The sequence below is a fragment of the Ammospiza caudacuta genome, unplaced genomic scaffold, assembly GCF_027887145.1.
Source record: "Ammospiza caudacuta isolate bAmmCau1 unplaced genomic scaffold, bAmmCau1.pri scaffold_39, whole genome shotgun sequence".
Lineage (NCBI taxonomy): Eukaryota > Metazoa > Chordata > Aves > Passeriformes > Passerellidae > Ammospiza > Ammospiza caudacuta.
Genome location: NW_026683124.1, coordinates 4,714,083 through 4,784,735, shown reverse-complemented (window position 1 = coordinate 4,784,735; position 70,653 = coordinate 4,714,083). Strand labels below are relative to the sequence as shown.

At 52.8% G+C, this 70,653-nt stretch overlaps 2 protein-coding genes and 1 pseudogene across 2 annotated transcripts in view; 2 read left to right on the top strand and 1 right to left on the bottom strand.

Moving 5' to 3' along the window:
* Window positions 1-704, bottom strand: part of LOC131571859 (olfactory receptor 14J1-like) — a gene marked incomplete at its 5' end in the record, with an annotated part of 9,995 nt that extends 9,291 nt beyond the window's left edge. The window contains 2 exons of the mRNA XM_058824613.1: window positions 30-56; window positions 174-704. Coding sequence (XP_058680596.1) covers window positions 30-56; window positions 174-704 — 558 coding nt within the window. The remainder of the gene's footprint in view (window positions 1-29; window positions 57-173) is intronic.
* An 11,679-nt stretch (window positions 705-12,383) lies between these two features.
* LOC131571858 (olfactory receptor 14A16-like) lies at window positions 12,384-18,374 on the top strand (annotated as a pseudogene).
* A 19,139-nt stretch (window positions 18,375-37,513) lies between these two features.
* On the top strand, window positions 37,514-53,026 carry LOC131571857 (uncharacterized). Its single transcript, XM_058824611.1, is given in 15 exon segments — window positions 37,514-37,790; window positions 37,894-38,042; window positions 38,128-38,541; window positions 49,314-49,395; window positions 49,906-49,926; window positions 50,015-50,245; window positions 50,506-50,772; window positions 50,862-51,197; window positions 51,292-51,398; window positions 51,559-51,754; window positions 51,851-52,135; window positions 52,217-52,303; window positions 52,655-52,676; window positions 52,762-52,841; window positions 52,926-53,026. Coding segments are annotated over 15 exon segments (2,655 nt in total).
* The last annotated feature ends 17,627 nt before the right edge of the window (window positions 53,027-70,653 follow it).

Here is a 70,653-nt window from a genome sequence, read left to right as displayed (position 1 = left end):
CTGCTCTCCCTTCCCAGGATCTGACCCACTTGCAGCCCCTTGAGAGAGGGAGAATGCTGAGAGACAGCAGGAGCCAAAGCAGGGGTGTGTTTCCAGCTCCTTTGGGGCTCCCAATGCAAAGCACTGTGAGGGCTCTTATGGGACAATGAAAAGGCTGAAAAGCATCCAGTCACAGCTTTCCTGAGAGATTCCTTGAGCTGCTGGTTCCTCAGGCTGTAGATGAGGGGGTTTAGGGCTGGAGACACCACCAAGTACAGAACGGACACTGCTACATCCAGGGATGGGGAGGAGATGGAGGAGGGCTTCAGGTGAGCAAATGTGTCAGTGCTGAGGAACAGGGAGACCACAGCCAGGTGAGGGAGGCAGGTGGAAAAGGCTTTGTGCCGTCCCTGCTCGGAGGGGATCCTCAGCACAGCCCTGAAGATCTGCACATAGGAGAAAACAATGAACACAAAACAACCAAACCCTAAACAGAAAGTGACCACAAGAAGCCCAACTTCCCTTAAGCTGGAGTGTGAGCATGAGAGCTTTAGGATCTGGGGGATTTCACAGAAGAACTGGCTCAGGGCATTGCCGTGGCACAGGGGCAGGGAAAATGTATTGGCTGTGTGCAGCAGAGCATTGAGAAAGGCACTGGCCCAGGCAGCTGCTGCCATGTGGGCACAAGCTCTGCTGCCCAGGAGGGTCCCGTAGTGCAGGGGTTTGCAGATGGACACATAGCAGTCGTAGCACATGATGGTGAGAAATGCAAATTCTGATGCAATGAAAAAGGCAAAGAAAAATACCTGTGCAGCACATCCTGAGTATGAGATGTTCCTGGTGTCCCAGAGGGAATTGTGCATGGCTTTGGGGACAGTGGTGCAGATGGAGCCCAGGTCAGCGAGGGCCAGGTTGAGCAGGAAGAAGAACATGGGCGTGTGCAGGTGGTGGCCGCAGGCTACGGCGCTGATGATGAGGCCGTTGCCCAGGAGGGCAGCCAGGGAGATGCCCAGCATGAGGCAGAAGTGCAGGAGCTGCAGCTGCCGCGTGTCTGCCAATGCCAGCAGGAGGAAGTGGCTGATGGAGCTGCTGTTGGACATTCCTAACTCTGGGCGTTGTGGACTGTAGAAACAAGACATTGAAAAGCTGAGACCAAGCTCTTGGAATAAACCCTATAGGGTTATTTTAGGAATTCTCTCAAAGCTACTTCTTTACCTGTGGGGATACTTCACTCAATATGTTTATTCTTGAGCTTGGTTTTATGCTCCTGATTTACTGATTCATCTTAAGCACTGCTCTCAGCCTGAACCCTGGGGAAGCCCACAGGGAAAACAGGGCTCCCTCTGCCCCATTGCAGTCAGACCTGCTGGTCCCCACACAGGTGCACTTTGCCCATTCCACCTCCCTCTAGTTCAGGGTGATCCAACATAAACTGAGCTTGAAAAAGAAGTCGAGTTTTTAAAGACTCCAGTTTAAAAGTCAATTTCTCTAAGCCCTTCTCTCTTTCCCTACACAGCTGGACAGGGAGGGATGCCAAGGGTTGGTCTGGCTCTCTGCTGCCTCGATTTGTGCCTACTGGGAGTTGTTTCTCCCTATCCAAGCCCTGTCCCTGCCAGTGCTGCCAGAGCGCAGCCCAGCCCTGGGGCTCAGCTCTGCTCTGCAGACCCCTCCCAGAACAGGGCACTGCCCAGGGGCATCTCCCTGGCAGCAGGGCCTTAAGGGCAGGACGGACAAAAGAGATGCTGCAAGCCAAGGTGCTGCTGCTGCTGTCTGTAGGGAGAGGAGGCTGAGGAGGCACTTTCTGAGGGAGATCTGAGGCCCATCTGCTGATGCCCAGGGTGACAGTGCAGGAGTCTCAGTGACAGAGCCAAAGCTGACAGCCCCTTTCCCTTCCCTTTAGGAGGAAGCTGAGAGCAGCCCTGGCCATGCAGCACCATCTCCAGAGCAGGAGAAATCTGCCCAGATGGGGATGGCTCCTTCCACCTCCAACTTCTCCCCTGCAACGTCCATGGGGAGCTGCCAGGCAGGCTGAGAGCTGCCCCTGACAGCTGGCACATGCCCTGGGCTGGCCAAGAGACCTGAGGGCTGCAGGAGCTGCTCTGCAGGACAGCCCTGGGCAGCCCTGGCTGCAGCCCCAGCTTCACCCCCTGCAGCCGTCCCTGGCAGCAGGAGCCGTCCTGCTCTGTCCCTCTGACAGTGCCCAGGGCAGCCCCGCTCTGCATCACATCCTCCTCCTCCTGCTCCTGTGCCACAGAGAAACTGGGGGAGTCCTCTTGACACATCCCCCAGGCTGTGGGGTGTGCTGGCTTCAGGAGATCCCTCCAGGAGCACAGGGGACACTGCCCTGCGCCCACACACTCACCATGAACAGGGCTGTGAAAATGTTTCCCCAGGTGAAGTCTCAGCTCAATCTCTTCCCAATCCTGATTGCCTTCAGCCTGTCTCTGCCTGGCTCCTGTCCCCTCAGTGCCTGCAGGCAGAGCCCTCAGCCCTGCTGGGCTGGGAGAGGAGCTGGCCCTGGGAAGAGCTGTTCCTTTAAAGCTCAGCAGCACAGACACAGCACAAGGACTTTAATGAGCCTCATGAGGCTTGGGTGTTTTTTACATCAGCCTCAGTCCCTGAGAGAGCGTTCAAAAAACTTCTCAAGAACTCAAAGTTAAATCAAAACACTGAACTTAAAAAAAGTTTTAATGGGTTCTGTGGAGAGACACAACTGGGAAAGTGTCCCCATGTTCCAGTTAGAGCAGAACACTGGAGGCAGTGGTGACAGCTGGGGACAAACAAGGCAAAGGTGTCTCTGGTGCTGAGCACACCTGGATGTGTTTCAGGAATGCAAAGGGCCAAGGCCTGAGCCCCAGCCCCTGGCCAGGCAGATCCTGTCCCTCCCTCCTTGCTCAGGGCTCTTCCCGGGATGGGCACTGGCATGTGGGGATGTGCAATGGCAAGGGCAGGAGCATGGGTTGGCCCCTGCCAGGCTGCTGAGCAGGGACAAGGAGGCAATGAGGCCCCAGCCCTGCAAGGGTCACTTGTCCCCTCGTGGCCTCAGGCCCAGGCCCAGCAGCCATGGCCAAAGTGCTGCCCAAGTTGGCTCTGGCAGGGCTGTCTTGCAGCTGCTGCCCATCCCTGTGCCCTGTGCAGTCCAGGCTGTCCCACGGTGTCCCTGCCCTGCGCCTCTGTCCCTGCAGGCTGTCAGCATCCCTTGGCTGCCCCACCTGGCTGGGCCCTTCCTTTGCTGACAGCTCTGCCTCCTGCCTGCCCACACAAAGCCTGGGGGTGACCCAGGCTCGTTCCGGGGGATGTGTTGCTCCACAGCCCTGCCCTGGGAGGGAAGTCTTGGTCTCCCCTTCTGCATTTGTGGTATAATTTCTCTATCTGGCTGTTTCCCATTATGGAGAAAAAGCTCAACCGTTTCCGAATCCACCCTTCCAGCTCTTCCAGGACACTGCTGTTCTCTCCTCAGTCTCTTCACAGGTGAGCCCTGGCACATCCACCTCCATACATGAGTTATGTTCTTGAGGCCTGCAAATCCCAGCCTGGGAGATCTTTCCGCCCTCTCCAAGGTGTTTTCTGATGAAAACATTCAGCTCATAGTCTTAGAATATCACCAGAGGCCAAGACCAGGCAGAGCTGTCTATCCGGCCAGCTTTTGTCTGGGAGCAATCCCAGGATAGATGGAGTTTTGGCAACCAAATTCCAATTTTTGCCATGGCCCCTGGACAAGGCCAGTTCTTTTCCATAGGAAGGCAGGCACAGAGCCCTGGTGCTTCCAAGGAAGATGAGATGTGACCACCAGAAGCCCAGGCAGGCAGATCTGGCAGGTTTTTCTTCTGCGAATACCCTTGCATACAGGATATTTTTAATGGGGAATACCAATTTTGTCCATGGGGTTCATAAAAGAGAGACAGTTCTTTCCATAGGAAGGAAAGCATGGAGCCCCAGTGTTTCATGGGAAGATGAGAGGCAGCCCTTGACATTCCAAGATCTGCCAGACCTGTCAGGTCCCCCCTGGGAGACCAAATCAGCCAGAGCTGTTCCATGTTCCCCTGGTTCTATGAGGCTCCAAAATGTCCCAGTGGCTCCGTTGCTTCCATGAGGGCCTGAGGTGTCACAATGGCCCCGTGGTTACACGAGGCCCTGAAGGGTCCTAATGGTCTCCATGGTTCCATGAGGCCCCACAGAGCCATGGTGGTCTCTTGGTTCCACGAAGCCCCACAGTGTCAGCATGTTATCCCAAAGTGTCACAATGGTCTCCATGGTTCCACCAGGTCCTCACAGTGTCACCATGGTCTCCATAGGAAGGAAACAACCAAGCCCCAGTGTTCCAGGGGCAGATGAGGGGAAGCCGCCAGAGGCCAAGGGCAGCCAGATTAGATAATGCTGGCAGATTTTGTCAGGGAGCAATCTCTGGGTATAGGGAATTTTAGAGGTGGAATACCAGTTTTGGCCTGGAGAAGAAGGACGGTTCTTTTCCATAGGAAGGAAAGCATGGAACACTGGTGTTTCAGGGCCAGATGAAAGGCAGCCATCAGAGGCCAAGGCCAGCCAGAGCTCTCTGTCCTGGTAGCTTCGGTCTGAAAGCAGCCCTTGGATATAGAGAATTTTGCAGATGGAATCCCAATTTTGGCCATTTCTGCAAATATCTATGATATCTAGGATGGTTTTTCCCACAGGAAGGAAAGCACAGAGCCCAAGTGTTTCAGGGGCAGAAGCAGAGAGAGAAGGCTCCTGAGAGGCAAATTCAGCCAGACCTTTCTCTCCTGGAACCTTTCATCTGGGGGAAATCCTTTGATATAGGGAATTTTGGAGGTGGAATCTCAGATTTGGCTGTGGGCACCAGGATAGGAAGAAGAGTTCTTTTCAGTAAGATGGAAAGTACAGAGCCCCAGTGTTTCAAAGGAAGATGAGAAACAGCTCTTCAGAAACCAAGGCCAGCCAGACCTGTCTCTCCTGGCAGCTTTTGTGTGGGAGAAATCCTTGGATATAGGGATTTCTGGAGGTGGATTCCCAACTTTGGTCATGGGTGCCTGGATGTGAAAGGTGCTTTTTTCCCATAAGAAAGAAAAGCACCTTGACCCTGTTGCCTTCTCAAGACATGGCAACCTGGTTCTTAGTGTGGCACGGTGGCCCAAACCCCAGGGTCACTCAGTCCATATGCTCCTGACACCAACGTGGTGGACAGCAAATGGCGTTTATTGAGGGGTCACAAGGATTTTTATAGCTTGGGCAGTCAGTGTCATTTCCTTCTGCCCACGTCCAGCTGGGTGTGGCCAGGTGCAGAGCAAATGTCTGACTGCAGGAGGGGGGATGTGCTGACTGACCGTACAGCCCGATTTTTTCCGTACGCAGATCCCTAACTCTCCACATTTCCCCCCTCCCTCATGATTAGTAAAAATTGTATAAAGTTATAAAATGTAGAGGTTACAAAATTTCATGGGTTAGTAAAATTAGTATAAAATTGTAAGTGTGTTAGTAACTGGCAAGCCTTAAAGTAATTGTCAGCGCTCGACAAACATAATGTTAACCATTTCTAAACGCTTTTTAACGAATAGCACCAGTTTGTTTAATATGCAAGGCCCGAAGATTAGGGTTAGTAAGATTATAGCGAGTGGGCCTATTAGGGTAGAAATCAGGGTGGTGAGCCATGGGGACCGGTTGAACCACGACTCGAACCAGCCCTGTTGAGCTTCTCTGTCCATTTTTCTTAGGTTTAGCCGATTTCTCAGTTCGGCCATGGAGTCTCTTATGACTCCGGTGTGGTCTGCATAAAAGCAGCATTCCTCTTTCAAGGCGGCACACAGGCCTCCTTGCTGCATGAACAAAAGGTCCAGTCCTCGCCTGTTTTGGAGGACAACCTCTGAGAGCGAGGAAAGGGATTTTTCTAGGGAAGAAATGGATTTCTCAATCCTCTGCAAGTCCTCATCGACAGTCATCTGCATTGTGCCACTCCTTGATGTTGTGTTGCAAGGGCCGAGATGCCTGTGGCAGCGCCGCTGGCTCCTAAACCGAGGAGCATTGCGATGGTGATGCCTGTTATCACTTCTCGTTTGTGGAGCCGGTCAGGTTCCTCGAACAAGCGGTACACCTCTTCTTCCTGGTGATACAGGACTCTGGCGACAATTAAAACTTGGACACAAAAGTCAGTAGAATGATCGAATTTGTCAAGGGGTACACATGGGCTTACCCCGGATCGTTGACAGACCCACATTCCCGATGCAGCTGGGATCACACACTGGAACTTCCCTCCCTTAAGTTTGACAAATTCCCGGCAGACATTACCCATCTGCTTTGCCAAGGTTGCATTGCCAAAGCATTTGCCTAGGCCCGTAACCTGACTTAGGGTTATGCCTCTCCAGGGGGTGTCCCATCTGCATTGGCGTGGATTGTCTGACTTTGAGAAGATGAATGGGAGATTGAGGGCAACACCTTTGTAAAAAGGGGGTTGTGCATCATAGCATAACCAGCCTGACTCTGTGATGTTTGGGTTGGATTGGTTTAACGATAAGAAGATAGCATTTAACACGCTTAAGAATGGATTGGAGAGGGTTGGTTTGGCTAAGAGATCGGATGGGGAGGAGGTAAGTTTTAGCATCTGTGTTTTGTGGCTGGAACTACCGTTAGCTGTGATCCCCTTCCTGGGTCTATTCATTGCAAGAATTGGATTGGGTTAGATTGACTGGGATATTGGAGGTGGGAATCTGATAATTTGTATGTTCGCCCAGATGCGGCAAGAGAGATAAACAAATGCTGTCCACATTTTGCCCGTGGCCCAGCCATCATGGGTCGGCTGCAGTATTGTTACTATATAGCCTGTGCAGGTGGGCTGTTTCCTTCCTTGGGGCAAAACCACGTACCCATCCATACCAAATTTTGGTTCAAGACAGCCGTAGGGAGTATACTTAATTTGCAGGAACTTATCAGGCTGTTGTGGCTTCCATTCATTGCTTGTCACAATAGTTTCACACCCCCAATATCCACAATATCCATACCCTGGGTAATGACAGTAACTTTTTCCTGGGTTGGAAGCAGGGCACCAGTAGGTCTGAAATAATGTCATCTCCTCAAATTTGGGGTGCCCTGTATGCGAGGGAAAAATGTGTTTTAGCCTGAATTCAAAAGATGGGGTGTCGGCTGTGACAATTTCTTTGATGACCCCCTCACCTGAGAGATGGCGTAGAACCCACCTGAATGGCTGGTGAGGGTAATGTTTTGTGTCTGCCTGTCCTCCGCCTGCTAACTCTAGAAACAAGATCACACAGAGATACCGCTGCCGCTTTGATTTTGATGATGCGAGCTTCTTAGGTGATGTCGGGTTGCTCGGGGGTCTCTCTGTCTTTCCTGGTAGTGGGGCGTATGGGTTGTGGGGGCGTCCGACTGGGGGCAGTTTACTGCCACATGGCCTGCCTGGCCACACTTAAAGCATGCCATCACACTGGGTATTGCAGTGCGATCTACTGCTTGGATGGGAGCTAGGTGTTCTTCCTTTGCAACATCATCATGGCAGCAACATTGGACCCGGGTGGCAGTGATCTTAAAATGTCCTTGGTGGCTGAGTTGCATTGCTGGCGTAGGCAGTCTGCTAGCACAGGACCCTTCACCTCTGAGGGTAATGCAGAGGAATCTAATGCTGCCTGAAGGCGGTCCACAAACTGAGTGAAGCTCTCACTCTTACTCTGCTTTATAGTGGACCATGGCGATGGTCTGGCTATTACTTTGGAAACAACACGGCTGGCTTCTCGGGCAGCACGGGTTGTTGTCATAACCTCAGGGGCCCGCAGGCCCTCAGCTTGCACATGGGGGGTGATCATAGTGGGGTCTGTGCCCATTAGCCTCTGTATGCTGGAGCCGTGCAGTGGATGGTCAGCTCCCGTTACCAAGGCTAGCTGCTTTACACAGTTGTCCTCCCATTCCTGTTTAAAAACGATCATCCCTGCCCCATCGAAAATCATCCTGCAAGTCTGCTTAGTATCAGAAGCTAGCATGTCATCCCCTCCAAAAATGCTGTCAATGAGTGTGGAAACCACGGCAGAATTAATTCCCCTATCTGCAATCGCTTTAATAATTGCCTGTACGTCTTTCAGGTTTACTGGGGAATAGGTCCTTTGGTTTCCACCTGCTCCCCCCACCCGGACCGGAAACACCAGAGTGACAGACGGAGCCCACTCCATGCACGCTATTTTTATTTTCCGCCAGTCTGTAAGTGGGGTTCGATCTTTCTCTGATAACCCCTTCACCCACGCAGGAGTGCTGTGGCTAGTGACCTTATACGTTGCTGCTCTCTTTATGTTAAAACTAGAATCCGAGTCGGAACCCTCCGATCCCCTCTCAAGCTCGGAGGTCGAGTCAGAGTCCGAGCCGGAAGTCGACCGGCCGGACGTTTCCAGGCTTCTCTGCCGTTTTCTCGGGCTCCGATCCTGCCCCTTCTTGCGGGGGTCGGGCCGTTCCCTCCCCCTGTGGTCCCCCCGCCTCCTGCTGTGGGAGGTTCTTACCCTATAAGGACCTAATGTGAACTGAGTGCTCTGATTGGTCATAACGCTCCTCTGTGGGGGCCGCCCCTTCTCCCTGCTCGCCCGCGCATGCGTTGTTAAGCAGGCTGACTACATTTCTGCCCTCCGTGTCTTCGTTTCCACCCTGAACACGCGGTTCGGCACCATTTTCAAACGGATATGGCGGGGGTGCTTTTTTATCAACCGCTTCGGGGTCCGATATTATGGCTGCGTTCCGCGCCTCCTCTGCTAGCCCCTGCCAAAACGTCCGCGCGTATTCCCCCCCCTCCGATGGTGAGTCCGCTTGCTGAGGGGGTTCCGGCATTTGCGCCTCCGCATGCTTGCCTGGGTCAAAGTCCTCCGCGGTTTGCGTTGCTGCCCCTACTCCCCGCTGCGGCATAATAATAAACAAGTTCGTGCGGCTTTCCAGGTTTCTTGCTCTTGCTGAGCTTTTTGCAGAGCCTGGATAACTATGCCCCACGATTTTAGGGCTTTCCCTGAGCCTGAGGGCATGGTTTCCTCAGCCAGAGCCTTTGTACAATTATCCCAAACCTCCGGATGGAGGATGTCTACCGGGCTTTCTATAGCCCCAAGCTTAATCACTCTCGGTAATGCAAGACATAGATCTTTAAGCTTACACTCAATACCCCATTGCGCATGCATCTGAGTTACGACCTTTGCTATGGCTTCCATGGTCCACGCTGGTCCGGGGGCGTCCCCCCCGCTGCACTAGGCCAGCTGTGCAGCCGCCGGTCCCCTGTCCAGGTGATCCCCAAACCCCGGGCGCTGATCGGCCCCGGGTCTCGGCACCAGATGTCGCTGTTACGGCATGGCGACCTGGTTCGGATTCCGGCATGGTGACCCAAAGCCCAGGGTCACTCGGTCCACATGCTACAGACACCAATATGGTGGACAGCAAATGGAGTTTATTGGGGGGTCTCAGGGGTTTATAATGGCTTGGGCAGTCAGTGTGATTTCCTTCTGCTCACGTCCGGCTGGGTGCGGCCAGGCACGGAGCAAAGGTCTTACTGCAGGGTGAGGGGGGCTTCCTCTCTAACCATACAGCTCGAGATCTTCCGCACGCAGATCCCTGACTCTCCACAAAACACGTCTGCAAAAATTAGAGGACAAGATAGAGGAGGGTCACAAGAAACTGAGGGAGGAGATTAAAGAGAGCTTTCTCCAAATCTTGGCAATACAGATCAGAGGTTCTGGTACCCAACGCAGACGTTCCCCAGATGGCAAGAGAAGGTACATCCCATGAGCTGAGCTGTGGTTCTACCTGCGTGATTGTGGAGAAGACATGGGGAGATGGCATGGAAAACCTACCGCTGCTCTGGCACAGCAGGTGCGTGAACTGAAGACTCAGAGAGGAAGTTCCAAAAGGGAAGCAGCTCCAGTGGCCAGTAACCGAACTGTCACATATGATGATAATGACAATATTTTTGATCCCCTTGAAGGAACCTCCAAGACATATGCCCAGGGAAAGAAGGATAACCAGGCTTAGAGGGGCCCTGCCTCTAGCCAGGTAGAGGCTGGGGAAAACCGTGGTTTTTGGACTGTGTGGATTCGTTGGCCTGGCACATCTGAACCACAAGAATACAAACCTTTGGTTGACACTGGTGCACAATGCACATTAATCCCATCGAGACATGTGGGGACAGAGTCTGTTTCTATTGCTGGTGTGACAGGGGGATCACAGGATTTTACTTTGGTGGAAGCTGAGGTGAGCCTGACTGGAAATGAGTGGAAGAAATACTCTATTGTGACTGGCCCAGAGGCCCCATGTATTTTGGGCATAGACTACCTTCGAAGTGGGTATTTCAAAGACCCAAAGGAACTCAGATGGGCATTTGGAATAGCTGCTGTAGAGACAGAGGGTGTCAAGCAGTTGAACATCTTGCCTGGACTGTCAGAAAGCCCATCTGCAGTAGGTCTCCTGAAGGTGGAAGAGCAATGAGTACCAATTGCCACCTCAACAGTGCACCGCCGACAGTACCAAACGAATCAAGATGCTGTGATCCTCATCCACAAAATGATCCGTGAGCTGGAGAGCCAAGGGGTGGTCAGCAAAACCCACTCACCCTTCAACAGCCCCATCTGGCCTGTGCGTAAATCTGAAGGAGAATGGAGATTGACAGTGGACTATTGTGCATTGAATGAAGTGACTCCACCCCTGAGCACTGCTGTACCGGACAGGCTGGAACTCCAGTACGAGCTGGAGTTCAAGGCAGCAAGGTGGTACGCCACTATAGACATTGCCAATGCATTTTTCTCCATTCCTCTGGCAGCAGAATGCAGGCCTCAGTTTGCTTTCACAGGGAGAGGCATGCAGTACACCTGGAACCGACTGCCCCAGGGGTGGAAGCACAGCCCCACCATCTGCCGTGGACTGATCCAGGCTGCACTGGAAAGGGGAGAGGCTCCAGAACATCTGCAATATATTGATGACATCATTGTGTGGGGGAAGACAGCAGCAGGGGTGTTCAAGAAAGGGGAGAAAATCATCCAGATTCTCCTAACAGCTGGCTTCGCCATCAAGAAGAGCAAAGTCAAGGGACCTGCTCAAGTGATCCAATTTCTGGGAGTGAAGTGGCAAGACGGACGGCGTCAGATTCCCACCAATGTCATCAACAAGATCACAGCAATGTCTCCACCCACCAATAAGAAGGAGACATAAGCTTTCCTAGGCGCCATAGGTTTTTGGAGGATGCACATTCCCGAATACAGTCAGATTGTGAGCCCTCTCTACCTGGTCACCCATAAGAAGAACACTTTCCAGTGGGGCCCTGAGCAGCAACAAGCCTTTGCACAGATCAAGCAGGAGATTGCTCATGCAGTAGCCCTTGGCCCAGTCAGGACAGGATCAGATGTGAAGAACGTGCTCTACTCTGCAGCCGGGAACCATGGCTTGTCCTGGAGCCTTTGGCAGAAGGTGCCTGGGGAGACTCGAGGCCGACCACTGGGATTTTGGAGTCGAAGCTACAGAAGGTCTGAAGCCAACTACACTCCCACAGAGAAAGAAATCCTGGCTGCCTATGAAGGAGTCCAGGCTGCCTCAGAGGTAATAGGCACTGAAGCACAACTCCTCCTGGCACCCCAACTACCAGTATTGGGGTGGATGTTCAAAGCAAAGGTTCCCTCTACGCACTATGCCACCAGTGCTACATGGAGCAAATGGATTGCTGTTATCACACAGCGTGCCTGTATTGGAAACCTGAATTGCCCTGGGATTCTGGAAATAATTACAAACTGGCCGGAAGGTGAAAACTTTGGCCTCTCTGATGAAGGGGAACAAGAAGTGACACGGTCTGAAGAAGCTCCACCATACAACCAACTGCCAGCAGAAGATACACGATACGCTCTCTTTACTGATGGTTCGTGCCGCATTGTGGGATGAACCGAAAGTGGAAAGCAGCCGTATGGAGCCCCACATGACAGGTGGCAGAGGCCACTGAAGGAGAAGGTGGATCAAGCCAACTTGTTGAACTCAAAGCTGTTCAACTGGCCCTGGACATTGCTGAGAGAGAGAAGTGGCCAAAGCTCTACCTCTACACTGATTCATGGATGGTAGCCAATGCTCTGTGGGAATGGCTGGAGACGTGGAAAGAGGCTAGCTGGCAGCGTAGAGGAAAACCAATTTGGGCTGCTGAAGAGCGGAAAGACATCGCTACCCAGGTAGGGAAACTGCCTGTGAAGGTCCACCATGTAGATGCCCATGTACCCAAGAGTAGAGCTAATGAGGAGCACCAGAACAATGAGCAAGTAGACCAGGCTGCAAAGATAGGGGTGTCCAAGATAGAACTAGATTGGGAACATAAGGGAGAGTTATTCCTAGCTCGATGAGCCCATGATGCCTCAGGCCACCAGGGCAGAGATGCCACCTATAAATGGGCATGAGACCAAGGGGTGGATCTAACCATGGACAGTATTTCTCAGGTTATCCATGAGTGTGTGACGTTTGCTGCCATCAAGCAGGCCAAGCGAGTGAAGCCCCTGTGGTACGGTGGGCGGTGGTCCAAGTACAAGTATGGGGAGGCCTGGCAGACTGACTCCATCACACTGCCCCAGACACGCCAGGGCAAACGCTACGTGCTGACCATGGTGGAAGCCACCACTGGATGGTTGGAAACCTACCCTGTGTCTCATGCTACAGCCTGGAACACCATCCTGGGCCTGGAAAAGCAAGTTCTGTGGATACATGGTACCCCTGAGAGGATTGAGTCAGACAATGGGACTCATTTCAAGAACAGCCTTATCAACACCTGGGCTAGGGAACATGGCACTGAGTGGGTGTACCATATCCCCTACCATGCACCAGCTGCAGGCAAAGTGGAGAGGTACAACGGACTGTTATAAACCACATTGAAAGCATTAGGTGGGGGATCTTTCAAGAACTGGGAGCAGCAACTGGCAAAAGCCACCTGGTTAGTTAACAGCCGAGGCTCTACTAACCGAGTGGGCCCTGCCCAATCTGAGCCTTTTCAAAGAGTAGATGGAGACAAAGTCCCAGTGGTACATGTAGAGGTTTATTAGGGAAGACAGTTTGGATTAATCCTGCCTCGAATACAGACAAACCCATTTGTGGGGTTGTTTTTGCTCAGGGACCAGGTTGCACATGGTGGATAATGCAAAAAGTTGGAAGAACACGATGTGTACCTCAGGGAGATCTGATTGTTGGATAAAACCTGTATAAATATCACTGTTTCCTGAACATTATTACCATTGTCTGTGTATAGTTGTATAATGGATGTATCATGTATGTACTTGTAGAGTTAGAATTTATATTAGTGTTAGCAGTAAGCAGAAGATATGGGGATAAGGGATGGAATGTCCTGGGTTGACTATATATAATGCTTCTATCCCCAAACGTCTCATTCTGTTTATGTTGAATACCTTTTGTTTTGTACCTTTTAGTTTTGTACCTTTAAGAGTGTTATAGAGAGTGAAGGGGGGAGAGAAGAAGTGCGCAGTGTGTTTTCAGACACTGCACTCACCCTCCACATTCCTGCTCCTGACTGTGTTGTCTGTGGACAGACAGCAGGGCAGAGCTCTTCTTTTGCTTTATAGTTAGTTCTAGCTAGCTGAGGTAGAGAAGTTCCCTGGGCTGTTTTTTTTCCTTTTTCTTTGGACCTCTTGAAACTGCTCTGGACTGAACACCCAGGAGAGCACTGGCAGCTGTGGCTGTGGCCCACCAGGCTGGGCCTGGGCTGCGACAATTCAAGCAACTGGAGGGATTGATCAGAGACTGAGTGAGCTGAGCTACAACCCGGGGTTTTCTCAGCTTGTCATCTCTTTTAGAGTGGCAAGGGGTCGCATTGTTTGATATTGTTTTGGTTTTATTGTTTAAAAAAGAGTTTTTCCACCTTTCTCCAAGGAGGTAGTTTTTTTCCCTCCCGGACCAATTGGGGGGAGGGGCTGATTGGATCTGCTTTTCCCACTGGAGCTCCTTTGGGGCATTCTCCCCCAAATTTGCTCTAAACCTGGACACAAGGATAGCTCCCAGTCAAAAGCTGCCAGGACTGTCTAGGTTCCTTTGGCTTCCTGAGGGCCAGCTCTCATCTGCCTGTGAAACTCTGGGGCTCTGTACTTTCCTTCCTCTGGAAAAGAACTTTCCTTCTTGTCCAGGTGCCCATGGACAAAACTGGGATTTGGCCTCCCAAACTCCATCTACCCAAGGATTGCTCCAGACAAAAGCTGCCAATATAAACAGGCCGGGCGGGCCTTGGCCTCCATGGGCTGCCTCTAATCACCCTATGAAACGCTTGGGCTCTGCCCTTTCCTTCCTGTGGAGAAGCACTGTCATTCTGGTCCACGCACCCATGGCTGAAATGGAATTCCATCTCCAAAACTCCCCAAATATCCAAGGGTTGCTTTCAGACAAAAGCTGCAAGGACAGAAAGGTCTGGCTGGCCTTGGCCTCTGGTGACTGCCTCTGATCTGCCTTCAAAACCCTGGGGCTCTGTGGGTTCCTTCCTGTAGAAAGAACTGTGCCTCTTGTCCAGGCCACCCATGGCCTCAAGCACATGAGCAGTGTACAGAGACAGAGGAGCTCTATGCTCAGTGGGGTGGAGACTGTGGAGAGCAGAGCAGAGCCCTGGGAGAGACTGAAAGGTGGTTTCAGTGATAGTGCATCCTTCTGACAAAGTAGAGAACAACCAGAGAGAACCTAAAAACTTAATGCCAAGGGCAGATGGAGAGGCTCAGACCAGGCACAAGGAGACAGGAATTTCTCTCCCAGGGCAGGGCTGTGCTTCAGCACATCCCCCAGAAGTCTGGGTCAGCTCAAGGCTCTGTGTGGGCAGGCAGAGGGAGGCGGGAGGCAGAGCTGTCAGCAAAGGAAGGCCCCAGCCAGGTGGGGCAGCCGGGGGATGCCGACAGCCTGCAGGGACAGAGGCGCAGGGCAGGGACACCGTGGGACAGCCTGGGCTGCACAGGGCACAGGGATGGGAAGCAGCTGCAAGACAGCCCTGCCAGAGCCAACTTGGGCAGCACTTTGGCCATGGCTGCTGGGCCTGGGCCTGGGCCTGAGGCAGGAGCAGGGGACAAGTGACCCTTGCAGGGCTGGGGCCTCATTGCCTCCTTGTCCCTGCTCAGCAGCCTGGCAGGGGCCGCCCCATGCTCCTGCCCTTGCCATTGCCCATCCCCACGTGCCAGTGCCCATCCCGGGAAGAGCCCTGAGCAAGGAGGGAGGGACAGGATCTGCCTGGCCAGGGGCTGAGGCTCAGGCCTTGGCTCTTTGCATTCCTGAAACACATCCAGGTTTGCTCAGCACCAGAGACACCTTTGCCTTGTTTGTCTCCAGCTGTTATCACTGCCTCCAGTGTTCTCTAACTGGAATCTGGGGACACTTTCTGAGTTGTGTACTTCAGTGGGACCCATTAAAACTTGAAGACACTTTGGAGTCTAAATTTAATTTTGAGTTCTTGAGAAGTTTTTTGAAGATGCTCTCAGGGACTGAGTCTGATGTAAACAACACCAAATCCCCAAGAGGCTCATTAAGGTCCTTGTGGTGTGTCTGTGCTGCTGAGCTTTAAAGGAACAGCTCTTACCAGGACCTGCTCCTCTCCCGGCCCAGCAGGGCTGAGGGCTCTGCAGGCACTGAGGGGACAGGAGCCAGGCAGAGACAGGCTGAAGGAAACCAGGATTTGGAAGAGATTGAGCTGAGACTTCACCTGGGGAAACATCTTCACAGCCCTGTGCATGGTGAGTGTGTGGGTGCAGGGCAATGTCCCCTGTGCTCCGGGAGGGATCTCCTGAAGCCAGCACACCCCACAGCCTGGGGGATGTGTCAGGAGGACTCTCCCAGTTTCTCTGTGGCACAGGAGCAGGAGGAAGAGGATGTGCTGCAGGGCGAGGCTGCCCTGGGCACTGTCAGAGGGACAGGGCAGGACGGCTCCTGCTGCCAGGGACGGCTGCAGGGGGTGAAGCTGGGGCTGCAGCCAGGGCTGCTCAGAGCTCCAGCTCGTGCCCAGCTCATTTCTGAGGGGAATTTTCATGAACTCATTCAGGGCTGGGGTTTCCTGCTTGGGTCTCTGCTTTGCTGAATCTGTGCCCCCACTTTTCCTGGGCTCAGCTTGGTGGCAATGGAAACTCAGCTGTGCAGGGCACAGCAGGGCCTGAGGCTCTTAAACCATCACAGTGAGGATTCCTGGACCCCTCAGCAATTGCCTGCACCTGCCCAGCCTCCAGATCCATGCAGCATCACCTTTCCATGGTGCCCAGGCTGGGGGAGCTGTTCTTTAATCCCTGCAGGGCCCAGCAGCTGCAGGGCAGGGCTGGCTCAGGGGCTGGGCTGGGCTCTGGCAGCTCTGGCAGGGAAGGAGCCCGGGGCCACAGGAGCAGCTGGGGCTGGGACAGCTCCAGCAGCAGAGCTGTGGGCAGGCAGGGAGGGAGGCAGTGCTGAGGGAAGCCCTGCTGCAGTGCAGATGTGGCACCTGCTGGGCCTGCCCTGCAGGGCACACACTGCCCTGAGCAGCACAGCCCTTGTGTCCCCTTGCAGCCAGCACAGCCCTCAGCCCGGGGGCTCGGGGCCCTCAGTCCCTCCTGGGCCAGCAGAGCAGCCCCAGAGATGAAGGGCATCTCTGCGGCCCTGTGCCCATTCCCTGCTGACCAGGGCCTGAGGGCCACTGTCCTGCCCTGCTGCTGCCTGGCAGGGGCCGGGCAGGGCTGGCCAGGGAAAGGATTTTCCTCAGGCCCGGCTCTCTCTCTCTCCTTGCCTTGCCCAGGTGCTGCTGGCATTGCTGAGGGGCTCTGTGCAATGGCAGTTCCAGCTGCAGGGCCAGGCCCAGCCCTTGGGCTCCTCCTGTGCAGGCTGAGCACAGCAATGGGGTGTCCCAGCTCCCTGTGCCCGGGCAGCTCTGGGCAGGGCAGCCTGGGAGGCTGGCAATGAGCCCACTGTCCTGACTCTGGGAAAGGCGGGAGCCACTTTGTGTGCCAGGTATCCCTCTGCTCTCAGCTGTGTCTCCTAGCTTTTTAGGCTAACATGGGAGTGGGTTTTAGAAAGGTCCAAGTACAGAGCAGCTTGAAAAGGTCGCCTGGACACAGCAGCTCCCCTCAGTCTGCAGTAAGCCTCAGACAATCCTCCTGCCTCCCTGGACTCTCTGTTCTCCGTCTGTGCAGCAGAATCTCTCATCCTGCCTCCTGCAATCCCCATCCATTCACCCACGCAGCTCCTCTGCTTTAGGAGAAGATTCTTTATCGAAGTCCAAACACCAGGACTGGACCCTGTCTTCACTGTTCCCCTGCACTAACTGGGGGTCAGGGCTGACTCCCAGATGTCCTGCAGGCCAAGGTTCAGCTCCTGACACAACATTGGCCAGCAGCAAAACAGGTGAAGGAAGGTCTCCTATATATAGACAAGGGGATGTGTTTAGTGGCAGGAAAGGGTCGATGAAAAAGGGCTTTGACTCTTCTGGAGAAATCTCCCCCCAATTATCACTGTCATTCCAAAGGTTCTAATGTCCAGAGACAGCAAATGTCCAACAGCAGCTCCATCAGGCACTTCCTCCTGCTGGCATTAGCAGACACGCGGCAGCTGCAGCTCCTGCACTTCTGCCTCTTGCTGGGCATCTCCCTGGCTGCCCTCCTGGGCAACGGCCTCATCGTCAGCGCCATAGCCTGCGGCCACCACCTGCACACGCCCATGTTCTTCTTCCTGCTCAACCTGGCCCTCAGCGACCTGGGCTCCATCTGCACCACTGTCCCCAAAGCCATGCACAACTCCCTCTGGGACACCAGGGACATCTCCTACACAGGATGTGCTGCACAGGTCTTTCTGTTTGTATTTTTCATCTCAGCAGAGTTTTTCCTCCTGACCATCATGTGCTACGACCGCTACGTGTCCATCTGCAAACCCCTGCACTACGGGACCCTCCTGGGCAGCAGAGCTTGTGCCCACATGGCAGCAGCTGCCTGGGCCAGTGGCTTTCTCAATGCTCTCATGCACACAGCCAATACATTTTCCCTGCCCCTGTGCCATGGCAATTCCCTGGGCCAGTTCTTCTGTGAAATCCCACAGATCCTCAAGCTCTCCTGCTCCAAATCCTACCTCAGGGAACTTGGCCTCATTGTGGTTGGTGCATCCTTAGGTTTTGGCTGTTTTGTGTTCATTGTTTTTTCTCCTATGTGCAGATCTTCAGGGCTGTGCTGAGGATCCCCTCTGAGCAGGGACGGCACAAAGCCTTTTCCACCTGCCTTCCTCACCTGGCTGTGGTCTCCCTGTTTCTTAGCACTGCCTTTTTTGCCTACCTGAAGCTCCCCTCCATCTCCTCCCCATCCCTGGATCTGGCCCTGTCAGTTCTGTATTCAGTAGTGCCTCCAGCCCTGAACCCCCTCATCTACAGCCTTAGGAACCAGGAGCTGAAGGCTGCAGTGTGGAGACTGATGAATGGATGGTTTCAGAAACATTAAACTGCTGGAAAATTTCTGCAAATCACTTGCAATAAAAGTCATATCTGATACTACTTGGGTTTGGTGGTTTATTTGTTTTTCTCTCTTTATTTCTTTTAGTTTTTTATAATTGCAACAAAGAAGGTCATTATTTGTGCCATTTCTCATTTTGCTTCTCTCCACCTTGACTGTGGCTGCAGGCTGTGCCAATGAGGAGCTGTGCTCTCAGTGGCATTAGACAGAATAAAGGATCTCCCAGAAAAGTTTTCACCACAGATGCCCCTTTAGTTGCCTTCTCTGGAGCTGCAGCAGCAATGTCTGTGTGCAGAGCTGGGGGCAGATCAGTGCTGGCCCAGCAGCTGTGCCCAGCAGCAGCAGCACTTGGTGTTGCCAGGGCTGCTGCCGTGGCCCTGCCCCGCTGCCCTGGTGGCCCTGGTGTTGCTGCAGGGCCTGAGTGCTCTCGGGGCTGGGCACAGCCCTGGGGGTGGCAGTGCTGGGGCTGCAGCAGGGACAGGCCATGGGCACTGCTGGGGCAGCGCTGACGCCTCAGGCCAGGCCCGGGGGGCTCCAGGCTCCTTGCCCAGGCTCTCTCAGGAACACACCCAGGCCAATGCTCAGCACAGAAAAGCCCCGTGAGCAGCCCCAGGCTGGCCGTGGGCAGGCTGGGGGAAACAGCATGGCTGGGGCTCTGCAAGGGCCCTGGGGCAGACGGGAAGGAGCAGCAGAACAGGGGCTGATCCATCCCCAGTGCGCTGCACAGCCCAGGGCAGCGTCCCAGAGCGTCCTCATAGAGCTGCCAACAACATCCCCCCTCTGCAGCCCTGGCCTCTCCCCCAGCTCACACAGGTGCCCCATCCTTGCAGGCACTCACACGGCAGCACTGGCTCAGCAGCCCCTGTTTGCACTGCACAGAGCAGGGGGAGCACCCCCATGCTGTTGGTGTGGGGACATGAACCTGAGGGAGCACAAATGCCATCAGCCCCTGGGGCCAGAAAGGGCTTGGGGACTCCAGGGAAACCTCTCAGGTTTGTCGTGGCCTCTGCACTCCGCCAGAAAATTTTTTTCCATCAGCTGGGAGTTTCCTGTGCCACTGCAGACGCTGTTGCTCAGAGCCAGGGCTGCCTGGCAGCCATGCCCAAACTGCCCTGAGCATTTCCTCTGCTTCACCTTTGCTTCCTTTACTCTTCCTGATACAAATTTCTTCTAATTCCCCACCCCAGGGGACCCAGAACTAGTCATAGCACTTGAGGTGCTGCCCAACCAGTGCCCAGCACAGGGGAAGAATCCCTGCCCTGCTCCTCCTGGCCACACCATTCCTGAGCCAGGCCAGGAGCCATTGGCCTTCTTGCCCACCTGGGCACACTGCTGGCTCATGCCCAGCCTGCTGTCCATCAGTCCCTGCAGGTCCCTTTCTGCCTGGCTTCTCTCCAGCTGCTCTGTCCCCAGCCTGTACTGCGGCAGGGGTTGTTGTGGCCAAAGTTCAGGACCCGGCACTTGGACTTACTAAACCTGACCTTGTTGGATCACACATCCTTGTTAAACCACACCTGGATCCAGCCTGTCCAGGGCCCTGTGCAGAGCCCTCCTACCTCCATCCTCCATCAGATCCAAACTCACACCCAGTTTGGTGTCATCTGCAGATTTGCTGATGTTGGACACAATCCCCTCATCCAGACCATTCCATGCAGACATTGGAATCCACGCTGGCTGGCTCTGATCCCTCGGCCATCCTGTGGGTGCCCTGTGATGGCACTCAGGGTGATCTGTTCCATAACCTTGCTGGGCACCCAGGTCAGGCTGACAGGACTGGAGTTCCCCAGATCCTCCTTCCAGCCCTGCTTGGGGATGGGCTCACACTGGCACCTCCAGCCCTCTGGGCCCTCCGTGCTGAGCCAGCACTGATGGTAAATGATGTAGAGCAGCTTGGGGAGATCATCCACAGCTCCCTCATCCCCCTGCTATGGATCCCATTTGACCCCACACACCTGTGAGCATCTGAGTGGCTCAGCAGGTCACCAACTGCTTCCTCCTGGATTCCAGGGGCTGTTCTTGGCCCTGTGCCCATCTACCAGCTCAGCAGAGCACTTGTCTTGAGGACAGCCTGTCCTAATATTGAAAATTGAGAGAAACAAGATGTTAAGTAGCTCGGCCTTCTCCTTATCTTTAGTTACTATATTCCCCACTGCATCCAATATAGAATAGAGGTTCTCCTTATCCCATGTTTTGCTATTAATTTAGTTGTGGAAACATTGTGTATTTTTTTTTCACGGAAATGGTCAGGTTAAACTCTAATTGAGCTTTCACCTCTTGACTTTTTTTCTGCACGACTTCTCAACATCCTTAAACATTTCCTAAGCTGCTTGACCTTCTGTCCAAAGTTGATGCACCTCTTGTTACCCTTGAGTTCCCACAAAATCTCCACGGCCAGCCAGGCCAGTCATTTTCCTCACTAGCTCATCTTTTGCCACACTGGGACAGGCTGCTCTTTCCCCCTTAAGATTACTTCCTTGAAATGTGTCCATCCTTCCTGGACCTCTGTGTTTTTAAGGGATGTTTTCCTTAAAAAAAATCAGTGCCTGATTCAGTACTCCCCAAATCAGCATCCTAAATAGGCCAAAGTCTGCCCTTCCTAATTCCAGTGTAGAAGTTTTGTTGCTGCCCCTACTTCTTTCCCAGAACATTGTACCCTTGATTATTTCCTGGTCACTGTTCCCCAGGCAGCCTCCAAGCCCCACATCTGCCACCAGCCCTTCTCTGTTTGTGAACAGCAGCAGACAGAACTTTCCTTGGCAGTGGGAGTGTTAGCAAAAATTCGGTAAAACAGAAAATTCCTTAACCCCAATGTAGCATTAAGAATCAGCATTCCTCATTCAGCTGGATGCTCGGGGGAGAGCTCCTCCCAAAGCTGTGCATGCTGAGTGCAGGAAAGTTTCTCTTTCTATTCTGTATATTGCACACATATTCATTGATTGTCCTAGACAAGATATACATATGATAATAATTTCCCCAAAATCAATAACATATTTCCCCTCCCCTTTATCCATGTGTTCTTCCAGACCCTGGGGGTCTCTCTGGTGGTCCCTGGTGGTCATGGACCCCAATGTTCCAGTGGGTCTGGCTGAGCTAGCAGGACACTGAGGCTGGTGAGCTTCCAGTTCCCCTTCTCATTCAATGGGCATTGTGTGGTTTCCATAGGCCTGGGGTTGTGGAGAGCAAGCCCCAGGGGTCAGCTCACCTGGTGGAGACAATTTTTCATCTGGTTACATGAGGACACAGAGTGGGCTATTACATCATAGACTGCCTCTGTGACATTACACAGCCAGCTGTGACATCACAGATAGGCTGTTCCATCACAGACCATCTGTGGGGCATTGGAGAATGGGCTGTGACATCCCAGAGGGGCTGTGTGACATCCCAGCAGGGCTGTGTCAGGTCACTGGGTTGGTCACTCTGCCCCAGCTCCCCCTCACAGTTTCTCCCAACAAGTCCAATGCTGTTCATGCCCAGCAGGGTCCCTGTCCCCTGGGATCCCCGCAGCCCACCTGGAGCCACAGCCTCCACCAAAGGATGTTCCACAGGATCCACCCCAGAGCCTGACATGGGGACAAGGGGCCAGGGCTGTGTGACCAGGACATCAAGGACGGGGATTATCCAGGTCACTGTGGCCTGGGTGGGGTTCCCCAGGCAAGGAAAGATGTCTGGCAGCTGGAGCAGGGTCTGGGAAGGGCCTCCAAGGTGGGGCTGGAGCCCTTGGGCTGTGAGCAGAGGCTGAGGGAGCTGGGCTTGTCCAGCCCGGAGCAGGGAGGGCTGAGGGGCTCCTCATGCCAGCCTGGCAGTGCCAGCGAGGAGGGGATGGAGAACACAGAGCCAGGCTCTTCACAGGCAGGCCTGGGGGGAGACAAAAGCCAATGGGTGGAAGGGGAAAGAGGAGAGATCAGCCAGGGCATGAGGAGATGAAATGAGTCAGGCTGCTTTCAACTTTTCCTCAACACCAAGAGCAGCCTGACCTTCCTTCTCCATCCACCACTGACAGCTTGGCAAATCAGGAATTGTTGGAGATGTTTTGCACCCACTCCAGGACGAGCATCCTGATACAAGAATTTAATTGTTCTTTTGTCTGAAATTAATTTTAGTATGGAAATCACCTGTGAATGGTAGACTCATCAGATGCTGCTGGAACATTGCACATATCTCAGGGAGGATTGTGATTGTTATGAAATGGTGTCCTGTTCAACTGGGGCCTGTTTGCCATGAAGAGAAATTTTCTGTGCCTCAAAGTGTCACCAGTTCCAAACCCCCCAAAAGACACAAACGTGATGAGTTGTGGTTCCCACTCCAGTGGTAGCACTTGGACCTCCCTCCATAGCCAGAGCAGAGCTCCCTTATCCCACAAATTCCCTGGCAATGCAGGGATGAAGGAAACAGGACAGGCTGTGGGGATCAGGGACAGGGTAGGGCCAGGGATTTGGGGTGGTTGTAAGCGCAGGGTAGGACCCGGCCCTTGGCTGTGGTGAACCACATCCAATTGTCCTGGGCCTATGGCTCCATCCTGTCCAGATCTATCTGCAGAGCTTCCTGCCCTCCAGCACAGCCACACTCCCACCCAGCTTGGGCTCACCTGGGAACTGACTGAGGGTACTCTCGATGGCCTCATCCAGATCAGCAATAAAGAGATTTCACTGACCTAGCCCCAGTTCTGAGCCCTGGGGACGCCCCTGGATGTGACTCCATTCCTCAGCTGCTCTGAGTGCCAGGGGTTGGATGAGGGAAATGGTGGGGAGGAGATAGAGACAAAGTGTGATTGATTGTCAGCCATGAAGGGTCTGGATTTTCATATCTGTTCAAGCTGCATGAAGAGGTGCTGGGGGTCAATATCAATTGGACATTGCTGATATCAATCTATGAACAAAATAAGAAAACAGGAAAAAACAATTCTCTCTGCATTGTTTTAAATACAGTATATTCACATTAAATAGACTTCTGAAATCTGTCTAATTAACCAAAAAAAACTTTTATTATTTCCAAGGACTTTTCTTGTTCAGGTGTGTTTGGAACAAATATTTATTAGCCTTTTACATTGAATTTCTGAACGGAAGACCTCAAGAAAAAAGAGGCCTCTGGAGAAATAAAATTCATCATCAACCTCCAAGTGGCTGAGAATCCATCGCCATCAGAATAGCAATGAACAGAAATGGACACAGCTTTTTGGCTGCCCCAGCTTTGGCATGGGCCCTGGGCCTGGAGCAGGAGCAGCTCTTGAGGGCCCCATGGCCACGGCTGTTGTGCTGCCCTGGGCAAATGGGATGGCAGCAGGGGCTGCAGAGCTCTCAGCACCTCAGCCCAAGGGGAGCAGGGCAGCCAGGGAGCCTCCTTTGGCCTTGGCCAAGCACCTTCCCCCATGGCTGGGGCTGAGTCCTGTGGCAGCTGCAGCTGCTGCTGTGCCCTTGCCAGGGGCTGAGGCCGTGGGGCAGTGCCCAGAGCAGCCTGGCCTGAGCAGAGCTGTGGGGCCAGAGCCGGCTGGGCTGGGCTGGGGAGAGGCCCTTGGTGCTGCCCAGAGCTCAGGGCAGCTGGCAGAGCTTGCAGGGAACTGGGCTGGGCTCAGAGAGCCTGGCCCAGAAACCATCAGTGTCCATCTCAGCCTGGCTGAGCGTGCAGGGCAGGACTCAGGCCAGGCCTTGTGGGGCAGGGCCAGCGCCTGTGCAAGGCATTGCAAACAGGCAAGTGGCCCAGAGAGGAGGCTGCTCTGTGCTCTTGGTGGCATGGACAGAGCAGGGAGGGGGCCCAGGACATTTGTCAGCACCAGCCTCTGTGCCCAGCCCTTGGCAGCTCTGGCTGCTGAGCTCAGCTTTGGCCTGGGCTGAGTTTGGCTGTGGCCCAGCTCCATCCTCCTGTGGGGCTCAGGGCCTGTTCCCGGCCATGGCCAGCCCTGGCTGCCTCTCTGCTGGCCCAGAGGGTGGCAGAGCCTGGGGCCGGGCTGTCTGTGCAGCCCCACAGGTGCCCCGGGCTCTGCAGGAGCTGGCAGAGGCTGCCCAGCAGGGAGGCCATGGGGCACAGAGCCCCAAGGCTGCTGTGGGCAGCACGGCACAGGGGCCGTTCCCGGCCGCAATGCTCCTGGCCTGGGCTGGGCCTGCAAAGGGACTGGGCCTGCACAGGGGCTGGGCCACCATGGCTGGGCCAGCACAAGGCCACAAAGGGGCCACGCCGCCACTGCTGGGACAGACAGCAAGGCCAGGCACACACAAGCAATTGCTGAGCATGGCCTGCGCTGGCCAGGCCTGACTGTGCCAAAGGCAGAGCTCAGCTGCCCTTGGGGGCTGCAGGAACAGTCCAGAGGCCAAAGAGCCTCCATGGCTGTGCTGGAGACCAAGGCTGCAGGAGGGAAATGCAGGGCCGCTGCGGGATGTGGAGGGCATTGAACTCCAGCACACACCTCAGCTCTCTGATGATCCTCCCGGCACCATGCTGGGCCCTGTTTCAGACTGGAACAAGACTGAAATAAAACTACAACTAAGTTGTCTTTGTCTAAAATCCTTCCTGTATGGAAATCCCTTGTGGATGGTGGACATGTCATATGTTTCTGGAATGTCACATGGAGAAGAGGGAAGGGTTTTGGTTTTTATTAAATTTTATCATATTCACATTTTTACATGTGCCATGAAGAGAAACTTCGTGTGCCTCTGAGTCCCACCAGTTCCTGACTCCCAAAGGACACAAATCTGATGAGTTGTGGTTCCCACTCCAGTGGCTGCACTTGCACCTCCTTCCATAGCCAGAGCAGAGCTCCCTTGTCCCAGAAAGAGCCTGGCAAATGAGGGATGAAGGAAACAGGACAGGCTGTGGGGATCAGGGGCAGGGCAGAGCCCAGCAGAGGAATGACTTTTGCATTGGATGGAGCTGTGCCTCCCCTTGGCTTTGTTGGCTGGCAAGAAATGAACATCCCTCTGTGTCTCGGGCAGCTCCTTCTCCAAGGAAAGCAGGTGGGAGTTGGAGCCAAGGAGCTGAAAGCTGCAGGTGCAGCCTGGGCTGGATGGAGCTCAGACTGGCACAAGGCTGCTCTGAGTGCCAGGGCTTGGATGGGGGAAATGGTGGGGTGGGGGTAGAGAAAGAGTCTGATTGATTGTCAGCCATGAGGGGTCTTGATTTTCATATCTATTCAAACTGCATGAGGAGGTACCTGGATTCAGTGTCAATTGGAGATTGCATATATAATCGAATTAACAGGAAAAAGAAATCTAAACAGGACCTAAAAATCTTTTCTCACTCTCTTTTTAAATAGAATACATTCAGTTTGAATACACTTTTGAAATCTGTCATATTAACAACAGATTATTTGGAAACTGAAATGAAATTATTCCCAGAGGCTTAGCTTGTTAAGGTGTTCTGGATGTTAATGAGTCCTGGGACACTGAATTCCTGCACTGAAGAGCTGAGGCTGAGCAAGCCTCTGGAGCAGTAGAATTCAACAGCAGCCCCCAAGCTTTTAGAGTGTGTGGAGGACAACTTTTTGTCACAGCTGGTGAGTGAGCCCAGCAGGGGAAGGACTATGTTGGACCTGTTGTTTGAGAATAGAGATGGGCTGGGCGGAGATGGGGTGGTTGGAGGCCGCTTGGGGAACAGTGATCATGAAATTATGTAATTCTCAATATTTGATGAAATCGGGATAAACATCAATAAGACTTTCACACTGTGCTTCCCGAGGGCAGACTTTGGCGTGTTTAGGAGAGTTATTCAGAGAGTTCCTTGGGAAACAGTCCTTAAAAAGAAAGGAGTCCAGGAAAGGTGGATGTGCTTCAAAACAGAGATCTTGAGGGCACAGGAACCAACTGTCCCTGTGTGTCAAAAGATGAGTCAACAAGGCAAACATCCAGCCTGGATGGGCAAAGAGGTTTTGAAGAGACTTGGGAATAAAAAGAGGATGTATCATCTTTGGAAGGAGGGTGAGGTCTCAGAAAATATTTAAGGGGTTGCTAGGGCACATAAGAAAAAAATTAGGGAGGCCAAAACTCAGTTCAAACTTAATTTGGCAACTTCTGTAAAGGATAATTAAAACTGTTTTTATAAATATATTAACAGCAAAAAGAAGAGTAAGACCAAACTTTGTTCTCTATTGAATGAGGGAGGAAACTTAGTAACTGCAGATGAGGAGAAGGCAGCGGTGCTTAATGCCTCCTTTGCCTCAGTCTTTAATGGGAAGATGGCTCAGGAGAGCTGTGCTCCTGGGCTGGTAGATGGGGTCAGGGAGCAGAATGGGCCCCCTGTTATCCAGGAGGAGGCAGTCAGAGAACTGCTGAGCTGCTTGGATGTTCATAAATCCATGGATCCAGATGGGATCCACCCCAGAGTGATGAGGGAGCTGGCAGATGAGCTTGCCAAGCTGCTCTCCATCATTTACCTGCAGTCCTGGCTCACTGGGGAGGTTCCAGATGACTGGAAGCTGCCCAATGTGACACCCATTCACAACAGGGGTGGGAAGGAGGATCCTGGTAATTATAGGCCAGCCAGTCTCACCTCAGTACCCAGTGAGGAAATTGAACAGTTTATACTGAGTGCTATCACACAGCACTTACAGGATGGCCGAGGGTATCAGAGACAGCCAGCAGGGGTTTAGGAGGGGAAGGTTGTGTTTGACCAACCTGACCTCCTTTTATGACCAGGTGACCCTCCTGGTGGATGCAGGGAAGGCTGTGGATGTGTCTGTTTGGACTCCAGCAAGGCCTTTGGCATTCTGTCCCACAGCACACTCCTGGAAAAGCTGCAGCCCAGGGCTGGGACAGGAGCACTCTGTGCTGGACTCAGAACTGTCTGGAAGGGCCCAGAGAGTGGTGGAGAGCAGTGCTGCATCCAGCTGGCAGCCAGGCACCAGGGGTGTCGCTCAGGGCTCTGGTCTGGGGCCAGCTCTGTTCAATATTTTTATCGATACCATGGATGAGGGAATTGAGGCTTTCATTTGTAAATCTGCAGATGATACTAAGCTAGGAGCATGTGTCCATCTGCTGGAAGATAGGAGGGCTCTGCAGGGAGACCTGGAATGGTTGGATAGATGGGCAGAGTCCAATAAGATGAAGTTTAATCAGTCTAAGTGTCAAGTCCTGCATTTTGGCCACAATAACCCCCTGCAGTGCTATAGGCTGGGGCCTGTGTGGCTGGACAGTGCCCAGGCAGAAAGGGACCTGGGGGTACTGGTCAACAGCAGCTGAATGTGAGCCAGCAATGTGCCCTGGTGGCCAAGAAGGCCAATGGTTCCTGGCCTGGATCGGGAATGGTGTGGCCAGCAGGAACAGGGAGGCCATTCTTCCCTTGCACTTGGAACTGGTGTACCTGGCATTCTTCCCCTGTACTGTATCTTGAGTGCTGTGTACAGTTCTGGGCCCCCCAATTTGGGAGGGACACTGAGGGGCTGGAGCATATCGAGAGAAGGGCAACAAAGCTGGTGAGGGCTCTGGAGCGCAAGTCCTGTGAGGAGTGGCTGAGGGAGTTGGGGTTTATTAGCCTGGAGAAAAGCAGACTCAGAGGTGTTCTTATCCCTGTTGACAACTTCCTGAAAGGTGGTTGTAGCCAGGTGGCGGTCGGTCTCTTTCTCCGGGTAACAACTGACAGAACTAGAGGAGAGAGTTTTAAGTTGTGCCAAAGGAAATTTAGGTTGGATATTAGGATAAAGTTTTCAACACAAAGGGTGATAAAGTATTAGATTGATTTGCCTGGGGAGATGGTAGAGTCACCATCCCTGGATGTGTTTAAAAATTATTAGATGTGGCACTTGGTGCCATGGTCCAGTTGAGCTGGTGTTGGGGCTGGGTTGGACTCGATGATCTTGATGGTCTCTTCCAACCCAGTAATTCTGTGATTCTGTGACTCAATGATTGCAATGGGTCCCTGCCAGCTCAGCCCTTCTTGCAATTCTCACCCTTTGGCTCAGCCTTGGTGTACCCTTGAGGTGCTGGCAGAGCAGTTGGGGACAAGGCAGGAGCAGGCAGCCCCAGCATTGCCCTGTGTGTGACACCCCAGCGGTGACAGCCCCAGTGTTCCCCTGTGTGTGACACCCCAGCCGTGACGGCCCCAGCGTTCCTGTGTGTGACACCCCAGCAGTGACAGCCCCAGCATTCCCCTGTGTGACACTCCAGTGGTGTCACTCCAGTGGTGACAGCTCCAGTGTTGCCCTGTGCGACACCCCAGCAGTAACAGCCCCAGCCTTCCCCTGTGTGTGTGTGACACCCGAGTGGTGACAGCCCCAGCATTCCCCTGTGTGTAACCCCCCAGTGGTGACAGCCCCAGTGTTCCCCTGTGTGTGACACCCCAGCGGTGACAGCGCCAGCGTTCCCCTGTCTGTGTGTGACACCCGAGTGATGACAGTGCCAGCATTCCCCTGTGTGTGACACCTCAGCGGTGACAGCCCCAGCATTGCCCTGTGTGTAACATCCCAGCAATGACAGCCCCAGCGTTGCCCTGTGTGTGTGTGACACCCCAGCGGTGACAGCCCCAGTGTCCCCTGTGTGTGTCACCCCAGCGGTGACAGTCCCAGCATTCCCCTCTGTGTGACACCCCAGCGGTGACAGCGCCAGCGTTCCCCTGTCTGTGTGTGACACCCGAGTGATGACAGCGCCAGCGTTCCCCTGTGTGTGACACCCCAGCGGTGACAGCCCCAGCGTTGCCCTGTGTGTGACACCCCAGCGGTGACAGCCCCAGTGTCTCCTGTGTGTGACACACCAGCGGTGACAGCCCCAGCGTTCCCTCCCTGCAGTCACTCCAAGGGAAGCGTCCAGAGCCGCGTCCAGTCCATGGAACTGAGCGGCCACTGCCCACCCTGGCCTGGGCTGATGTGGATTCTGTTATAAATGAGAAGCTTGACTAGGCCAATATTCAAGCAGCATTCAATTTATTATTTAATATGGTAAAGTATGACCAATACAGCGCTGGGTACAGTGGGGGAAGTTTTCCCTCCAACTGCACACCGATAGTTGAGGCTTACAGATATTTATAGGGGTACTCATAAACTTTCTCAGCAGTTTCTATTCTAAAATTTACTCATCAGCAGTTTCTACTCCCAATTTTGATGTCACAATTCTGTACACTACTGTGATTTAGGTTTTCTCAGGATCTATCGCAAAAGCAGAATCCCCAGATTGTGGTGGTTCGGTTTCTGAAAGAAGGAAGAAATCTCGCAGATGGTGAGGTCCAGTTCCCCCGATGTGGGTCCACCTTTTAATTGCAGAGACTATAAACCTCATAACAGTGATGTCCAGATTCCCTTGGTCGAAACTATTAATCCTTGAGTTGATGTTCATCTTCCTTTCTCAAGCTGCTTTTCTCTGTTTACTTAGTGTGAGATAAGCATGTTTCCTTTATATATATTCTAAAGCTATAGTTTCAAAGATCCTTACTACAAGCAATATTCTAAAATTATACTTCAAAAGGTTATTATTGCAAAGCTCTCTAAGGCTTAGCTACAAGCAGAAAGTTCCTGTCAAAAAGCAACATCCTTAACACTTTAATTCAAATGCTCCTAAATCAACTTAAGACTTATAAAGGTTAATTACAAACAAAGAGTAGGTTCATAGGCCTTCTTCCATGCTTTACTTTCCTCAGTAATTATTAGAATTCATCTTTATAACTGTCCCATGGTCGGTTTCCACACATATTGCAATCACAAATACCATGTTACCTGTATGTACCTGACACGAAACACAGCTTTGTATTTCACAGGGGGGCACAGGGAAGGCTCCTGTGAGAAGCTGCTGGAAGCTTCCACCGTGTCTGGCACAGCCAATTCCTGGTGGCTTCAAAGATGGACCTGTTGCTGGCAAAGGCTGGGCCAGTTACAAATGGTGGCAATGCCTCTGTGATAACAGATTGAAAGAGAAATCAAAATAGAGATTGTGGCGCAGTTTTAACTCCAGCCAGAGGAGAGCAGAGGGAGAACATGTGAGAAGAACAACTCTGCAGACATCAAGGTCAGTGCAGAAGGAGGGGCAGGAGGTGCTCCAGGCCCTGGAGAGCCAGGCACCCTGCAGGAGAGCCATGGAGAGAGGGGCCCTGCTCCCAGGCTGGAGCAGCCTGTCCCTGGAGGAATGCACCCCCTGGAAGAGTGACCCATGCTGCAGCAGTTTGGGAAGGACTGTTGTCCCTGGCATGGACTCACACTGCAGCAGTTTGCAGAGGGCTGCTGCCCCTGAAATGGACTCACATGGGAGAAGCTCCTGCAGAACTGTCTCCCTTGGGAGGGACCCACGGTGCAGCAGGGGAACCACTCCTCTCCCTGAGCAGGGCCAGAAGCCATGGCTGATGAACTGACCATAACCCCCATTCCCTGTCTCCCTGCACTGCTGGGGTGGGAGGCAGAGCTGGAAGGAGGGAGGTGAGGGGCTTATTTTATTTCCCCTTTTCCTGCTCTGACTTTGTTAGTAACAAATGAATTTCACATCTCTAAGCTAAGCCTGTTTTTCCCAGGACAGTATTTGATGAGTGATCTTGCCCAGTCCTTATCTCAACGCATGAACCCTTTATTAAATTTTCTTTGTCCAGCTGCAGAGGGGAGTGAGTGAGCAGCCCACATGGATGCCTGGCATTTGGCCTGGGTCAACCCACGACACCTTGGTACCACAGGGTCACAATGGACCCTTGGTTCTATGGGGTCTCATTGGTTCCATCAGGCCCTGCAGGGCCACTTCATTCAACAAGGCCCCAAAGTTTCACAGTGGTCTCCAGGATTCCATGGGGCCCTGCAATGTCAAAATGGACCTTTATATCCACGGGGGCCCACAGTGTCACAATGGGCTCTTTTGGTTCTACAGCTTCACAATGGCCCCTCGGTTCCATGTGTCCTGCACTGTTCCATAAATCCTTAGGTCCATGGGGTCCTGTAGGGTCACAATGGTCTCCTTGGTTTTGTGGTGCCACAGCTGTCATAATTTCCATGGTATCATCTGCCCTGGATCCCAAGAGGCCCCAAAGTGTGACAATGGCCCCTTGCTTCCAGGACACCCTGTAGTGTCACAATGGTGCCCATGATTCCATCAGGCCCTGCAGTGTCACCATGGACAGTTGGTTCAGTGACACTCCACAATGTCACCACGGCCCCATGGTTCCACAGAGCCCCACTGTGTCACTGTGGTCCCCTTGGTTCCAAGGCTCAGAAGTGCCAGAGTGACCCTTTGGTTCCACCAAGCCTTGAAGTTTCAAAATGGTCTCCATGGTTTCATGAGTACCCCCTGTGTCACAAGAGACTCTTGGTTCCCTGAAGTTCTTCAGGGTCACAATGGGCCCTTGGTTCCATGAATCCATGCTGTGTCACAATGCCCATGGTTCCATGAGTTTCCAAGGTGTCACCACGGCCTCCTTGGATCCCCAGTATCACCATGGGCTCCTTGGTACCATCCGGGCCTTGTAACAGAGACAGGGAGCCATTTTTTTCCTTAGATGAAAGGCTGCAGAACTCATGGTTGTGAGCCTGTGTCACTGATTACAAACAAAAACCACCTGAATCTGAACACGAAATATCATCTCAAGTACCTTCAATCCCAGCCTTGACAGAGGTAGAAAATACAAACAGAGATTCCCCAGTAAATCAAAAACAGGGACCTTATTTGGAATGCAGGCAAAATGCATTCAAGTGCATTCAAATGCACTCGCTATGACGGGGAGGTGATGATCCCCTATTCCAAGAGTGAACTTAAGAAGGACTAACTATTGAAGGAACTGCAGACAACCACAATATAACAAAAGCCGGTGGCACAGGCAATTCTGGGATAGGGACACCAGAAAGGAAGAGCAGATGAAGCAGTGCAGTCGCCACCAAGAAGATGACGTTCACACGCTGTGGGCAGCAACCCCATCAGGCAGTGCCACCATCCCCTGGTACAAGGGGGGTCACGATGGTTCATTTCACTGATCTCAGGGTGCAAAGACACACAGCAGGGGACTTTCAGTATTAACCAAAACAAATGCACCTCTTATTGAGTGCCCACAGCAGATGCAACACAAGGATTACAAAGGAGATAAAGGACAGAGAGACAGAGAAAAGGAGGGGGGGAATGGCTGCCAACAGAGAGATGAAATCCTCATGGTCCAAACAATGGATGCGTCTGGTCATGTCAGGGAGAGTCTCAAAGCCTTTGGTTAACTCAGGGCTCTTTTATAATCTACCGCTGGGAGGGAGCAGGACGGCACATGGAGGGAACAGTGGAGAATAAATCCATTGGGAACAGGCACAGACAGTCCAGTTCTGAACAGCACAAACCGGTGCCAGCAGTGAGCAGGGCCCGTTGTTTCTGGACTGGTTCCTATGGGAAACATCCCACTTCCCATGGCAGACATCCCGCTCCAGTCAGGCCAGCACCCCTGGGTTAGAATTTGAAGGGTCTCAGTCTCAGTCCTTGGGGAGAACTTCAATCTCTGTCCTTGATGGCAGCTGTGAGGCAGAGGAGGGATGTTTGGACCATCTCTTACAGACTGACATTGTAAAACATAAAAATAAACATGCATTTCCCCTTAAAAATAAAATTTACGGAATTAGGAAAATTATAATTTCTTAATTATAGGATTATTCTATATTTGTATTACAAAATTTTAATATTTGTTTTTTAAAAGTCCACAGCATTTTAGCAAGCAAAAAATTTATTGGTCATTAGTTCTAAGTAACACAATCCCCAACATTAATTCATTGAGAAGTGTGGCTATTGATTTTTCCTTCTTTATGCTAATCAGTCCTATTTTAAATCCTTTTGTTATCTTTTTTATCATTTTCACAGACAGGATAAAAGGGGTCACTTTGGGGTCCGTGGAGAGCTTTCTGGGGCACATTTGGGGCAGTTTTGGGTCTGGAGAGGGAATTCAGAGAGAACTTGAGGGTCTGGAGGACACTTGGGGGAGCCAGGTGGGCACTTGGAGGGGCACTCAGGGATTCCGAGGGACAGTTCGGGGTGCGGGGCAGAACCTGGGGGTTCGGGGGGGCGCTTGGATGTCAGGGAGGGGAATTTGGGGACCTTCGGGGTCTGGGCGGGCCCTTTTGGGGCTCTGACGGGGCTCGCTGGGGCGCGGGGGCTGAAGGGAGTTGTAGGTGCGGGTCTCATACGGTTAGAGGGGAGTTCGAGGCGCAGCTGCAATGGCTCTCGGTGGAGGTGCGGGGTATGACGGGAGATGAAGTCCTGCCTAGAAGAGCACTGGACATGCGCCACAGAGCATGATGGGAGCCGTAGTCCCGGAAGTGGCTCCAACGCTTTGTTGGGGGGGTCCAGGAAGGCTCCTGGCGGACACTTCTGCGTCCGAGCCGCGACTTGAGATCCTCGGGGGAACGTAAACGGTTCGAAAGAACATGCGGGGAGCTCGGGGATATATAACCGGGCTCAGTAGGGCGCGGGGCATAACAGGAGTTTTAGGTGTGGGACCGTGTTCTGAGGGGTTCTCGGGCCGCGGGGGATGAGAGGAGATGAATTTCCAGAAGCGGCTGTACCGGGCATCTGTGGGGTTGGGGGCACTCAGGGGGTCCGGGGACGCTTTTGGGCGTCCCGAATGTGCGCTGAGGGGGCACTGAGGGATCCTGGAGGGTCTGGGGGATACTTAAGGGACAAAGGGGAGGCGGATCCTGGATGTTCTGTGGAGCGCGGGGCATGACGGGCGTTGTAGTCCCGGCTCCAATGGGGCTCAATTGGGCCGCAGGGCATGATGGGAGTTGTGGCTACCGTAGGCACCGGCCCCGAGTCTCCGATCTCTGGCGCTGATTGGCTTCGGACGGTGATGGGCGGGAGTCTCGGCAAATGGGATGTGGCAAACGCGGGAACAGCCCATTAAACTTCTCCCCTCCTTCCAAGTACAGCCCAGTCTCTCCCAGTATACCTGAGTTTATTCCCAGTCCCTTCCAGTTTCCCCCCAGTGTCATGCACAGGATGCCCCAGTGTCCCCAGTCTTCCCCGTAATGGCCCCAGTGTCCTCAGTTTGCACCTGTATCTACTAGTATCACTCGCAGTATGTCCCAGTCCTCCCCAGTGTCACTCCCAGTGTGTCCCAGTGTCTCCCACAGCGTTCCCAGTGTTCCCCAGTATGTCCCAGTCCTCCCCAGTGTTTCCAAGGACAGTTTCATTTCTCACGGTGGCCGTGGCAGCCAAACCCAGCAGTGGGGTCAGTGCAGTGCCCATGGCCACAGCCCCTTGCAGGGCCCAGTGCAGCTTGGGCTGATGATCCACCCTCACAGCTGGCCCAGGGCAGCTCTGCAGTGCCTTTGGTGGCACCTGGGGCTGGCACACACCTGAGCACTGGGTCTGTTTGCACTGGGGAAACTCAGGAGTGTGAGATTGCTGCAAAAAGTACAAAAAGTGAAAACCCCCCTTAGGCTGGGTGCAGCCAGCTCTGCAAGCACAGCAGGGCCCAGGGCAGTGAGGACAGACAGGATGGGGCTGGGCAATGTGGAGCAAGGTTGTCCACACTGGGTCAGAGCTCCAGGAACAGCTTCTGTGAGCAGGCCAGAGCTGCTGAGGAGAGACCCTGGGTCAATATCAATCACAGAATGCTGCAATCACCTCTGCTCTAAAGAGAAATTTAATAAAAGACACCCTTTAAAATAGGAATGTATATTTTATTACTGCTCTCTGAAATCATTCTCCATAACTGGACTAGGAAAACTTAAATCACCCTCTCAGGGCTTTGCTGTTATTTACATCAGACTCAGTCCTTGAGAGTGTCTTGAAAAAACTTCTCAAGAACTCAAAGGTAAATTTAGACTACAAATTTTCTTGTAGTTTTAATGGCTCCCACTGAGGGACACGACTGCCTGCCTCTGCCTGCCCACACAAAGGCTCCTGCTGGGGGACATGCTGCACTACAGCCCTGCCCTGGCAGGGAGATTCCTTTCTGTTTGGGTTCTGTCTGGCTCTCCCTATCTGCCCTTTGCATTAATTATTTCTCCCTCTGTCTGTTCTCTATTAAGCCAAAAGGATCCACCATCTCTGAAATCTCCCTTCAATCCCTCCCAGGTCTCCTCTGCTGTCCTCAGTCTCCACTCCACTGAGCACAGAGCTGCTTTGTGCCTGTACATGAATTTGCTGTTTCAGAGGGTGTCATTTATTCAGGCCTGAGCTCTAGTGAGGGATAACTCCCAACCTCACATGGACATGTAATTCTACCAGCGTGTTGCTTCTATACAGTCACTAAATGTGAATTAAAATTTATGCATTTCCATAAAACCCAACCCAAGTTCCCAGATTCAGTCCTTGTTTTCTCTATCCCTGCACCCTTGAGCCAGATGTCTTCTTCTTCTCTTCCAACCATCCTTGCTGGGAAAGCAGCCCCTGCATGCCTGGTTCCTGTGCTGAAAGTTCACAGGCACAGTAAAAATTGAATGAACCCTTTTGGTATCAGCCCCAGGCTTTGTGTGGGCAGGCAGAGGCAGGCAGGAGGCAGAGCTGTCAGCAAAGGAAGGGCCCAGCCAGGTGGGGCAGCCGGGGGATGCCGACAGCCTGCAGGGACAGAGGCGCAGGGCAGGGACACCGTGGGACAGCCTGGGCTGCACAGGGCACAGGGATGGGAAGCAGCTGCAAGACAGCCCTGCCAGAGCCAACTTGGGCAGCACTTTGGCCATGGCTGCTGGCCCTGGGCCTGAGGCCACGAGGGGACAAGTGACCCTTGCAGGGCTGGGGCCTCATTGCCTCCTTGTCCCTGCTCAGCAGCCTGGCAGGGGCCGCCCCATGCTCCTGCCCTTGGCATTGCACATCCCCACATGCCAGTGCCCATCCCAGGAAGAGCCCTGAGCAAGGAGGGAGGGACAGGATCTGCCTGGCCAGGGGCTGGGGCTCAGGTCTTGGCCCTTTGCATTCCTCAAACACATCCAGGTTTGCTCAGCACCAGAGACACCTTTGCCTTGTTTGTCCCCAGCTGTCAGCACTGCCTCCAGTGTTCTGCTCTAACTGGAACCTGGGGACATTTTTCCAGTCGTGTCTCTCAGTGGGACCCATTAAAAGTTCAAGAAAATTTGGAGTCTAAATTTAACTTTGTGTTCTTGAGAAGTTTTTTCAAAACACTCTCAAGGACTGAGTCTGAAGTAAACAACAGCAAAGCCCTGAGAGGGTCATTAAAGTTTTCCTAGTCCAGTCATGGAGAAAGATTTCAAAGAGCAGTAATAAAATACACATTCCTATTTTAAAGGGTGTCTTTTATTAAATTTCTCTTTAGAGCAGAGGTGATTGCAGCATTCTGTGATTGATATTGACCCAGGGTCTCCCCTCAGCAGCTCTGGCCTGCTCACAGAAGCTGTGCCTGGAGCTCTGACCCAGTGTGGACAACCTTGCTCCACATTGCCCAGCCCCATCCTGTCTGTCCTCACTGCCCTGGGCCCTGCTGTGCCTGCAGAGCTGGCTGCACCCAGCCTCAGAGGGGTTTTCCCTTTTTGTACTTTTTGCAGCAATATCAAAGCGCTGAGTTTCCCCAGTGCAAACAGACCCAGTGCTCAGGTGTGTGCCAGCCCCAGGTGCCACCAAAGGCACTGCAGAGCTGCCCTGGGCCAGCTGTGAGGGTGGATCATCAGCCCAAGCTGCACTGGGCCCTGCAAGGGGCTGTGGCCATGGGCACTGCACTGACCCCACTGCTGGGTTTGGCTGCCACAGCCACCGTGAGAAATGAAACTGTCCTTGGAAACACTGGGGAGGACTGGGACATACTGGGGAACACTGGGAACGCTGTGGGAGACACTGGGACATACTGGGAGTGACACTGGAGAGGACTGGGACATACTGGGGAACACTGGGAACCCTGTGGGAGACACTGGGACATACTGAGAGTGACACTGGGGCAAACTGGGACATACTGGAGACACTGGGGCCATTGTGGAGAAGACTGGGGACACTGGGGCATCCTGTGGATGACACTGGAGGGAACTGAAAGGGACTGGGAATAAACTCAGGGTTATTGGGAGGGACGGGGCTGTACTGGGAGGGACTGGAGGGGCACTGGGATTGTACTGGCCTTTACTTGGGATGAACTGAGCTGTACTGGGGTTGCACTGGTCTGTACTCGGGATGAACTGGGCTGTAATGGGAGGGACTGGACAGGTTGAAGGGGCCGTTCCCGCCTTTGCCACATCCCATTTGCCGAGACTCCCGCCCGTCATCTCTCGAAGCCAATCAGCGCCAGAGATCGGAGACTCGGGGATGGTGCCTACGGTAGCCACAACTCCCGTCATGCTCCGCGGCCCAATTGAGCCCCATTGGAGCCGGGACTACAACGCCCGTCATGCCCCGCGCTCCACAGAACATCCAGGATCCGCCGCCTCTTTGTCCCTTAAGTATCCCCCAGACCCTCCAGGATCCCTCAGTGCCCCCTCAGCGCCCATTCGGGACCCCCAAAAAGCGTCCCCGGATCCCCTCAGTGCTCCCGACCCCACAGATGCCCGATACAGCCACTTCTGGGAATTCATCTCCTCTCCACCCACGCGGCCCCAGAGCCCCTCAGAACACAGTCCTGCGCCTAAAACTCCTGCCGTGCCCCGCACCCTAAGGAGCCTTATTAGAGGTCCTCGAACTCCTCGCAAGTTCTTTTGAACCGCTTACGTTCCCCCCAGGATCTCAAGTCGCGGCTCGGACGCAAGAGTCTCCCCGAAGAGCCTTCCCGGACTTCCAAACAAAGCGTTGGAGCCACTTCCGGGACTACGGCTCCCATCATGCTCTGCGGCGCATGTCCAGCCCTGTTCCAGCCGGGACTTCATCTCCCGTCATACCCCGCGCTTCTATTGAGAGCCATTGCAGCTGCGTCTCGAACTCCCGTGATGCTCCGCGGCCCCGTTAAACTGTATTAGACCCGCGCTTACAACTGCCATCACCCCCGCGCCCCAGAGATCTCAGTCAGAGCCTCCCAAGGGCCCGCCCGGACCCCGAAGGGCCCCAAATTCCCCTCCCTGACCTCCAAGGGCAACCCTGGACCCCCGGGTGCTGCTCCGGACCCCGAACTGTCCCTCAGAATCCCTGAGTGCCCCTCCAAGTACCCACCGGCTCCTGCAAGTGTCCCCCAGACCCTCAAGTTCTCTCTGAATTCCCTCCCAGACCCTGAACTGCCCCAAATGATCCCCAGAAATGTCTCCATGGACCCCAAAGTGGCCTTTTTTACTCTGTCGGTGAAAATGATAAAAAAGATGACAAAAGGATTTAAAATTGTTCTAATTAGCATAAAGAAGAAATCAAGAGCCGCACTGGACAGTGAATTAGTGAAGGTGGTATGTTTGTCCAATTATCCCATCATTAAAAAAAACCAAACAATATTAAAAGTAGTAACACTTTTAATGAAATAATTAAGATGAAAAATATAAAATTGGATACAATATAATTTGATTAAAATAAGGGATAACTTGGTTCCAAAATTAGCGCATGAGCAAAAACTACCGCGGGGTATGGAGGGCAGGGTTCAATGACCTTTGCCACTTCATGTACAGGCTTGCCAAGTAAAAGTAACCCCTATATGTCATGTGTCAATGCCATCTCCTCCTATTTTCGGTTTGTCACTTTTCTGTCTCTGCCTTCATTACCACCTTTATCACGCATGCGCCATCACTCGGTTTGGTGGTCGCACAAGTCTTTGGGGGTTGTCACTGATGAAGGCCCTGTAGTCTTCTTCGTTGTCCTTTAATTCACCTTTGGGTTACACATGCGCACCAAGCCAGTACAATGTAAGCCAAGACTAACATATCACTGCGTCTACATATCAAAGCAATAAGTCCCTTATAATAAGCATTTTCTTGGACCCAACCAGGTTCTTGGTCATTTTTAGCAACTTTATCTTCAGCTTCTTTCCTGTGGTCCTTGAGAACATCTGCTGAGAAGGGGGGGTGGGTGGAACCCCTCCTTTCCCTCTCTTCTTTGGCATTACAACTTTTAACTATTAACTGTTTTATTATTCTCAAATATTGATTATTGTATCAATATTGATTACTGTTTCAATTTCTATCAGCACGAATCATACCTATTTATCACAAAGGGAATCATGTTACTTAGAACCAGTGACCAAAAAATTTTTTGCTTTCTAAAATGGTATGGGTTTTTTAATAAAAACATTCAAATTTGGTAATACAAATTTAGAATAATAATACTATAAATAAGAAAAATAATTATAATTTTATTAATTCAGTTAATTTTCTTTTAAGGGGAGATGAATAATTATTTTTATGTTTTGCAATGTCAGTCTGTAAGAGACGGTCCAAAGATCCCTCATCTGCCTCACAGCCGCTGTCAAGGACAGAGATTAAAGCCCTCCCCAAGGACTGAGACCCTTCAAATTCTAACCCAGGGGTGCTGGCCTGACCGGAGCTGGATGTCTGCCATGGGAAGCAGGAGGTTTCCCTTAGGAACCAGTCCTGAAACAACGGGCCCCGCTCACTGCTGGCACCGGTTTGTGCTGTTCAGAACTGGACTGTCTGTGCCTGTTCCCAATGGATTTATTCTCCACTGTTCCTCCATGTGCCGTCCTGCTCCCCTCCTGGCAGTAGATTATAAAAGAGCCCTGAGTTAACCAAAGGCTTTGAGACTCTCCCCGATGTGACCAGACGGATCTATTGGCTGGACCACAAAGATTTAATCTCTCTGTTGGCAGCCATTCCCCCCCTCCTTTTCTCTGTCTCTCTATCCTTTATCCCAATTCTAATCCTTGTGCTGCATCTGCTGTGGGCACTCAATAAGAGGTGTATTTGTTTTGGTTAATACTGAAAGTGCCCTGCTGTGTGTCTTTGCACCCTGAGATCAGTGAAACGAACCATTGTGACCCCCCTTGTACCAGGGGATGGTGGCACTGCCTGATGGGGTTGCTACCCACAGCATGTGAACGTCATCTTCTTGGTGGCGACTGCACTGGTTCATCTGCTCTTGCTTTCTGGTCTCCCTATCCCAGAATTGCCTGTGCCACCGGCTTTTGTTATATTGTGGTTCTCTGCAGTTCCTTCAATAGTTAGTCCTTCTTAAGTTCACTCTTGGAATAGGGGATCATCACCTCCCCGTCATAGCGAGTGCATTTGAATGCACTTGAATGCATTTTGCCTGCATTCCAAATAAGGTCCCTGTTTTTGATTTACTGGGGAATCTCTGTTTGTCTTTTCTACCTCTGTCGAGGCTGGGATTGAAGGTATTTGAGATGATATTTGGCGTTCAGATTCAGGTGGTTTTTGTTTCTTATCAGTGACACAGCCTTACCACCATGAGTTCTACAGCCTTTCATATGAGGCACAAAATGGCTCACTGTCTCTTGTTACAAGGCCTGGATGGTACCAAGAAAACCATGGTGATACTGGGGATCCAAGGAGAGCGTGGTGACACCATGGACACTCATGGAACCATGGGCATTGTGACACTGCAGGGCTTCATGGAACCAAGGAGTCAATTGGGATTCTACCAAACCACATGGAACCGAGGGCCCATTGTGACACTGAGGAACTTCAGGGAACCAAGAGTCTCTTGTGACACAGGGGGTACTCATGAAACCATGGAGACCATTTTGGAACTTCAAGGCCTGATGGAACCAAAGGGTCCTTCTGGCACTTCTGAGCCTTGGAACCAAGGGGACCACAGTGACACAGTGGGGCTCTGTGGAACCATGGGGCCGTGGTGACATTGTGGAGTGTCACTGAACCAACTGCCCATGGTGACACTGCAGGGCCTGATGGAATCATGGGCACCATTGTGACACTACAGGGCGTCATGGAAGCAAGGGGCCATTGTCACACTGTGGGGACTCTTGGGATTCCAAGGGCAGATGTGATATCATGGAAATTATGGCAACTGTGGCACCATGAAACCAAGGAGACCATTGTGACCCTACAGGACCCCATGGACCTAAGGATTTATGGAACAGTGCAGGACACATGGAACCGAGGGGCCATTGTGAAGCTGTAGAACCAAAAGAGCCCATTGTGACACTGTGGGCCCCCGTGGATATAAAGGTCCTTTTTGACATTGCAGGGCCCCATGGAATCCTGGAGACCACTGTGAAACTTTGGGCCTTGTTGAATGAAGTGGCCCTGCAGGGCCTGATGGAACCAGGGAGACCCCATAGAACCAAGGGTCCATTGTGACCCTGTGGTACCAAGGTGTCGTGGGTTGACCCAGGCCAAATGCCAGGCATCCATGTGGGCTGCTCACTCACTCCCCTCTGCAGCTGGACAAAGAAAATTTAATAAAGGGTTTGTGGGTTGAGATAAGGACTGGGTGAGATCACTCATCAAATACTGTCCTGGGAAAAACAGGCCTAGCTTAGAGATGTGAAATTCATTTATTAATAACAAAGTCAGAAAGGAAAAGGGGAAATAAAATAAGCCCCTTCCCTCCCTCCTTCCAGCTCCGCCTCCTACCCCAGCAGTGCAGGGAGACAGGGAATGGGGGTTATGGTCAGTTCATCAGCCATGGCTTCTGGCCCTGCTCAGGGAGAGGAGTGGTTCCCCTGCTGCACCGTGGGTCCCTCCCAAGGGAGACAGTTGTGCAGGAGCTTCTCCCATGTGAGTCCATTTCAGGGGCAGCAGCCCTCTGCAAACTGCTGCAGTGTGAGTCCATGCCAGGGACAACAGTCCTTCCCAAACTGCTGCAGCATGGATCACTCTTCCAGGGGGTGCATTCCTCCAGGGACAGGCTGCTCCAGCCTGGGAGCAGGGCCCCTCTCTCCATGGCTCTCCTGCAGGGTGCCTGGGTCTCCAGGGCCTGGAGCACCTCCTGCCCCTCCTTCTGCACTGACCTTGATGTCTGCAGAGTTGTTCTTCTCACATGTTCTCCCTCTGCTCTCCTCTGACTGGAGTTAAAACTGCACCACAATCTCTATTTTGATTTCTTTTTCAATCTGTTATCACAGAGGCATTGCCACCATTTGTAACTGGCCCAGCCTTTGCCAGCAGCAGGTCCATCTTTGAAGCCACCAGGAATTGGCTGTGCCAGACACGGTGGAAGCTTCCAGCAGCTTCTCACAGGAGCCGTCCCTGTGCCCCCCTGTGAAATACAAAGCTGTGTTTCGTGTCAGGTACATACAGGCAACATGGTATTTGTGATTGTAATATGTATGGAAACCGACTATGGGACTGTTATAAAGACAAATTCTAATAATTACTGAGGAAAGTAAAGCATGGAAGAAGGCCTTTGAAGCTATCCTTCGTTCGTAATTAACCTTTATAGGTCTTAAGTTGATTTAGGAGCATTTGAATCAAAGCTTTAAGGATGTTGCTTTTTGACAGGAACTTTCTGCTTGTAGCTAAGCCTTAAAGAGTTTTGCAATAATAACCTTTTGAAGTATAATTTTAGAATATTGCTTGTAGTAAGGATCTTTGAAACTATAGCTTTAGAATATATAAAAGGAAACATGCTTATCTCACACTTTAACAAAACTGCGAAAAGCAGCTTGAGAAAGGATGATGGACATTAACTCAAGGATTAATAGTTTCAACCAAGGGAAGCTGGACATCACAGCTATGAGGTTTTCTAGTCCTTGCAATTAAAAGGTGGACCCTCATCTGGAATCTGGACCGCACAATCTGGGAGATTTCTTCCTTCTTTCAGAAAGCAAACCCCCACCATCTGGGGATACTCCTTTCTGGGATACATCCTGAGAAAAAATACATCACAATAGGTATAGAATTGTGACATAAAAATTGGGAATAGAAACTGCTGAGAAAGCTGAATACCCCTATAAATACCTGTAAGCCTCAACTATCACTGTGCAGTTGGAGGGAAAAAATCCCCCACTGTACCCAGTGCTGTATTGCTCGTACTTTACCATAGTAATTAATAAAATGATTGCTGCTTGAATATTGGCCTAGTCAAGCTTCTTATAACACCCCTGTGGTGGAAGCAGGGAGAGAATAAGAGGACGCTGGCCTGTCCCTCAGGGGAGGCGTGGCTCATTTGCTGACAGTTGGTGCCTCCCAGCTGAAAACTTTCAAACTCAGTGTTTTTCTGGGACACAACATTTTTCACGGGCTGATTCACGTTTGGTCAGGGGCTTCTCGCTGGGATTTGGGGTGCCTGACTCCCCTCACGTGCGCCAGTGGCATGGAGGATGTTGCTCCCAGAGGTGCTGCCTCTGGCCACAAGCCCGGAGGGGATGGGGGTGGTGCCGAGGAGCAGAAAACAGGAACACTGGAATTTGAATCATGGGATTAGGGGTGGGGGTGTTGGAGAGCGAGCATCGCTCACTTTTTCTGGGGAAAGAAGACCCGCAGAGTCGGGATGGAGATGCCTGGGAAAGCTTCTCCTTCCCAGCTGCCAGTGTGCACTGGTTTCTAGGGGGAGAGGGAAAAAGCGTTCGGTCACTCCTGCGGCCGAGGCACTGGCAGAACGGTGAGGGTGGGCTATGAGAACAAAGACCCCACCCTGCAGGCCAGGTCTGGGCTCTTTGGCCTGCCCACCACCAGGTTTGGGGGCTTTGATCCCCCTACTCAGGCCTTGGGCTCTGTTCTGTGGGCCAGGTCTGGGGTCCTTGGTCCGCCCACTCGGACTGGGGCCAGGGACCCTGTCCCACCCAGTGGTGCAGGTAAAAAAAAAAAAAAAAAGGTGAACAGAGCTACCAGCTCAAAGTACTGGAAAGCCACAAGTCAGACTCAGCCCAAGTGATTCAATTAAGGACAGTGGCCAGAGCATTCCAGAAATTTTCTCAATATTGTTTGATAATTATCAATGGATTTTTAAAAATAGTTATTAGTGATTTTTCTTTAGCAGTTCTTTGTGTCAGGATTCTGCAAGTCTCTTTCAGGACCAAAAGGGACCTTCAGGGATGTCAAAGATCAACATTTCCAATGACTGGGATTGTACTGGGATACTATGGGGATCATACTGGGAGCAGCTGAGCCCATGCTGGTGTAGACTGCGATCACACAGAGGGAGACTGGGATCATACTGGGATCACCCTGGGATGGAGTAGGAGCCTGCAGGGTGCAATTGAGACCATATTGGGGACAGATGGGATATACTGGGAGTGACTGGGATCATTCTGAGGGTGACCAGGAGCAGCTCTGAGGAACTGGTATCATGCAAGGAGGAACTGGGAGTGACTGGGTGTGTGCTGGGTGCGTGCTGGGGTGATTGGAAGCCACTGGCTTTATACTGGGATGAACTTGGGTCATGCTGGAGGTGACTGGGATCATACTGGCAGTGAGTGCCACTACACTGAGGCTGACTGGGAGTGGTTGTGAGCAAATGGGATCATGCTGGAAAGAACTGGGCGTGACTGGGAATGTGCTGGAAGGAACTGAGGTACACTGGGAGAGACTGGGAAAGACTGGAACAAAAGTGAGGGTGAAAGACAGCAACTGGAACCATGTGGAGCACAACTGGTTCATACTGGCAGGGACTGGGAGCACACTGGGCTCATCTTTGGGTCATACTGGGAGGGACTGGACTAATACTGGGAGTGTCTGAGAGTGACTGGGAACACACCATGCACATCATCCCCCATACTGGGAGCAGCTGGGAGCAACTGGGAGCAAATGGCATCATACTGGGACTGACTGGGTTGGTCTAGCTGGAGGCAACTGGGACCATACTGGGAGTGACTGGAAGTTACTGGGATTATACTGGGAGCATACTGGGAGTGCTGGCATGTGACAAGGATCATACTGGAGCTTACTGGGCTCATATTGGTATTGAAAGGGAGCAACTGGGATCACACTTTGGGCCACTGGGAGCAACTGAGAGAAACTGGGATCATGCTGCAAGCAAACTGGAGGAACTGGCAATGACTGGATGCATGATGGAGGCAACTGGGATATGCTGGGCATGACTGAGAACATACTGGGATAACAAGCACCTTACTGGGATCACTGTGAGTGTCTGGGAAGAACCATGGACATGCTGAGGGAAACTGGGATGTACTGGGAGTGTTTGTAATCATACTGGGAATGACTGGGAACAAGAGGGACCATGTTAGGGAGAACTGGGACCATGGTAGGGGCAACTGGGAGTGAGTGGGAGTGACTGGGTCTACACTGGGGCAACTGGGCATGACTGGGATCATGCTGGCCGGGACTGGGATCACATGGGGAGTGATTGGGACTATAGAAGGGACAACAGGGTTCAACTGGGATCACACTGGGAGGAACAGGGAGCAACTGGAACAATGCTGGGGCCAACTGGGATCATACTGGGTCATACTTGGAGCAACTGGGACTGCACTGAGGGTGACTGGGAGTGGCTGTGAGCGACTGGGATCAGGCTTGAAGCAACTGAGGTGTGGTGGTTTGACCAGAAAGAAGTGGGAATTCTGGGATGTTCTGATCTAACCAATGGGTGCTTGGATTTTGATATTGGCACCTAGGGTAGCCAGTGGGTTTTAGGACACACCTCTGAGAACACCCAGGGGTTAAAAGCAGAGCTTCGGCGCTGGGAGGCTCTCTTGGGACTTCAAGGGACCGAGGTCGGAGCTCTCCCCCGTCCAGCCGCTGCCGCTGGGCGGGGGAGGGGCAGCCATGCGGTAGGCCTGGGCCTGGACAGAGATGGGAGTGAGGAGGCCCTGGAGGATGGAAGGGTGGAGAGCAACAAGAGACATCGGGCAGCCATCCTTCCCCCCCCCCCCCCCCCCCTTTTGAGACAGAGAGACAGAGAGAGAGAGAGTGCAGCCTGTGTTACCTTGAAATTCAGTAAATATGTGCTGGCAGCAGTCAGCCCGGCTGAGGAGATGGTGGGGGGTGCAGCCAGGAGTCCAGCCGCCTGGAGTTTTTAACCCCTTTTGGACAATGAAAGCCCTACAGAACATTAACCCTTCCTAGACGAGTGATAAGAGTGGAGCAGGACGAAGGAAATGAACGAGTGATGGAGGCCTGGACCAGAGAGAGAGAGAGTGAGAGATGTTGAAAGAAGGGAGAAGATGGAGTGGCATTTTATGCTGGACTCTTTTGTGTAGCCATGGACAGAGCTATCTTTCCGTGAGATACAGAGACTGAGTCCAGGGGGAGAAATGTCCCAGTGCCAGAGAAGATTCAGTGTGGGTACCCCTCGGCCCCAGGGGGTATATAAAATATGGGGGGGACGGATGTCCCAAAGGTGAGAAGGTGAGATACTGTGCTTTTCTGGAACTGGACAAAGCATCCTTAAAAAAGACAACCCTGGAAGCAGCCCTGATCCCTGTTCGGTGGTGAGAGCACCGGAACAAGGACGGAAGAGGCCACCACGACACACGGAAGGACTCCCTCTCCTCTTGAGGAACTGAAAGTCTGAGCAATCTGAAGGGTGGTGTTGGACCTAGAATTGGTGATTTTGGAGGATGTATTGTATTGGGAATTTAGGGGGGAGGAGGAGGAGAGTGTTTTTGTGAGGTTTTCATTTTCCTTGTTGTTTTTTTTTTTCTTTTTCTTTTGTGTGTAGTTTAGTAATTGTTTGTGTGTAGCTTAGTTAATAAAATTTTCTTTATGTTAAGTTTGGAGCCTGCTTTGCTTATTCCTGGTCACATCTCACAGCAGACACCGGGGAGAAGGTGTACCCATGGGGCTCTGGCTTTGCCAGGCCCAAACCATAACACTCAGCCTTTCACTCCTTTTTCCTTTTCCAGCCCTGGTACAGCAGCTCTGGAAATGTTGAATTGCCTTGGGATTGTCAGCACTGAGCGCCTGAGGAAAGCTGGTGCTCCGTGCTGACTCTGCCAGAGCTTGTCCGGGGCCACCAGAGCACGTTTGGAGTTCCTGCTCTTCCTTGGCCACTGCTGATCCCCATACAATATCCCCAAGGGGAGGAGGAGGAGAAGTAGAGCAGAGCCACAGCCCCGAGGGCTCTGCAGCTGCAGCACAGGGACAGCCCAGGCTGGGAGCAGTGCCTTGGGACAAAATGGGGCAAACTTGGAACTGTGTTGGTCAATGCCCCTGTTCTGCTCTGGGAGCAGCAGACCCTTACAGAGTAGTGGTGATTAGGGACAGGATTCCTGTAATTTAGCCATGCTCCTAAAGCTTCCCTGTGCACAAACACGCGACTCTGCTGCCTCTCCCTGGGATTTTGGGATTCTGTGGCTGAGGCGGGAGCGGCTGGATGAGGTGTCCCAAGGGAGCAGCAACTGCTGGCATTTTTTCACAAGCATCCTTATATCAGCGATTTCACAAAGCTTAATTAACAACAGACATAAAAACTATATCTTTGTAACAAAGTTACTTTAACATTGCATATAAAAATTCCATTTTATTATTTGTAAAATTCCAGTAATATAATATGTATTTACAATACTTGGTGAGAGGGACAAAGTGATCAATTGCTGCATTTATGGACTGGCTCCCCCTCAATGTCTCTGCAGTGCGGTTTCCAGCCAGCCCTGCTCTGAAAACCATCATAGGCCCTCGCAGAGCCACTGCTTGGGCTCTCTTTGGGGTTTGTGCTTCTTGCAGAGCTGAGCAAACCACAGGCAGGCCTTTGTCCCCCTCACAATTCTCACCTCTGCAGCAGCTCTAAGGCTGTCAGAATCAAAGCCAATGGGGCAGGGGGGACCCTCAGGTGCTGGCTGTCACATGGGGCTGGGCAGAGCAGGGCTGGGCAATGGCTATCCCTGTGCAGTGGGGCTGGGCCATGGCTGGGCCCCACCCTTGCATGGCCACTGGCTTCAAGGAGCAGGAGTTTGGGAGCTCCTTCCTGCCCACGGCTCCATTCCCCAGCGGCTCTTGCTGGCTCAGATCCTGCAGGGAACACCAGGAGCTGCATCCCCCAGGACAGGAGCCCCTTGTCCAGCATGTGTCCCCCCTGGGACAGGATCCCCCCAGGACAGGAGCCCCCTGGATGTGCCTCCCCCCAGGGCAGAACCCTCCTCCCATGTGACACTCAGCACAAACGGCCTCTTCCTTCTGCTGCAGGAGAGAGAAAGTGGAAGTGTAGGCAGAGGGAAAGCTGCACTCCTCCATCCCCCACAGCCTCCCCAGCCCTCCCTGCAGACCCCTCACCCCTGCTTCCCCCACCCTGGGCATCTCCCAACACATTCCCTGCTTAGGAGCTCCCCAGGATCACCAAGGCATGAACTGGGAGGTTGTGAAATTGAGGGATAAAAGGAAGGAAATGGTAATGAAGAATGGGAAATGCCCCTGGAGGTTGTGGTGGCACAGACCCAGAGCTCCTCTGAATCCCCTCTGGTTGCCCCCCCAAATCACCCAGCAGGCAGCGCCAGCCCCTGAGTCTTCCCAAAATCTGAGGCAGCCAGGGAAGGAGCTGTGACCCACATGCACATCCCGTCACTGTCCATCCCTGGCAAACTCATTCCCCTGGGAAGCTGGCCATGGGACCCCCATTCCTTCTGTTTCCCCTTTCCTGAGACCCCCATCCCAGGGCTGCCATTGCCCAGGAACTCCATGGCCCATGACCCCATTCCCAAGGAAGCCTCTCCCATTCATTCCATGTCCTGAAATCCCCATTCCCCCGGGACTTTCATTCTCCCAGGTCCCCCCATTCCCCCTGCACCCATACCTGGCACAAAAATCTCTTGATGAGGGATTTATTACAATTAAAAAATTTTCTTATATACACTTTTAAAGTTTTAAATGTACTTTACCTTTCTCCTAGTCTCATCTCAAAACAAAAAAGAAATAAATACTTTCTGATAAATGCACTAATAATTAACCAACACTAAACCCACCACATTAATATTACATTAACTGAAATATCTCAAATTAGCAAATGAAAACCATGACACCAAATCCCTGAAGCCCACCTTCACCTGGGACTCCCATCCCTGAGTCCCCCCCGCCCTGGGGACCCCCATTCCCATGGCACCCCAACCCCCATGACTCCCCCTCCTCATGACCCCAACCCCCCATGGACCCATTCCCTGGACCCCCATTCCCTGGACTCCCCATTCCCCTGGACACCCATCCGTGGCTCCCCAAACCCCCTGAGCCCCCCTGCTCCTGGGAAGCCCATGTCCCACCGACCCAGAGACAGCCTTGTCCCCAGCATGTCCCCACCCTGCCCACAGCCTGTCCTCAGCTTGTGGCCACCCTGCCCCCCCTAGGTGCCACCTACACATGGGGACGAAATGTGACCTCGCTTCCTTCCCCTTCATCCAAAGAGCCGCCAGCCAGGGGAGCGGTGGCCACAGCAGCGAGTGACAGCCAGTGCACATGGCTGGGGACACCGGGATGGCCGGGAAGGTGGTGCTGCTCCTGTGGGGTCAGTGCCCCGGGCACGGGCCACACTGGTAGTACCCCGGGGATGGGCCCTGGTGAGGCAGAGACTGGTGGGGAGGGGGCACAGGGGAGCTGCAGGGTTCCCTGACGTTCCCAATGCCAGCAGAGCCAGAGCATGAAGTGACTGGGGTCATGGGGTGGCCGTGGGGACAGGAGAGGGTGAACAGGGCTGGAGGGATAGGAATGTTGGGAGAGGCATCCTGGGGCTGGGGCAGCTGTAGGGACAGGGACACAGGGATGCAGGGATGCAGGGACAGGGAGAAGAAGACAAGCACAATGTGGATGGGCCATGGAGACAGAGGCCATGGGGCTGGCAGGGGAGACCTGTGCTAGCACAGTGTCCCCATCGAGACATCTGTGCCACACCAATTCCCTCAGGGGGACAGTTCAGGGGCAGCCCCTAGACCCATTCCCCTGTGCACAACTGTCCCCATGGTGCCACACTCACTGAGCCCTGTCCCTTCTCCCTTCCAGCCCAGACCCTTGGCCTCGCTGGTGAGTCCTCGGGGGATGCCATGGCCCCACCCCGCTGTCCCCAGCCCTGCAATGGCCCTGGCAGGCTGGTGTCCCCTGTCACTCACAGGTGCCCAGACCACCCAGCTCCTGGGGGAGCCCCCCTGCAGGCCGGCGGTGCTGTGGGACCGGGTGACACTGACCTGCCAGGGCTCGGGGAACACTGGTGTCACCACCTGGTACAAGGATGGGCAGCGCTGGGGGCAGGAGAGACACAACCGCCTCACTGTCCCTGAAAAAGGCAACTACACGTGTGAGAGACCCGGCACTGGGCTCAGCCCTCCTGTGACAGTCTTAGATGGTGAGGGGGGTTTGGGTGTCCCTATCCTGGCACCAGCATTGACCCTGGGGCTCTGGGTGGGCTCTGCTCCATTGGTCACCTCCTGTTTGACCAGAGCCTGTCCCCTACTCTGGAAGCATCCCAGAGCATCCCAGTGCTGGCAGACCCTGTTTGTGGATTTGGGGATCCTTGGTGTGCTGTGTATGAGCCAATATGGGGGTTGCGATGGCATTGGGACCCGCCAGGTCCCCGCAGTGTAACAGGACCCCCGTGTCTCGCAGCCCCATTGGTGCTGCAGGTGCCGGCACAGGCGCTGCTGGAGGGGGACACGGTGACACTGCACTGCCGGCGCTGGCGGGACAACCCGGTCAGCTCAGTGTCCTTCTACCACGAGGAGAAGAAACTGCAGGAGCTCCGTGATGGGACTGAGCTGTCCCTGTCCCCTCTGCAGCTGCAACACAGCGGCCGCTACAGCTGCAGGGGCTGGGTGAAATCCACGGTATCACGAGGATGGGAGAAGTCGGAATCAGTGACAGTGACAGTGCATGGTGAGCACTCCACAACTGTCACTCCAAACACCTCACAGCCCCTCCCTAGTGACTCGGGCTCACAAATCTCCCTCCCCTCTCCTTTCCAGAGGTTTTTACAGTGCCGGTGCTGGAAGTTCACTCTGAGCCCACCAATGGGTCCCCCCTGACTCTCAGCTGCCTCAGCACCCCCAGCCCCATGCGGCCCCGAGCCCCCCTCCTGCACGTGTTCTACCGGGACGGGCAGGTGCTGGGGGGCCCACAGGGTTCCCCGCAGCTGCTGATGCCCACCGTGGGGGTCTCCCACTCAGGGAATTACAGCTGCCAGGTGCGCTCCGAGGGGGGGTCCGTGCGGAAGAGCAGCACCTGGCTCCGTGTCACGGTGCGCAGTGAGTGTGGAGATGGGCACGGGGAGCCCTCACAGCATCCTCGGGTGCCCTGCCTGGGTACGTCCATTACTGCCCCATTCCCCCCATCCCTCACTGGGTCCCTTCACCCATCTCTGTGTCAACCCCACCCTTTCCTGCTGTTTCCCCGCAGTCGCCAAGTCCCACCATACCCTCTCTGGGTCTCCATACCCGCACTGGGGTCCTCCCATCTCCCGCTCCATGTGTCCCCTCGTTAAACCCCCCCCATCCTTCCTTGGGGTACCTATCCAAGCCCCTCCCCCCCCCGCAGCTCTGCACCTCCTCTCCTCTCCCTCACTGGGCTCTCCCTGCCTCTCCCTGACCTCCCCCCAAGTCCCTCAATGTCCCCTGGTGTCACCCCCTCCCGCGGGGGTTCTGCCCTCGTGGGTGTCTCTGTCAGTGCAGCCTAGTTCTGAGCTGCACGGTGGCCACAGGGACAGGTCACCTGTCCATTTCCTGGTGCCCGGGAGGGCTCAGGGGCACCACTTGGCACTGGTCCCACCTGGAGCTGCACCACACTGGGGACAATGGCAGCGGCCACTGCCAGTGCAGGGACAGCATGGCTGAGAGTGTCCCCCTGAATGTCACTGTCCTTTGTGAGTGGGACCCTCAGACTGGGGGTGACCCCACCCATGGCACCCCCATCCACCTCACCAGGTGCCAGGGTGCCAGCCCTGTCTGTGTCCCCACAGTGCCCGTGGCCAATGCCACCATCACCCTCAGTCCCCTGTCACACCTGGTGCGCTCAGGAGACAACGTGACCCTGTGCTGATCGGTGCAGGTGGGCTCAGCCCCTGTCACCTTCACCTGGCTGCACAATGGGCAGGAGGTGGCCCGGGGTCCCCTCCTGGAGCTCAGGGCTGTCGATGTGGGACATTCGGGCACCTACCAGGGCATGGTCACCAACCAACAGAATGGGCCCCAGGCACTCAGCCCTGAGCTGGCCCTGGAGGTGACAACACAGGGACAGGGCACAGGTAGGGTCACACAGGGTCACAGGGGGAGTTCAGGACCCTCGGGGTTCTGGGTGACCCCAATGTGTCCCTCTCTGTCCCCAGCAGTGTCTGCAGGGGTCTGTGGGTCCCTCCTGTTCCTGGTTCTGCTCCTGGCTGTCATCGGAGGCTGGCACTGGTGGCACCACCCAGGTAGGTGACAATGAAGGGGAATGAGAGTCCCAGGGATTGGGGTGCAGCCCCCAAAGAGTTCAGGGTCCAGAGGGTGGCACCAACAGCTCCTGACTTGGGTGAAGCTGAATCCCCAGAGATCTCACCTGGGGGTCCTGGGGGATTTGGGGAGGTCCTGCAGGGTCGTGCAGGGATATTTGGGCTTCTGTCAGGGGTTTGGAGGAGTTTGGGGACTCAGTGGATTCAGTGGGTGATTCAAGGCTCATTAGGAGCTTCAGGGATGCACGAGGCTCCTGGGGGCAGTCAGAGGTCTCAAGGGTGTTCAGGGGCCCCGAGGACTGCACAGTCACCACTCCCCCCTTTCCTTTGCAGCCCTCAGGGAACAGCAGGAAAGGTGAGTGGGGGGTCCAGGCCTGAACCCCCACTTTATGTTCATTACAACCCCCCACACCCCCACAGACACCCCCTTATCCTTGCAGGGGCCCCCCAGGGCCGTCGGCCCCTCCAGAGGCAGGGGAGGTGCTGTACAGCCAGGTCGTGCGAAACAAGAAGGCAGGGGGTGAGTACAGGTGGGGGGACAGGGACATGTCACCCTAGGGGTGTCACCTCCCATCCAAGTTCCCCCACCCGGTGTCTCTTGCAGTGCCCCCTGTGCCACATCTCCCCCAGGTGACCAATGCAGAGTTGTCAGGACCCCATGGGCAACAGCAGGACTCCAGTGATATCTACGAGAACATGCTGTGACACTGGGGGCACAGGGGGCACTGGGGATCCCTGCCTGAGGGCACCTCCCACTGTGTGTCCGCCCCCCAGCTCCTGTGGATGCCCACCGTGCCATGGGGGGATGGCCACAAGTGTGGGGTCCCATGTGGGGCTGCCCAGAGCTCTCCGATCCTGCTCCCAGTACCCCCAGGATCTCCCCATTCCCTCCCCCAGTACCATGGGGCACAGCATCACTGTCCCTCTTATGGGACCCAAAACACAGCTTTTTCATTAAACCAGGAAAATTGGTTTTTGTTTGTTCAGCTCTGCCCTGTTTGGCTCAGGAAGGAGGGACCCGGCCATGTTGTTGCGCAGATCTTTGTGGGATTTTTGGGGCTCTGTCTTGGTTTGAAAGACAGGTGTCTGTTAAAGAAGGAAGGAACTTCTCTGGAAATGGAAACTATAAACCCCTTCCCTCTGAATTATTAAAATTTTGGAATTAAGGGGCTCTCAGGTAAAGATATGGGAGTAGGAATAACAGTAGGAAGATGCAAAAATAAAAATAAAATTTGTTATAGATTAATAATGAGATGATTGGCCCTAACAATTAAGGAATGAATGCTGTGTGAATATTTCAAGATTTCTTGATGTATAGGTACGTTATTGTAGTTTATTGTTTAGATGCCCTCTGTTCTCCTCACAGTCCCCTTTCCCCATCCTCTGTATTGTCGCCACCGGGCAGCCTGGGTTATTTAGCACAGGTAAAAGGAAGGCGCGTACGTGTGCTCCTCCTACAGGGCAGCTGAGAATGAAAAAGCTCCTTGCTACTGGAGGGCACAGCATGGCAACACCTGACGCACCAATCAAGTTGCAGGAAAGCAATCTCCACCAATAAACGGCAAAGAAGAGTTGACTGACAGACTTTGGGAGGGGCCAGGGTTGGCTGATGCAACCCCCAGAGGTATAAAAGGTGAAGCGCCCGTCCCACAGATGGGCTGTGTGGTAAGCAGCCATGAGGGAGGCTCCCAGGCCTGTTTTTCCATATTGTTATGTTTGCCCAATTATCCCATCATCAAAAAACCAAACAATATTAGAGGTAGCAGCAATTTGAATTGAAAAGTTTAGAAAATATATAAAATTGGATACACTTGAAATATTAAGAATATAATTGGTCAAAATTAGGGGATAATTTGGTTCCAATAATAGCGCATAAGCAAAAGATAACTGCGAGGTACGGCATGCAGGGCTCTTGGACTCTTGCCACCTCACGTAGGAGCTTGCCAAGTGAAGATTCCCCCCTTCTATGCCATGTGTCAATGTCATCTCCTCCCATTTTCGATTCATCACACTTCTACCTCTGCCCTCATCACCACCTTTACCGTGCATGCACCACCACTTGTTCTGGTGGTCGCACAAGTCTTTGGGGGTCGCCACTGATGAAGGCCTCTATTCTTCATCGATGTCCTTTAATTCACCTTTGGGTTACACATGCACATCTAGCCAGTACAATGAAAGCCAAAACTAACATATTACTGCATTTAAGAATCAAAGTTATAAATCTCTTACAGCTGGCATTTTCCTGGGACCCAACCAGATTGTCCCTTCTTTTTGTTAACTTTTAGTAACTGTTATCTCTTGCTTTTTCCTCCTGTCCTTCAACATCTGCAGGGAGGGGGGTGGAACCCCTCCTATCTCTTTCTTTTTTGGCATTACAACTTTTGAATGTTTTATTATTTGCAATTATTAATTGCTGTATCAATATTGATTGTGGTTTCAATTTTACAGCACGAATCATACCAATTTTCCACACATGCAATCCTTTGGTTTTCATTGCTTGTTAAGACTATAAAAAAAATATTGTTGCTGGGAGATTCAGAGTCAGCCCATGTGTGTTAAGTGTAGTCTACAGGGGATAAAGAGAAGGAAAAGAGAAGTACTAATACATCCTGATAAGTTGGGAAATTAAGATAGCATGAAGAATGAATAACACAAGAAGTAAAGGTGGTATAAAAAGAGTCCACTAGAATGTAATTTAGCAGATGAGAAAGATTTGGCAGGAATCCCGGAGGGTAATTTTTCAAGGAAAGGTAATCTGATGAAATACTCTTACCCAAAAGTAGGCTTGGTATCAATTAGCAAGTGGTGAGAAGTCACCCCCTAATGGAACTTTACGATACACTGTTCCAGTTGATGTTATTTTTAAGACAAGAAGAAAAATGAGATCCAGTGATATATGCAGACATCCTTTTTACCCTGAAGAATAAACCTGAGTGTCAGAAAGAATGTGGCTTTGATTTGGCCTCACAGGACTTTTAGTCCTAACTTTGGAAAGAGATAAGAGGCAGAAAAGAAAGAGATGTCATTCAGCATTCAGCATAGGGCAGAGATGTTTGAAATTGGCTCCAATGCACCAGGAAGATTGTGTTCTAGGTGCCCAAGACTTAGAGCCGAGTTAGCCCAGGCCAGCTCGGGTACACTCCCCCTGAGGCAACCACTCTGGCCCCTGAATGAAAGCCAAATGGCAGTGAGGATGAGATGAATAATCCAGGTGAGGGGACAATTTCAGAGAGCCCCAGTGACAAGCAACCCAAGGAATAAAACCAAGAAAGCTTTGCCTTTAGTCACCCCCTTAAGGCAAGTCTTGAGTCCCCCAGGAGAAGCCATGTGGGTGAACATCTGCTTTTCTACTAGTGACCTGAAGAGTTGGTGGGAAAAAGTTAAAATGGATAGAGAAAACTCTAGCAAAGTAGCAAAAAGATTGGAGTTCATAGTCAAGAGTCAAGAGCCAGAATGAGGTGATACTGATTTCATGTTGACAGAGCTAACCAAACCAGCAAAAGAGTTGGTGATCAAGGTAGCCAGGGCACGTGTGCAGGGACAAATTGCTAGTGGAGCCTTACAAGGTACAGTGGACCAGCTGTGTCCTATTGTAAGCTGTTGGGACCGGCGGGAGAAATGCAGCACGCAATATGAGTGATCAGCAAATCTCAAACTTTATTGATAGGTACACATCTTTATATCAGTGTTAACGAATCTCATACATATTGCAAAAGTGAGCTCACTATTGGTTAGTTACTTATCAGGCAACTATGCCTACTTCTGCCTTCTTGTGGATATTTTATTGAAACTTTTCTTTGTATTTCTGCCAAAGATGCTCTCCCCTATCCTACTGTTGCACCAAGGGCACCATATCCTTGCCTGTTATTGTACACTGACTACTGGCTTCTATGCTTGTCCCTTTCAAGCTTAACAAGCGGCATTATGTCGACGTGACCTTTCTCAGCTAACCAACTGTCCACAAAGCTCTCCACACTTCCCCCGTTTTTCTGTTGAATAAGCATAGTCTGATTAAATGCAGCAGATATCATCCTTTGCACCATGTTCTGTAAGCACATGCAAAAACACGGCAAAATTAACACTACTAACAGAGCTATAATTCCCACTATAATGCCAACTTTAACAACAGAACGTAGCCATGATCCCAGGCCTAACAATGAGAGCCATCCATCAATACCGAAACCTGATTCTACCTGTAAGTTTCCAGTTAACCTTTGCAATTCAGCGAGCTGGGCATAGATGGAGTGCGAATGGTCAGAAAGATTCATGCAACACATGCCCTCAAATTCTTCACAGCCATGGCCTTGTGCAAGTAAAAGAAAGTCAATCGCAGCTCTATTTTGAAGCGTTGTGTGACGAATAGAATTAACATCAAGCAAAAGGCTAGCAAGTGCCAAAGAGGTGGCATTGGTTTGCTTTGCAAGCCAGCATCCCAACTTATTTAGGGTACCATGGGCACCTGCGGCTGCCACCCCTGGAGTCAGAAAGGATGCTGCAATTATGGCCCCTGGGAACCAAAATTTTACATCGTCCCTACAGTCAGCAGTAAATGCAGGGATCATTCTCTTATGTCGACGATGGCGGCGGCTCATGTTTAATATCATGGACGTATTGGGAGTAAGCAGAGACAGCCGTCCAATTGTACATGGCCCAATGTACGTGCAGCATCAATGGCACACCAGGCCAAGCATGGTCCCCACATATTAAGAAGTAACCTGCTGGCAGTTGAATAGGGTCATTTGATGAGATTGACACTTTCCCTGTGGTATAATTGCACCAAGCTGTTGCATTATGATACACAGCCATGCTGGAAGTTACAATAGTGGAATGGTTTTTTGCTGAAAGCTGTCTTCTATGGTAAAAATTAATACATGCATCTGCCATCACTGAAGCTAACAGCTCCAGTTCTTGGGGTTCCTGTGGTGCGATGGGGAAGTGAGAAACCCATTGGTCCCAATTATCTACACTTGTTTTAGGATTGTCAGTTTTGCAGGTGGGAACACCTGAGGGACATGGCCAGGGATCTGCTGGTAGCCCTACCAAGCAAGTTGTAAATGGATTACCAGGAGAAGATAATGACAGGCAAATAGCCTCCTGGTTAGTTAAGTTTGCCAGGGCGACCCAAATGTTAGTCTTAGGCTGAGGTGGGGCCCATGCATGATGAGTTTTCACTTCTCCGGCAGCACCTGCACTGTCTGCTAAGAGGGTGAGGATTAGCAAGGTAACAGCATAAAAGTGCCACATCACCCTGGTCTCCCCAGGCGTTGCTTTGAACCACCCAGACATTTGGGAGATAAACATGTTTCCCACAAGTCATTAAGAATGTCTCTTCTTTCCTTTCCCCTTCTTTCTCCTTGATCTGCCCAGATTTAACATCTTTAGGTCTCTCAGACAATTGTCCCACGCTTGGTTGGGATCTTGATCTGCAGAAATTGGACCTATTATACTTGTCTGTGAAAGGGGAATACCCTTACCACACTTAGTCTGTAAAATATGCAACTTGGACTGTCCCAAAGCACGTTTAACTAAATGCTGCATTTCCCACCTAAATCATGCAATAATATTCTGTTCTGGTGACTCATACAACTGTAACCCTTGGCGGCCAGGTAATCCTGTAAAGGTCCAGAGTTCTGCTTGCCAGGAGCAAGCAGATAAATAAAATTCAGCCAATAAAATTCACAGCTCCTGCACCACAATTCAGGTAATTGAGTCTGATGTACCCACTTAGTTTGCTGACAACCCCCACAAAAAAACAATACCCATGCAGCACACTGTCTATTTTGACAATCAGTGCAAGCTAGGTACCTAGGCCCTCTAAATTCAAATGTAGAAAGCGCTTGAAGCAGGCTTGGTATATAATCTAAGGATTTGCACCGATCAATCGCTCGGTAGATAGCCAAACTGCACTGTCTCTTAAGCTTGAGAAGTATTGGTCGAAGGATGATCAACAGCTTTGTCTCTACTCGCTGACGGTCTTCTGTGCTCAGCTGATGGAGTTTTGGTGGTTCCATCTAACACAGCTGCTTGGGTCCATTCAGCAGGTACCCATAAGGATCCTGTAGGGGTAGAGACACAAAGATTTCCTCGGCCCCAATATAACACCTTAGCAGGACCTTGCCATTGTCCTGTTTTGGGATCTCTGTATTTTACCCTTACATCTTGCTTTACACTTTCTTTCTCCTGTACATAGTGGCGAATTACAGCAGGAACCTTGCTTTCCCCAAAACACACACAAGTGATTTAAAACAAATAAACACCTTAACAGTCTTTCTTGCAGCTCTCTAATATCCTTGTATTTACCTAGATATCTTTTCAAGGTACCATTAGCTCTTTCTACGATTGCTTGCCCTGTCGGGGAATTAGGGATGCCTGTCACATGTTCTATCCCCCACATTTGCATGAACTGCTTTATTCTTTTGCCGCAGTAGGCAGGCCCATTATCTGTCTTAATACACCGTGGCACTCCCATTACAGCAAAGCAGCTGCTGAGATGCCTCTCCTCTTGTCCAGCTTTCTCACCAGTCTGTGCTGTGGCCCATATAAAATGACTATAGGTGTCTATAGTGACATGCACATACTTCATCCTATCAAACTCAGCAACGTGTGACATCCATTTGCCAGGTCTCATTTGTACTCAACCCTCTTGTGTTAACTCCCAGACCTAACCTGCAGCCCCCATTATGACGACTACATATGGGACAGGTTTTGTGACTATTGCCCATGCCTCGTTCATAGATACCTGAAATTCTCTATGGAGACCTTTTGCATTTTGGTGAAACATGGAATGTGACTCTCTGGCCATAGTCTGTCTGGGAATTGGAGTCATTTGTGTGATTGAGACTAGCTTATCTGCTCATGCATTACCCTCTCCTAGACCAATATCCCATTTGTGACTTCTGATATGGATAACAGAAAAGGGATGTTTTCTCAGCTTAATTGCCCTCTGTAATTGAATAAACAGCTCATGTAACCTCCTGTTTTGAACATCTTTTATAGAGGCATCCTCTATTTGCTCACACACTCCTGCAACATACAAAGAATCTGTCACTATGTTGAGGGGTCCCAAAAAATGCATCATGGCCCATAGAACAGCCAATAGCTCCCTTGTTTGTAAAGTATCCAACTCGGAAGCCTGGAGAATCTGATGGTGCCATTGTCCCTTTTCCTGCCAGGTCACTGCAGCAGTTCTTGATTTTCTTCCTGCATCCGTGTAGGCTGTTATAGCATCCGACAGGATCTTTTTGGGCATTGAATCCAACCTCACTGCCCTACCCAGTTCAATGGTATATTGGGAATATCACCAGTGGCAATCACGCTTCCAGCTCCCAGCAGCACCTCTTGTAATTCCATACTGTTTATCAGGTACCATGTCAACGTATCTTTCTTCATTGGTATCCATATCTGATCAGGCTCCTTTCCCGTAATCTGTAATGCCCGTTCACAACCCTTCTTTAGCAGGTCAGCCAAAATTTTGATTTTTTGAAGAAGGGTTTTATGCTGTTGAAGTGGAGGACATACCCATTCTAAGGCCCACACCTCCCCCGTTTTTCTGTTTTGCTGAATAAGTGAACCCAGTAAAAATTTAGTTCCACACCAAACTGTCAGCTGTATGGGGAGGTTAAGATCTCGTTGCCAGACACTGCCCTGTGTCACACAGTCCAATATCTGCTGAAGTGTCTGAACCTACTCAGAGGTTATATGGACAGGTTGTGCTGGGTCAGTCCCTTTTAGTAAAGGTCGAAGTTCATCTAACAACTCATTTGGGATGCCCACAATACGGCGCAGCCATTGCAGATGACCAAGTAACTTTTGAGCATCATGCAATGTATGTATTTTAATACTCAATTGCAATTTCTGGGGGATAACAACCTGATCAGTAAGTGTCCATCCCAAATATTTCCAGGGTGCAGATAATTGGATTTTTTCAGGAGCTACAACCAAGCCATGTAGTTCCAGGGCCTTATGTATTTCTTGAATTTTTTGACCTGTGAAAGGTTGCGGCTGCGCAAATAAAAGATCATCCATGTAATGATAAATGGCTATTTTGGCCCAGGCCTGTCGCAGAGGTTGTAAAGCATTGTCAACATACAGCTGACACAAGGGGGCGCTGTTGCGCATTCTCTGTGGAAGAGTAAGCCATTCAAATCTCTTGTCTGCTTCTTCTCCCCTATTTAAAGCTGATAAGGTAAATGCAAACCTCCGAGTGTCTCGAGGGTGAAGAGCAATAGTAAAAAAGCAGACCTTAAGATCCACAATTAACAGTGGCCAGTCCTGTGGCAACATGACTGGGTTAGGCAGACCTGTTTGTAAGGCGCCCATAGGCTCCATTTGTTCATTTACAGCCTGTAAATCTTGTAGTAAACAATTCTTTCCTGACTTCTTTTTAATAACAAAAATAGGGGTATTCCAGGGGCTTACTGACAACTGTAAATGACCCTGCTCATATTGCTCTTGTACTAGTACATGTGCTTTTTCCAGACTTTCCCTTTTTAATGGCCATTGCTTAACCCACACTGGTGTGTCCGTGTTCCAAATGAGTTGGATTGGGAAAGTCCACGCAATGGCCATTAGCCCAAAGGGTACTCATTTGTCAGCACTACCCCCATTTGAGCCAAAATGTCCCGATCAATGAGGCACTGCACAGTAAGGGGCAAAGGCACGACTGAGAAAACACTCCGTAAAATTTTTCCGTTGATAATTTCTGATAACATGGGTGATTTTATTCCAAGCATTAAGCCTCCAACCCCGGTAACTGCTACTGTGGTTGGCTGTAATGGCCAGTTATGGGGCCAGCAATCCAGGCTGATAATGCTGGAGTCTGCGCCAGTATCTAATAAACCTTCCAAGGTTTGCCTGTCACCGTGATACTCTATCAATACAGCACGTTTTGGCCGATCGTTTAAATTCATTGTTAACAGAGTAAGTCCTCCAGTGGAGCCAAAGCCCTGTTCCCCTCTGGACTGTGATTGATGAGGGGGTAATGTTTTAGTCATTTGTTCCAATGGAACTAATTGAGCTATCCTCTGTCCTTTTTTGATTCGTATCGGTGGAAAAGGAGTATGTACCATAACAAAATTTCCCCTGTAAAATCAGCATCTATTACCCCAGTTAAAACAAATAATCCCATCATGGTGGCTGATGATCGCCCCAGAAGCAAAGCTCCCATAGGCTGTCCATCAATGATGATTGGTCCCTTTATTCCAGTCGGGACCTTTTCCAGTTGGGTGGTCATCAATGTTACCGCTACTGAGGCTGCCACGTCCAGCCCGAGGCTCCTGACGGTGGCTGGTTGAAGGGGGGCTGGGCTGAGGTGTTGACAGCTGCTACTCGTGTCTGGGTGCGGTGGCTGTTCGCGCTGGGCCTCCCGGTTCCCGAGCGGCGTCGGCAGGCTCCGGTATTGTGGGTATCCGAGCGACACCTGTGACACCAGATCCCAGCTGCTTGGCAGGCTCGCCGGGTATGTCCCATGCCTCCGCACCGGTAACATTTAAATTGGCCAGTAGATGGAGATGGTGGACTACTTGTTGCTGCTACTTGTAGGGGCGCAAGGGTGGCAAGGACTTGACTCTGCGATGCTGCTGCCTGCTCCTTCAGTCCTGTCCCTAGCTCTTTAATAGCTTCTACTAACATCGCCTGAGTCCCTACGGGCACATTTGCCATGCGTTCTAAAGCTTCTTCTATAGTCCAATTAGCTCCTAGGCTATTTAACACACTTTTCGTAGCCTGGTTGCTATTTTGAAGCGAACACTGCTTCAATAGGGCCCCTTTCATGAAATCTGCCACTCCAGATCGCTCGATAGCAGCGGCCACCTTATCTACAGAAGATGCAAACGATTCACCCCTTCCTTGCTTTATAGCCATGTATGAGGGAACCCTGCCTGGTTCTTTTATCCTGTCTATAGCTAGCCTCACCAGTCGCATAGCCTCTCGGCATTTATCAGGACCGATTAACGCTTGTGCTTCTGTTTGAGCAAAAGCCCCTGTGCCCAATAATTCATCTAACGTTATCCCCTGTAAAGGGTCACCTGGTTGCCGTACCACTGCTACGCACTCCTGGCAGAGTGCTTGCCAATGTGCATTAAACAGAAGCTGCTGATGTTGAGTAAAAATAAGCTTTGCTATTCCTCTACAATCGGCTGACAATAACACCTGGGTCCCCCAAATATAGCCAAGCATTTGCTTTGTGGGCTCACCGGTCACCCCAAACTGACTAACTGTGGTCCGTAACTGTGACAACAGTTTCCAATCTAGGGCAGTAATTGCTGCCTGTAATCCACCCCCGTCCAGAGGAGTATACACCACGGGGCAAGCCACTTCCATAGCTGCTGCCATAGCCTCACTATCCCCCGAAGCCATGATCTCTTTTGCAACCGCTGCCCATGCCTTCCTCCGCTCTTGTGCAATGGCCCCCGCTAGGTCCCTCTCTGCCCCAGGGATCGGCTCATTGCTAGGAGAGGGAGTGGAGGGTCTGGCCAGGGCACAGGCGGTGCGGATGGTGCTGTTATGGGGGGTGAGCTGCTGCTTGAAGCAGGAGCCGATGTTGGTGGCAAGATAACTGTGGATGTGGCAGGGGGTAATGGGCAAATCTGACAATTCCCCATAACTTTTATTCTTACCATGAGCCGCAGTAGCTTGCTGTGCAGCCTTCTTTTCTACCTGATATTGTACTAACTCATTATGCACCACTCGCCATAACTTTCCTAATTTCTTTGCAGTTTTATCATCACCTAAAACCACCGCCCACAGCTTATCTCCAAACTTTTGCCACTCAATTTATGGACTGTATGAGGATTTTGAAAAAATCTCTGTGCATACCCGTAAATTAATAACCCATGAAGCTCTTTCTGCAAATCTATGCCCTTAACCTGTTGCTTTTTTAAAAAGCAAGTAAATAAATCATATGCTGCTTGCCTTTCCATTTTAAACATCAGCGCGGTTGCAGCCCCACAAGGTCAAGGCAGCACGTATCGGCCGGGCTTTCTGTTGAAGTCACTCAGGGAGCGGCACCTCCCCCGTTTTCAGCGGTGCTTTTTCACCGTCCTTGCTGCGACAGGACCCAAACTCCTTCACCGATCCCCCGTGGTCGCCGTTATCGATATCACGTCGTTGGGGTCACCATGTTGTTGCGGGAGAAACGCAGCATGCAATATGAGTGATCAGCAAATCTCAAACTTTATTGATAGGTACACATCTTTATGTTGGTGTTAATGAGGCTCATACATATTGCAAAGGCGAGCTCACTATTGGTTAGCCAAGTACGCCTACTTCTGCATTCTGCTGGATATTTTATTGAAACTTTTCTTCATATTTCTGCCAAAGATGTTCTCCCCTATCCTGCTGTTGCACCAAGGGAACAATGTCCTTGCCTGTCATTGGACACTGACTACTGACTCCTCTAGGGCATGGAGACTGCTCCTGACCAGCACTGGACATTAGATTCAAGTACAGGAATCTGACAGAATGTATTTCTAACCTGCTGCCTATTAAAATCACCTCAGAAGAGAAAAGATGGATTGTAATTTTGAGATAAGTCCTATATCAACCCAGTGAAATTTACACGTGGCAGAGAAGCATTTTAGTGGAGTGCAGACCCCCTGCCCTCCTGCTAGCTCAATCAAAGGGCTTTTACAAGGCAATGCATTTGTCTGCTGATTTCTTTGAATAAGGGAGACCCCTCAGGACTGCTGAATCCTGAGGGAACACTGCTGGCAGTCCCCTGTGTGTATCTGCAAAAGCTTCAAATCAGCCGCCCCAGCTTCCAGGGCCTCTCTTGGCCAGCATCCTGATGAGGATGCAGGGCTGCTGCCAGGCACTGCTGGGACCCAGTGGGTCAGGACCAGCTTTCTCGTGTCCACGGAGCAGCCCTGACACAGCCAGGGCCATCCCGAAAGCAGACAAATGCTCATGGGTCAGCAGAGAGGAGCAAGGAGCACTGGGCTGCTCTCAGGGTATCTCAGCATGGTGCTCCAGGGGGAGGAGCAGGCTGGCCATCCACATTCAGGGCATCCCCTGCATCAAAAGGATGGGCATTTTGTCCTTTTCATCCCCCCAGCCCATAACCAGGCCTGACATCTCCTCTTCTGGGCTGGAGTTTTTCCAGTTACAGTCAAATTCCCACCAGTTAAACCATAAAGTTTCCTTCATTGTCTGCTCTTCATGATCTTGTTGACATGCACAACAGTGGACCAAATATGGCAGGGCCTTAGACACGACTTTGGTCCTGACACACAGGCTCCTTGTCCCTCTGCTGGCCTTTAGTGTGCTCAACAAGATTGTGGAACTGCACAGTGCTGTGGAGCTGCGCCTTCAGCACAGGGACCTTTCCAGCCTGACCTGCCCTCGTTCCTCTGGGTCTGTGGGAGAGAATGGCAGCAGGGGCCAGTGTGTCCCAGGGCCCCGGATGTGCTTCAGCTCCACAGGGATGCAGGCAAAGTGAAGAAGCCAAACTGTTTATTAATGGAAGGCGAAGCAAAGGGAGGAGTGGGGAGGGAAGAAAGGGCACGGGCAGGGTCTGAGGGCTGGGGGGAGGCACGGACTTGTCAACAGGCAGGGAGAAGGCAGGAGCTATTGGAGCTTCCCATAGGCTCAGCTGTGCCAATCATCAGCTGTGCCTCAAGCTCCAGCTGGTCTCTTCTGTCTCTTCTGGCCTCTCAAGTTGCTCTCCTCTTCCATGGTGTTTTTAGGACTTTTAGGAGCAATGGTTCTTCTGAGCCACCAGATAAACGTAGTTCTGCAGATCTCTCAATGATTCTCTGCTGAACGACTATGTTCATTTGGGAAGGGCTGTCATCTCTTCTCAGGCCTTGAAGGGCTGGAAGAGAGATGAGCAGAGGCACAGTCAGAGCCTGGATCTGCAGGTAGCCAAGGAGGCCTTCCTGCCAGGGCCATACCCCCCACATCGTGCCATGGACAGGAGGCAGCAGGAGACAATGGGATCAGCCAGAAGGTGCTGGCCACAAATGTCCCCCACACAGGTCCTGTCCCTGAGACCTCTCTGTGCTTGTCCACACAGGGAAAGAAGCCTGTCGCAGCCAGGGCACGACTTGCAGTTCCCCCAGTGGCAGCCCCCGCTGTCAGCCCGCTGCCCGCACTCACCCTCATTGAGGAGCTGGAGCTCTTCCTTCCAGCCCATCGTGACCATCCCGGCCATGCCTGTGAACACAGAGCCTGTCACGGCCCCAGCGGCACAGCTCCCTGCCAGCGGCGCTGCCGGCGCTGTGGCCACACGGGCTGCTGGCCCGGCAGGGCTCAGCCCGGGCCCTTGCCGCTCGCTGCTGCCCCAGGGCACGGCTGCCAGAGGGCGGCAGCAGCAATGCCCAGGCCAGGCGGGGCTCCACGGCGCCGGGCCGGGCTGGCGCTGCCGGGGCAGCAGGCGGGGCCGGGGCCGAGCTGCGGCGGGCCGGGGAGGAGCCCGGGCTCGGGACTCACCCATGATCCTGACGGCCGCCGCTCGCAGGGGCTCCTGTGGGCTATCCAGGTAGAGCAGTGCCCGGCGCAGGTGCTCGGCCGCTCGGCTCCTGTCCTCTGCCAGCTGGAGAGAGCAACAGGAGGGAAGGGTGGGCCCGGGCTCAAGCTCCTGGGCGGGGCGCTGCCTGCGCCCATGGACGGCCTGGCCTGCCCGCACAGCCCTGAGGCGCGGCCAGCAGCCGCTGGCCAAGGGCTCCCGAATGGAGGGGGCAGAGGGCCGGCTGCTGCCCGGGGAGCCGCGGTGCCGACCCGCAGCCCCGCCGGGCCGGGGCTCTATGGGCACCCGACTCAGGGCCACGGGAGCCTGGAGAAGAGTCCGCGCGGCCTCTGGGTGCAGCAGCGGGCACAACTGCCAGCCCCGCACACTGAGCACCGCCCTCAGGGACCTTCTCCAGGCTGAGCCTGGGGCTTCCAGGCCCTCCTTACCAGGACCTCGGTGAACTCTAACAGCTGCCCCTTCTTCACCAGCTGCTTGAGCTTCCTCCTCTTCAGGAACCTTGCCACACGAAGCAGCGTTTCCCAAGAGGCCTGGAGGGCAGCAGAGACCCAGAGATGGCCCCACGGGCCAAGGCACAGGACCCACATCGCTGTGCCAAGTCCTGCAGGAGGCTGCAGTCCATGAGGTGCCAGGGCAGGAGGCAGCCGAGCCCCCTCCCCGAGATCCACCAGCATCACACAAAACCTCACCTTTGCCACACACTGGTTCTCATCATGGCAGTGGAAGAAGAGTGGAAGGAGGCTTTGGCTCAGAATCTTTGCAAGGGGCTTTTTTCCCTCATCCACTACCAAGTCCATCACCCTGAAGAAGAGCTGAAGGGAGAGCACTTGTACATAGCTGTTGTCCTGGAGGAATGGAAGAGGATGAGGCCTTTAGAACAATTACTCCAGGCTCACCTAGGCAAAGTTTCTGGGCAGCAGCCAGTGCCTGCAAGTGGGGACACAGAGCCTTACATGGTCAAAGAGCAGCAGCAGTGCCTCAGCCAGTTTTGGGGCAGTGGTGCTGGATACCAGGATGTCTGCCTGGAGCACATTTGTGAACACATGGATGGACATGCTGACCACCTCTCCATCGGCATCACCCAGCAGCTCCAGAAGGCTCGGAGACAGACTGCACATTCTGCTGGCCTGTGTGGAACACAAGGCTGTGCTGCAAAGCCATGGAGGGCTGCACCGCCAACACTGCCCTGGCACTGCAAGCCCACCCTGCTGCTGCAGGGCCCACAAAGGCCTGACGCCAAGAACTGTGGCAGGTGAGGCAGGAGAGCTGAGAGCAGCTGCCTCAGCTCCTGAAGCCCTGCACGCCCAAGGGGCTGCTTTCCTCAGCGCAGCTTCAGCCACAGCCCCCTTCTCACCATCGCGGGATCCTTGCTGAGCACCACGAGGCCTCTGAGTGCCAGGCGACGCCGCTCCCTGCACTCCATCTGCAGGCAACTTGACATGATCTTCACAAGAGTGTGAGCACATTCCCTCAAGTCCAGGCACTCAAGGACCTGAAAGGCACAGGGCAGTGACAGGGGACCCATCCAGCAGGAGCCCAGAAGCGCACAGGGCCGGGCCCAGGCAGCAGCACAGGGCGTGGGCACCGTCCCAGGCAGCTGTGGCTGTGAGAGGGCACAGAGCTGGGAGGCAGATCAGCGAGGCAGCGCTGGCCGCCAGGCTCACCTGCACAAGGAATGCCAGCAAGGGCAGATCCCACCTTGGCTTTTCACTGCTGAGCAGCAGGAGAAGGCAATATGCGACATGGGAACACAGGGGTGTCAAGTCATAACGCATCTCCCTGGCAGGGGGAAAAAAGGAGACCCTGAGGTGGGGGACAAACCTCTCCCAGGACTGACTCAGAGAGGTCTGGTCTTTCCCCCACATCCCTGGAGTGGATGTGGGTGCTCTGGGAAGTGGCCCCTTCTGGGCACTCTCCTCTCCCAGCCTTTTTCAGGCTCCTTGGCCGTCCCTCAGTGACGAGGCTCCGTGGCCCATGACCACAGGGACTGTGTGGAGCACAGGGCACAAATGCCGGGGGCAGTGGGGAGAAGGGGGTCTCACCTGGCCAGCAGACCCATGGCATAGTGCTGGGTGTCAGCACACAGCAGCGTGTCCCAGCCACACTTGCGCTCCATAGACATCACCACGTGGTCACACTGCAGCATGTAGAGCAGAACCTTCATGACCTGCACTGCAAACCTGTGTGCAGAGCAAAGGCCTGGTCACACTGGGAGCGCTGGCACTGGCCACAAGGGCATGGAAAGGACAGGAGGACTGGGACCTGTTAAGCTTGGTGGGAAGGCGGTGTTCCTCCTGGCATGCTCTCCAGAAGGTATCAACTTCCTCTGGTGGCATCTGCTGTGTAGTGATGACAATATGAAAGAGCAGTGCCACAAACAGTTGCTCAGAATAAGGGATCATGGCCTTTTTGCACTCAGGCACCTGGACAGTCACCCAGAGCACCAGAGCTGCCTGCAAAAGAAGCAGCCCAAGACAGCGCTCAGTGCCAAGGCATCCATGGGGCAGGGCCCAAGGGCAGATGCAGGAGGGGCAGCATCAGGCTTGGTGCCCCCTGAGCCTGCCCCTAGACCAGGTTTCAGCCCAGTGACTCCGGCACCGAAAGGACTGAGAGCTACTGGAGAGGCGACCTGGGGGTGAGCATGGGCCCAGAAACTCACAGCCAGGGCAAAAACGTCCCTGTCGTCCCCATCAGAGGTGCATTCGCTGTGCAGTGGCCAATCCTCCATTACACGGAGCAGTGTTGGACGCACTCTCTCCATTGTTGGTTGTGACGAGCCAATGGTTCTCCATATGATTGCAGCAGCTCTGTGGGATCAGAGCTCTGTGTCAGGGGCATCTCAGTCACAGTACCTTGCCCTGTGCAGCTGTGGGAGTGCAGGTGAAAGAGCCCCGGTGCCCTGAGGGGCAGGGGGGGAGCATTGGCAGCAGGCTTGGGAAACAGAAGGGCCCGAGGGTCCTGGACCTCTGTGCCTGTCTGGCAGAGCCCATAGCACAGGCTGTGCAGGGCCATGGGCCCTAAAGGCTGGTGAGCCCTGAGCTCTCCAGGCACGTGGGCCCCGTACCTGTCACATGTTGGGGCACAGCGCAGGAGGGTGAGCACCACGTCAGCAGGCTGTGCTTCAGCCAGCCTCACAATGTCCCTTTGCAGCCTGGCATCCACAGTGCCCTGGGACAGTAGAGTCTGGTGGATGTTTCTTACGATGGCTGGCACCTGGAGGAGGCATGGGGTAGATTTTGAGTGCTCTCCTAGGGAGCAACTTCCTCAGCTTCCCCCAAGAAGTGCTTCCCTTCCTGCCACACTGTGCTGGCCTCAAAGGCTGAGGGGGCCCAGTGACCATGCCTTGAGGGGACACACAATCCTGGCAATCCTCCAGGCCTGGCCCCAGGCTGCTTACCTGCTGCTGAGAAGGAACAGCACTCTCCTGGAAAAAATCCTTAGTGGGAGCATGAATCCCAGTGAGAGTGGGCCTGGTGAGAGTATTTGAGATGTCCTCAGTCTCTGCAGTGTTGGTGTTTATGACGGCCACATCCTCAGTCACTGCCTTGTCTGCTTTTGCCCTGTCCTCATTCATTGCAGCCTCAGAGTTTTGTGAGCGCTCAGCCGAATCTGGGCTGACATCAGGCTCTGCCTGGAGCTCGGTCAGCCCTGAGTCAGGCTGGGCTGTGCCCTCAGCTGCAGTGGTGCCGCTCTTTCTCCGTCGTCGGATGCGCAGGAATTTCCGGAACACCTGCAGGAGAATAAAGGGCAGGGAAGCCAGGGATGCTCCGTGGCATGCTCCAAGCGTGGTGCTGGGCTGAGCAGGGACAGCAGGCCCAGCCCAGGTGGGGGTGGCTGCAGGTACCTTCAGGGTTTGGTGCAAGCAGCCACGGCTGGACTTCTGCTCTTGTCTCTTGTCCAGGGCTGCATCTGGCAAAGAGTGAGCACAGCCAGAGCTGAGGGGCTGCGGGAGAGCCTGGAGAAGACAGCCCAGCCCTGCGCTCGCAGGCAGGGAGAGCCCCAGCATGACCCAGGGGATAGAGCACGGCCATTGTGGGGTGTCTGTCCTGCCCCTGTTTCATCCTGTCCATGGGCATTTCCCCAGGGGATGGGATGGGATGGGATGGGATGGGATGGGATGGGATGGGATGGGATGGGATGGGATGGGGCCAAGCTGGCTGTACCCATCAGTCCTGTGGCCCAGCTCTGCTACTCACCATCCTGCAGTGTCTGGATCTGCTCTGGATCTTCAGGCTGTTGTGCTGCGGCAGCTCCAGGGCTTCTCTTTTTTTTCCCCCTGAACACTTTCAACATGCCGGGGAATCTGGCTGCCATGTCAGAGTCTGTTCTTGAGGGCGCCTTAAAAAGAGATGCCTCAGGATATCGTCAAGTCAACAATTGCAGTTGTGCCCTCAAGGCACCTGCAACAGGGAAGCCTCAGGAAGGCTGCAGGACAGGAAGCCCTGCACTCTGGTCTTGAGGGCTCCTGCCACAATGACAGGAGGCTCCTCCTAAGTGATTCAAGTGGCCAAATCCCACGGTCGATGGCACTGGCCGCAGGAATGGCAGATGCCTCGGAAAAGCTCCGAGTCACAGAGTCCCGCAGTCTGGCCTCGAGCTCAGCTGCAGGAATAACGCTGCGGAAAAGCACCGGGAGAGACAGAAACGAGTGTGCTGTGTGGGGGCTCCTCACAGCACTGCTCTGTCCTGTTGTGTCCCGTTGGCTGTTCTGAGCACCCGGGCAAGCTTCTATTTCCCACGTGTCACAAAGGTCCCTTGGACACCGGGTTCCATTCCATGCAACGGTGACTGTGCTGCAGCTTGCCACCCAGGGCCGTTGCACAACTGCCACCTGCCCTGGGGCCGCCCCCAGCCCAGCCAAAGTGGC